Source organism: Bos mutus, unplaced genomic scaffold (genome assembly GCF_027580195.1).
Source record: "Bos mutus isolate GX-2022 unplaced genomic scaffold, NWIPB_WYAK_1.1 CTG262, whole genome shotgun sequence".
Taxonomy (NCBI): Eukaryota; Metazoa; Chordata; class Mammalia; order Artiodactyla; family Bovidae; genus Bos; species Bos mutus.
In genome coordinates, this window is record NW_027219764.1 from 21,622 (window position 1) to 93,710 (window position 72,089).

Below are 72,089 nucleotides of genomic sequence, written 5' to 3' on the forward strand. Positions count from 1 at the left end.
CTAGCCCAAATTAGTTCATTCTGATTACCCTCGGGGCATTCAGGCCAGATCCTTACTCTAAGCAATGCAGCCCGCGCCTCCCTGCCCAGCCCCCGCTTGCTAGTGTTGGGTGCAGACGTCTGTGCTGCTTCTCTGCTGGGGGAGTAACCGTTGGGCTCGTAATCTGTGGGTTTTAATTATTTACTTATTTTTTCTCCCTATTAAGTTGCCCTCTGTACTTCCAAGGCTCGCCACAGACTCGGCAGTGAGAGTGTTTCCTGGTGTTTGGAAACTTCTCTCTTTTTAAGACTACCTTCCTGAGATGGAGCCCCATCCCTACCTCTTTTGTGTCTCTCTCTCTCTTTTTTTTTTTTTTTAATATTTTTCCTACCTCTTTTTGAAGACAATGGGCTGCTTTTCTGCGTGCCTGATGTCCTCTGCTGACATTCAGAAGTTGTTTTGTGGAATTTACTCAGTGTTTAAGTGTTCTTTTGATGAATTGGTGAGGGAGGAAGTGGTCTCCCCGTCCTATTCCTCTGCCATCGTAGGACCACCTCCCTATTATTATTTTTTAAATAAATTTATTTATTTTAATTGGAGGCTAATTACTTTACAATATTGTATTGGTTTTCCATACATCAATATGAATCCGCCACAGGTATACACATGTTACCCATACTGAACCCCTCTCCCACCTCCTTCAATGTACCATCCCTCTGGGTCATCCCAGTGCACCAGCCCCAAGCATCCTGTATCATGCAATGAACCTGGACTTGAGATTCATTTCATATATGATATTATACATGTTTCAATGCCATTCTCCCAAATCATCCCACCCTCTCCCTCTCCCACAGAGTCCAAAAGACTGTTCTATATTTTAATGGGAGGCTAACTACAATATTATAGTGGTGTTTGGCATACATTGACATGAATCAGCCATTGGTGTACAGGTATCAGGGTCTTTTATGATGAGTTGGCTCTTCCAATCAGGTGAACAAAGTACTGGAGTTTGAGCTCCAGTATCAGTGCTTGCAATGAACATTCAGGGTTGACTTCCAAGTTTGCAGGAGATGCAGACAGGTACTGCCAGTCCAAAATGAGACAGGCCATTCTGGGTACTGACCTTCAGGAGGTGGTTAGTAGGACCTTGTCTTTGGGCAAATCACTTATCTCACAACTTTAGCTCAGCTGCCACCCTGATTTCTCAGGCCTAATTGCTTGCTTTCTCCCCAGATGCCTGAGGACCCCCTTGGCCCACCCAGCAGTAACTAACTGGCAGCTTACAGAGTCAGACTTGCCCCATCTATCTCAGAGCCCAAACATGTGTCACCTCAAAGGCCTGGATCTGAGTGGGGTCACCATGATGGACTTTGGTCCTGAGATCATCCACGTTATTCTGGAACAAGTTGCAGCCACCCTTCAGGAGCTGAACTTAGAGGAGTGTGGGATCACAGAGTCCCAGCATGAGTCCATCCTCTGCCCTGAGCCACTGTTCAAGCTTGGGACCTTCATTCTGTGTGGGAACGTCCTTTCTGGCCATCCTGGAGAAGCTTCTGAGTCACACCAATGGGCTGAGCAACTTAAGTGATGAGTCTGATCCTGCCCCTCAGGAGAGTGGCAGCCCTCATGGAGCCCTTCACCTGGGCCAACTCGTCCAGCTTCAAGATAAACTCATCGAGATTATGTGGGATTTAGAACATCCAAGGTTCATCTGACTTAATCCAGCCTGTGTCCTCACTGTGGCAACAAGACATTTGATCCCGAGGAGCCCTTTCTGAACCACGGTTATACTCCTTCTAGCTGGATGCATCTGTCAAAGTTTACTTCTGGTCACCTGTAAACTAAAATCTCGGCAGTAGATGCATCAGGAACAGAAAACCAATCCATGGTTTCAGACATCAGCTCAACATGAACGGAAAGGAAAGATGATCGATCTTGCAGTGATGCTGGATTGCAAGGGGAAATGTAGACTTTGGGAGGTGTTGGAACTTTTGGGGATATGTATTTATACAATCAAATATGCACCTCAATTTTTGGAGCTGCATGTGGGTTTGTGACCCACATGTTGGAATTTTCCCTGGGTAGATGCTTCTAAAGCAATTGTCAAAAATAAAGAAACTCTTGTTGAAAACCAACTGCTGCCTTCCCTGATTTAATACTCTCTTTTCAGCTTATACCTCAGCAATCTCCAGATATTGATTTTTTTTAAAAAAGCACTGCATTGTCTATGATCCGAAACCTTACCATTCCTGCACCTTCTTTTTCGGTTAAGAGCATCTTTTAACCCTTTGCTTATTTCTTTGGCTTTCTTGTTCCTCACTGTCTCCCAGAGTTTGCCCAATGTCTTGTCCATTCCACTGGTGGTATCATCCAGCCATCTCATCCTCTGATGCCCTCTTTTCCTTCTGCCCTCAATATTTCCCAGCATCAGGGACTTTTCCAATGAGTTAGCTGTTCTCATAAGATGACCAAAATACTGAAGTTTCAGCTTCAGCATCAGTCCTTCCAATGACTATTCAGGACTGATTTCCTTTAGGATTGATGGGTTTGATCTCCTTGCTGTCCAAGGGACTCTCCAGAGTCTTCCCCAGTACTACCATTTGAAAGAGTCATTTCTTCAGTGCTCAGCTTTTCTTAGGGTCCAACTCTCACATAGCCATGTATATGGCTACTGGAAAAACCATAGCTTGACTATACAAAGTGGTGTAGGCAAAGTGGTGTCCCTGCTTTTTATTATGCTGACCAGGTTTGCCATAGCTTTCTGTCCAAGAAGCAAGCATCTATTCTTCAAACCACAGAACTTTATTGTTTTTCTTGCTAACTCTCAGGAAAATGAAACAGATGTAATAACAGATATGGTAATTACGACAAAGATGGAAATTCATATCCGTAAGCATCATGATCAGCATGCCAAGATGTCCAGAGGGTTACCATTAAGATGAAAGCACAGGTGATTGCAAAGTTCTGGGAATTTTTATTGTATTTCCACTCAGCTTTCTGCATTTTATTGAATATTCTGTGTTATCAGATCCTTTTCCATAACCAGTGTTGGAAATAAAGGCATAATCCTTTTAGAAAATCTAGAGCAAACATCAGAGAAGGCAATGACAACCCACTCCAGTACTCTTGCCTGGAAAATCCAATGGATGGAGGAGCCTGGTATGCTGCAGTCCATGAGGTCGCTAAGAGTTAGGCATAACTGAGCGACTTCACTTTCACTTTTCACTTTCATGCATTGTAGAAGAAATGGCAACCCACTCCAGTGTTCTTGCTTGGAGAATCCCAGGGACGGGGGAGTCTGGTGGGCTGCCGTCTATGGGGTCACACAGAGTTGGACACAACTGAAGCAACTTAGCAGCAGCAGCAGCATTTTCCTAAAAGGACTTTAAATGTCTGGTCACAACTCAATTATATCTCCTCCTATATCATTCCTATAATCACACCTATATCACTTCTATGTATCACTCCTATAATTGATTATATCAATTATAACTCCTCCTCCCTGCCAGGCATGGAGCGGTGAGAACCAGTTTCAATCTTGTTGGCAGTGTGCAAAACATCTTACAGAACTGAGGACCTCACCTTTGACAGTGAAGGACACACAAAGACGAGAAACTGTGACTTATACACCCACTGGTAGAAGCATGAAGAATACCCATGCCCAAAGTCATGGTCTGAGTCAGCAGGGAGAGCCCTGCAGAGAGCTCTTCATTCCAACAGTTAATTAGATGCTGTGTTACCCTCTGTGTGTATTAACCCACTGAACAGCCAAAGAAATAAGCAAGGAGGTAAGAGTTGCCCCAGGAGGCTTACATGGTGGCTCAGATGGCAAAGAATCTACCTGTAGTCCAGGAGACTGGGGTTCAAGCCCTGGACTGGGAAGGTCCCCGGGAGAAGGGAACACCTACCCACTCCATATGGATACAAGTCTAGCTTTTTAGGTCCATTTAAATTCCCATTAAAGCATATTGATCTCTTCCCTCGAAAAGGCATGGTTTCAAAAGACCTATCAGTAATCACAATTGGCACAGGTTAGTTCAAAAAATGCTAGTATATGGGAAAACCACAGCATGAAAAGTGTTCCTAGGACAAATTTTGCATATTTGAATAAACCTTGTCAGACACAGAGTATGACACATTGCATAAGTGTCACTGTGAAGGAGAGGAGAGGAATAGACTAGTGCCTAGAGGGAAATTAGAGCACTATATGTATTTTTTAAAAACTGTACAAAATGAGTTTTATCACTTTAAAGAATATTTAGAAAACCAGAGAAAAGAAGAGAAAATTCAGATCCAATTTAGAGAGGAAATAACTTATGAAGTAAGAACCCTGAAGAATCCTCTTAATGATAGATCTTGAGACCCCTAGATAGCTTGATTCAAACACGGAAAGAAACTAGGAACTCACAGAAAACGGACAGGAAGATATCTGAGACCAAAAGTTTGTCAACAACTTTCTTGATGACATGAAGGAAATAATATTTGAGGTTTTCTTTTAAATATGAACATAAGCGTGCTTTGAATCCTCTATCCCCTCAGAAATATGTGGTCTTAAGGAAGGTGACAATTACAAGCTGAATATCAGAGGATGCTTCTGTTGCTCCAGGAGGAGGAGCAACTGCATCTGGAGGCTCTGGAGAGAGAAGCCAAGGACATTTGTGAACAACTCGAAGAGAGTGTTCAGAATGACTCAGTACAGAGAAAGTCTGAAAGAATTGTACAGAGAGCTGACCGAGATATGCCACAAGCTGGACATGGAGCTGCTCCAGATGAGAAAGGAGGGTCCGTCCTCAGAGAGAGAAACACTCTTCTAGACGAGCTGCTGTGACACTGAAATATTACCTATCCAGATATATGGTAACAAAATCAGCAAAATTCTGTGACCAGGGGAAAGTTAATTTTCTTGGCATAAATCTCACTATTAATTCAGTTCAGTTCAGTCGCTCAGTTGTGTCTGAATCTTTTGGACTTCATGAATTGCAGCACTCCAGGCCTTCCTGTCCATCACCAACTCCCGGAATTCACTCAAACTCATGTCCATCGAGTCGGTGATACCATCCAGCAATCTCATCATCTGTCGGCCCTTCTCCTCCTGCCCCCAATCTCTCCCAGCATCAGAGTCTTTTCCAATGAGTCAACTCTTCGCATGAGGTGCCCAAAGTACTGGAGTTTCAGCTTTAGCATCAATCCTTCCAATGAACACACAGGAGTGATCTTTAGGATGGACTGGTTGGATCTCTTTGCAGTCCAAGGGACTGTCAAGAGTCTTCTCCAACACCACAGTTCCAAAGCATCAATTCTTCAACCTGCAGCTTTCTTCACAGTCCAACTCTCACATCCATACATGACCACTGCAAAAACCATAGCCTTGACTAGATGGACCTTAGTTGGCAGAGTAATGTCTCTGCTTTTTAATATGCTATCTAGGTTGGTCATAACTTTCGTTCCAATCAGTAAGCGTCTTTTAATTTCATGGCTGCAATCTCCATCTGCAGTGTACATTCCCCTAAACCCTTGTCACTCTCTGCTATCCACACCCTGAGGATGCTGAGGTTCTTCCTGTCATCTAGGTAAGATATTTCGTGCTGGTATCAATTTTAAAGCACTCTATAGCGTTTTATTCAGTTGTCTCTTTTGCTTTAATTGTTACTACAAATGGTGAGATTTATCCTTGAACATAGCACTAGGTAGTGAAGACATTGGAAACTTAGATGTTGATGCATCTTGAGGCAAACCCTTCCTGCCCCCTTTCCTTCCTTAATGTGCCTGGAGGAAGCACATCATGTTTTACTTTAGGCTTGGTTATGAAGATAGCTTCTGAGTGTTCTCTATAAAAGAATTAGAAAGCCATATCTAATACACAAACAGGAGTAGTAAAGAACATGAAAAAGGATAGAACTATCATGATTAATGTGATCTTTTCTTTTTTGTTTTTCTTTGATAGGGCTTGGAAAAAATAAGGAAAGGCAAGTATACACTAATGATTTTTGATTTCTGAAAAATTTGTTGTCTTTTTCATGAAGTGGATTCACCATTGTTCCTTGGGACCATGGGGAATTGATTTCAGGTCCTCCCCCATTCCCAAATTCCAGGATAAAGAATCCTTTGTACATAATGCCATAGTATTTGCAGATAAATTCTAAGCATGTTCCTGTACATTTTGCCATCTCTAGTCAACTTATTACAACTAACATTTTACAGTGTAAATTAAATGCAATATAAGTCATTCCCCGGTATGTGGCATTTTCAAGTTTTACATTTTTGGAACTGTCTGTAAATGTTTTCTGATTTTTTCCCATTCAGAACAAGGGAAAAGGAGAAAGGAAGTTTAGAGTGGGAATCTGGGATTGACCTGTACACACCATGTATGAAATATAGTTAGGAAAGTAGCTCTACAAGCTCCTATTGTAAAATAAATGAATAAATAAACAAATAAATAGCTTAGAATGTACAGATTAAATCCATGTGTGAATCCATAGGTACAGAACACTAGCATATGTATTATCAATATTGTCTTTTTGGCCATTTTCTATTTCATTTCAAAAGAACTTTGAGGACTTCTGATCCTTGGTCTCAGAAGTTTCCTTTTCATTTGACTGAAAACAAATATACCTGAGAAAGTGAAAGTAGCTCACTTGTGTCTGACTCTTTGAGACCTCATGGACTATACAGTCCATGGAATTCTCCAGGCCAGAATACTGGAGTGGGTAGCCTTTCCTTTCTCCAGGGTACCTTCCCAACCCAGGGATTGAACCCAGGTCTCCTGCATTGCAGGTGGATTCTTTACCAGCTGAGCCGCAAAGGAAGCCCAAGAATACTGGAATGGGTAACCTATCCCTTGTCCAGTGGATCTTCCCGACCCCAGGATTTGAACCAGGTTCTCCTGCATTGCAGATGGTTTCTTTACCAACTGAGCTATGAGGGAAGCTGATATACCTGAGAACATGCTGACATTCTTGGCTTTGTTCCACCCACTCACCCCATCCTCTCCAACCTCACCAAAATAAAACTTAGTGAAGGGATTTTTCTAGGATATCACAGAGGAAGCACCTACCCTAGTAAGTTGGAAGGTGAGAAAATTACTGAAAGAAACATATTCCCCACACATGACAAGTGAGACTGTGATATTGATAATACTGAGTAGCAGTGACTCAGCCTGTTCCATCACAGCAAGCCCCCTGCAGGCAGGACCTCACAGGGAGGTGCTTCCTGATACCCACCAAAGAGCAATGACTTTCAGGACCAGGGCAGCCAGGTTGGACCTGCGTCACTTTGCTGGACTGACAAGAGTAAACATGTCTGGTCAGTGAGCACTTCTGTTTAGACACAGAATGCATCCTTGATGACTACTTTGTGAGTGAAGCCTCAAAGCCTTAGCTTGAATGTCTTGCTCTCTATAAAATGCCCAGGGTCTTTGAATTGATGGAATTGAGGAAGGGAATTAAGTTCAGTGAGTGAAAACTTGGAATAATGTCTGAGAAAAATGGGAAAATTGAAATTTGAGATAATTTCTATTTAGTAAAAAATATGGCAACATTTTTATATTCTCATGCAAGTAGAATATATTGTATATGCAAATCACCAAAAGTAGGAGAATCCTGAGAACATATCCTGTGGTGAAGTCTGCTGTTTTGCAATGCTCATGTGATTAACCTTTGGTCTTGAAATGGAACCAATGTCCTTTGTTACAGGGCTGACTTGGCACAGAAGCAGAAGCCTCAGCCCATGAACCCAGAGCTCCCTTCCTGGCCTCTTTATTCCTACACATGCTGAACCACTTCAGAGGTAAGAGTCAGCCTTTTGATGATCAGGACTTTAGACCTTCATAGCTTAGGAACAAGCCTTCGTTCATTTATGATACATATTCTTGGACATGAAGGAGGTGCATAATTTCCTGAAGTTGTTAACATCTTTTCTGCCACTGTAGTCAGATTACAAACACCAAGGCTGAGGTTTGCCACCTGTAGTTTCCTGAAAATGCCAATCCAGACACAGATATTTAGATATATTTGACACAGGCAACAGCAATGAGTCAAAGTTCCTGATTCTCCTCATTCTCTCAGTATTTGGTGATGTCCCTCTTTGGGATTTTGATGATTCTTATACTGATGTGCTGTGGTATCTCATTGATGTTTTAAAGCCCTTTGCTTTTCAGGCTTTTTAATTTTATTTTTTCCCCTCCCTTCATTTTCTCTTATTCTTTGTCCTTTGAGTGAGAAACCAGTCTTTTATTTTGTTCATTTGTGTGTTAAACATCCTTTTGTGAGATTGAGTGCAAGGCATATTGGGATGGGATCTGAGGATTTTTAACTGCAAAAGAAGCTTCATAATGCTCAATATGAATCTCAATTCAGACTGAGACAGTTTTCATTTACATTCTTAAGGGTAAAGGGAGTGATAGAAGGGACATATCTAAGCAGAGTGTGCTTCTCTCATGTATCCCAAAGGAGAGTGGCTTTCTGTTTCTTTCTCCACAGATACATAGAATCCCACAGACTGCTGGACTTCAGAAAGAACTCACCTGCTCAATCTTGAGAGTGCAGACTGTGGAAATACCGTTGAGGTGTCTGATCTGCTGGGACCATACATTTCACAAAAACCTAGAAAACGTGCTGCCTAAAAGCCAAGATGACTGGTCCAGAGAAAACATTGTTCAATTACTGGAATGTACAAAAAAAAAAAATCTATCCAGTGACAAGCACATGTTCAAAATAACTCAGTCAGTGATGGACTGAGAAAAATAGCTTGTAAAGAATTTTCTGGGGAAATGTACAAACTCAAATGGTTAGAGATTTCCCGTAATGTTAGAAAGCTTCATACTTTGACAGAATTAGTCCTGGAAGCTAAGGAAAATGTTCACAATCCTTCCAAAAGCAGAAAACACAAGAAACATCCTGATTTACCCAAGAACCCCTTGACAGCTTACCTCCACTTTTTTTAAAGAGATGAGACCTCAGTACCTCCAAAAACACCCCATGATGAGCAACCAGGAGCTGACCAAGGCTCCATCTGAGGAATACAGGAAGCTGCCAGAACAGCTCAAGCTGAAATATAGTCAAGATTTCCAGAAAGAAAAGCAGGAGTTTCAGGAGAAAATGGCTCTATTTAGAAAACAGCACCCTGATCTAGTCCAGAACTCCAAGAAAACTGATGTCCCCAAAGGAAGTCAAAGCAAAGTGCCAAAGAAGTTTCAGGAAAATGTGCACACAGTGAAGTCTCCCCCAGAAAACAATTTACTCATGAAGTGTAAATTCCAAGGAGAGCCCAAAAAGCCCCTAATGAATGGCTATCACAAGTTCCACCAGGATCTCTGGTTGAGCAGGGAGCTGAAAGTAGTGCCCCCAAGGGAGCGCATGGTGGAGATCAGTAGATGCTGGCAGCGGGTCCCCCAGGACCAGAAGGAGCTTTATAAGAAGCAGGCAGAGGGACTGCAGACACAGTACAAGATGGACCTTGATCTCTGGCTCAGGACTCTGTCTCCTGAAGAATATGCTGCTTACAGAGAGGTGACCTGTGTTAAGCGTAAGAACATGAGCGTGATGGGGGGCCCGAACCCTAAGATTAGAAGTATGGGTCTGAAGTCCCCATCATCAAGGAATCTGCAAGGAAGACTTAGAGAGGACCCGGGGCTTCAGGCTGCAGAGATAGCATCATCAGACACGACTGGAGAACATTCTCCTGCCTCAGGGAGATCAGAGGAAAATGAGCACGAGGAGGAAGACAGCCACTCCTCAGCCCCCAGCAGTGAGGATGAAGATGGAGATTTTGAGCCCAAGGAGCACAGCTCCAGCTCATTGTCCTCAAGGGACTCCTCTGACTCGGATCCCAGCTGGGTTTAGTTCACATCCTGAAGAGACAGAACTTTCAGCAAAAGTCCACGGGCTCTTCTCTCTATGCCTCTTCATTGCCTTCCTTCTTTCCCTCCCTCTTCATACAAAGTGGGACCTGTTGGAAAGAAGGCATCTTGAACTGTAATCTCTGGCCTCTCCATCTACCCCAGGTTCACCCCGAGAGAAAATCAATGCAATGTGAAGCCTTGTGGAATAAACCCTGAGCTGACTGGGCTGCGGGGCACCCTGGACTAGACTGAGATCCCTGAACTGGAAAGGTTTGCTCTCTTCACCCTCTGCCTGCTAGACGTGTGAGGGGCTCCAGGGGTCTGTAAGCCCCTTCTCTGTGACCTTGTTCCTCAGGACTCAGGCAGTGATCTGGGGAGGGAAGATCTGATTGACTGGATGTAGGTGAGCTGCCTTTAAAAACATTGCCTAGGCCCCTTCTCTCTGAAGTGAGGAGCTGGCCCTTCCTTACCTTGGAAGTGGGCTGGGTACGTGGGCAGCAGCATTTCTATATGTATATTCATCCTTTTAGCTCTCAGTGAGATTTTATTACTGATTTCAAAAATTAGAAATTTTAAACTGCTCCATTTGAGTTAGCTTTTCCTTAAAGACAGCATCCTTTGACTCAATTATACTAATTTCCCAGGCCACATCTAAATTCCTTCTGGTTTCCACCACAGGCCATCATGTGTTTACCGTGTGAAGTAAACTGCAAGTCACTCACTCATGCCCGACTCTTTGGACCCCATGGACTATACAGTCCATGGAATTCTCCAGGCTAGAATACTGGAGTGAGTATCTGTTCCCTTCTCCAGGGCATCTTCCCATCCCAGGGACTGAACTTGGAATTGCAGGCAGACTCTTTACCAGCTGAGCTGCAAGGGAAGCCCAAAAATACAGGAGTGGGTAGCCTATCCCTTCTCCAGTGGATCTTCCTGACCCATGAATCAAACTAGGGTCTCCTGTTTTGCAGTTGCATTCTTTACCAACTGAGCTATCAGGGAAGCCCTTGATTTATTTGTATTATGTTATTAGATTGTATTACTTAGGTGTTATGTAAAAGTATTTTAGTCCACAGGTTGCTAAACTGGGAATTTATGTAGTGGTATGACACTACTTTTATCATTTTGGTTTATTGTTATATTTGAAAACATGTTTAAAGCCAGCGCCATCTCATTAAACATTTCTAAACATTATTTGATGTTTTCACTTTTGGTTCTCATGGACAATTAGTATCACAATTAGTAAGTTGTGTTCTTACATGTGAAAAGGGTTGAGTTTTGAGAATTCATCATACTCCTTCATGTCTTAGTGAAATATTTTATTCTTTATAAATATACAGGCAGGGAACTACTGTACAGCACGTGGAACTCAGCTCAATGTTGTGACAGCCTGGATGCGAGGGGAGTTTGGGGGAGAATGTACACATGTATAAGTACAGAAGAGTCCCTTCATCCATACTTTCATGAACTGGGAATGAAACTCCAGTCACAGAAGATCCAATTTAAGATTAGAATTAGTGTTTCTAAAATGTCTCACAGTTCATTCACACACAAAAAATCATAAGTGGATTTCTTTCCTCCTGCCAAATCTAAATATATATTTTACTGAGATGTGAGCTGGAGCCTATGGTCTGCAACAAGAGAAGCCACCGCAATGGGAAGCCAGCACACTGCAGTGAAGAGCAGCCCCACTTGCACCAACTAGAGGAAGCCCACGCTCAGCAATGAAGACCAAATGCAGAGGTTCTTGAACTCTCAGTCCTGGAGCCCTTCCTAGTTATTCTGTCCCCTCTCTCCAGGAGTGGAGCCCACTGGTTTCCCTGGGGGTGCGGGCCCTGGAGGTGAGGGGCGCAGACTCTGAGTGTAAAGAGCAGCTCTGGGACCCCTGCAGCCCCCCTCCCCCAACCCCTCCTGCACATCCTCCAAGGGGGACTCTGGGCTGAGCAGAGCCTTACCCCCACTTTCCCAGATGGGCCAGGTACACAAGCATCTGGGGCCTCAGGGAAAAGCTCCCTCTCTGGACAAAACCATGCTGGGCTGTCAGAGTTTCAGTGCCTATGGAGGCAGGGACAAGAACACAGAACCCAGTGTTGCCCACTCAAAGGTCTTCAGAGTCCCTTCCTGCCCTGAAGGAAGGTCCCATTGGACAGCCACCCCCTGAGTCCAGGGCTGAGTTATTAGGGCCCAGAACCCACTGTGGGTCTTCACAGAGCACCAGTGGGAAGATTGTGGGCAGATTGGCCTTGGGCAGACAGGATATCACCTCCCTCCTGGGTCCAGTCCCTTCAGAAGCTGCCAGGATTCCTTGGTACCACAGGGTTTTCTCCACCCTGGGGAATTTTGTGAGCTCCTGGAGAACCACAGTTTTTAATCCCTAAACTTCCTCTTGGTCCCTGGGCCTTGGCTACTCCTGGGGATTTTCCAGAGCTAATGGAGCAGAAGGCTTTTCCTCAGACCCTCTTGAGATCCAGTCCTTGGGAAAAGGGAGGTCTCTCCTACCACCCACCCCTGGAAGCAGGTGTCTGAGACACTGCAGCTGAAAGATCTGGGTCCCCGGTCCCCTGGCTCATCCTACTTGCTAATCTGTTATGTCCAGGGAGCTTCAGAGAAGTGGAACTCTCCATGGTTTACTCCAGGAGATGTGACATACCTCATTACCACTGAGACTAGAGCAGGAATTGTCGGAGCCAGGGTCCCTCGGGTACCTGGTTGGGGACCAGGAATGGTGCCTACCTTCCTGTTGAACTTGGTCTTCACCTGCTTGGGACCTACATGACACTGAACCTTGAGTCACTCAATGTCTTTCCATAGATTGACTTAAACATGTTCCTACATATTTTCCCAGAGAAAATATCAGAAAGCTAAAAGAAATAAAGTAATTTTGTTTTTTAAAATGTAACAAACAAGTAAACAGAGTGATATCCAGTGATGTATATATTTATTCCTGTTATTCCTTTCTTTAAACAACAACTACCACATTGGATCCAGATATAAACTCTTGTAAACAACCAAATATCAATTTTATCACAGATTAATTCAAATCCACTTGGGGGGTTAAATGTTTATGCCAAGGAAAAACAATCTGAAATATTAATATTCTCACTATATATATCTAGAAAAGAGTAGTTAACTTTAGTCTATAAGACCTAAATAATAATGATAAAACAATACAGATTAACACCCTTTTGATTGATAATTTACATACTATATGTAATTGCTCCTGACAGCCAAGAACACTTCAGTCAGTCTCCCTCCTAACAGCTTTTCAGTAAACACAGATGTTGAGTCTGATCTCAGGTTTCGGCTGTGGGATCCTTAGAGAGCAGAAAAGTGCAGATGGCAATCCTGGAAAGTCCAGGCCCACAGAATAAGTCACAAAATTTTCTGTGACACTTTTGGCCTCAGAATTGAAGACCCTGCAGGTTCACCTACCACATGGTTCCATGCTTCAGCTGCAACCAGCAGAGGAATCTAGAATCATACCCATCGGTGAGCTCTGTGTGTGTGTGTGTTTGTTGGGACCAGGCACACTGGGAAGACTGATTGCAATCACTGCCGTCCCTGCCACACCCACCACACCCAAGGCTCTGGTTCCTTTGCTAAACCTGCTTGTAGTCTTCCCCCCACAGTCTGGTTCTATACGCTCTAATTTCTGGGTATGTTGTGCTGTGCAAGGCTGCTGAACCTCTGGTCCTGTAATTCCATTCTCCACGCCCACTCCCTGCACTCCTGATTCAAGGCATGGATTAGGACATGGGATCAGAGGGTTCTGAGGCCACTGCAGCCATAGCAGGACCAGCACATGCTATACCTGCACTGTACTGTGTTTCCTATCAAAATCCTGTTGCTGTTGTTTAGTTGCTCATTTTCATGTACGACTCTTTGCAACCCCATGGACTGCAGCACATCAGACTTTCCTGTCCTTCACTGTCTCCTAGAGTTTGCTCAAACTCATGTCCATTGAGTCAATGATGCCATCCAACCATCTCACCAACTGTCACCCTTTTCTTCTCCTGCCCTCAATCTTTTCCAGCATCAGAGTCTTTTCCAATGAGTCAGCTCTTCCCATCAGGTGGCCTAAGTATTAGAGCTTCAGCTTCACCATCAGTCCTTCCAATGAATATTCAGAGTTGATTTCCTTTAGGATTGATTTGTTTGATCTCCTTGCAGTCCAAGGGACTCTCAAGAGGCTTTCCCAGCACCACAGTTCAAAATCATCAATTCTTTAGCCCTCAACCTTCTTTACAGTCCAACTCTCACATCCATACATCACGACAGGAAAAACCATAGCTTTGACTCTATGAACCTTTGTCAGCAAAGTGAGGTCTCTGTATTTTAATATGCTGTCTAAGTTTGTCACGGAGAAGGCAATGGCACCCCACTCCAGTACTCTTGCCTGGAAAATCCCATGGATGGAGGAGCCTGGTGGGCTACAGTCCCATGGGGTCGCTAAGAGTCGGGCATGACTGAGCAACTTCACTTTCACTCTTCGCTTTCATGCATTGGAGAAGGAAATGGCAACCCACTCCAGTGTTCTTGCCTGGAGAATCCCAGGGACAGGGAAGCCTGGTTGGGCTGCTGTCTATGGGGTTGCACAGAGTTGCACAACTGAAGCGACTTAGCAACAGCAGCAGCAGCAAGTTTGTCAAAGTTTGGCTTCAAAGGAGCAAGCATCTTTTAATTTCATGTCTGCTGTCACTGTCTTCAGTGATTTTGGAGCCCCAAAAAATAGTCTGTCACTGATTTCATTTTCTCCCCATCTATTTTCCATGAAGAGATGGGACCAGATGCTGTGATCTTTGTTTTTGGAATGTAGAGTTTTAAGCCAGCTTTTTCATTCTCCTCTTTCACATTCATCAAGAGGCTCCTTAGTTCCTCTTCACTTTCTGCCATAAGGGTGCTGTCATTTGCATATCTGAGGTTATTGATATTTCTCCTGGCAATAAGTATAATTGTTTCACCTCCCTCTTGAACCTTCCTCCCATTTTTTCCTCATTTCACCCCTCTAGGTCTTCACAGAGCACCAGACTGAGCTCCCTGTGCTATAAAGCAACTGCTCACCAGCCATCTACTTTACATATGGTAATCAGAGCCACCAGGAAAGCCTGGCTCTAGGTTTATCCACCTCAGTTCAAATGATTCAGTTCTATTTTTTTATGGCTGAATAATAGTCCATTGTATACATGTATTTCTTCTTTATCCATTCATCCATTGATATCCATTGATACCTCAGTTGCTTTCAGTTTAGTTCAGTTCAGTTGCTCAGTCATGTCCGACTCTTTGGGACCCCATGAATAGCAGCAGGCCAGGCCTCCCTGTCCATCACCAACTCCCGGAGTTCACTCAGACTCACATCCATTGAGTCCGTGGTGCCATCCAGCCATCTCATCCTCTGTCGTCCCCTTCTCCTCCTGCCTTCAACCCCTCCCAGCATTAGAGTCCTTTTCAATGAGTCAACTCTTCGCATGAAGTGGCCAAAGTACTGGAGTTTCAGCTTTAGCATCATTCCTTCCAAAGAAATCCCAGGACTGATCTCCTTCAGAATGGACTGGTTGGATCTCCTTGCAGTCCAAGGGACTCTCAAGAGTCTTCTCCAAAACCACGGTTCAAAAGCATCAGTTCTTCAGTGTTCAGCCTTCTTCACAGTCCAACTCTCACATCCATACATACCACTGGAAAAACCATAGCCTTGACTAGACGGACCTTTGTTGGCAAAGTGATGTCTCTGCTTTTGAATATGTTGCCCAGGTTGGTCATAACTTTCCTTCCAATGAGTAAGCGTCTTGTAATTTCATGCCTGCAGTCACCATCTGCAGTGATTTTGGAGCCCAAAAAAATAAAGTCTGACACTGTTTCCACTGTTTCCTCATCTATTTCCCATGAAGTGATGGGACCGGATGCCATGATCTTCGTTTTCTGAATGTTGAGCTTTAAGCCAACTTTTTCACTCTCCACTTTCATCAAGAGGCTTTTTAGTTCCTCTTCACTTTCTGCCATAAGGGTGGTGTCATCTGCATATCTGACGTTATTGATATTTGTCCTGGCAATCTTGATTCCAGCTTGTGCTTCTTCCAGTCCAGCGTTTCTCACAATGTACTCTGCATTGCTTCCATTTCCTGGCTACTGTAAATAGCGCTGCAGTGTTCACTGAGGTTCATGCAGTAGTGGTATTGCTGAGTCATATGGTAGTTTTGTTCTGGGTCATTTATGCAAGCAAAGCACACTGCTTGCAATGTAGATGAACCCTCAAAGCATTAAGTGAAAGTAACCAAATATAAAAAGTCACAAATTGTGTGAACTCATTTAACTGAAACTATATAAAATAAAAATTTATGAACAATAAAACTGGATTACAGGGGTGACATGAGATAAGGAGGGGAAATGGGGCATATTAATGGGTACCAATTTCTTTCTGGAATGATGGATATATTCTGAAATTATTTTTTCACAAATTTTTGTATATTACTAAAACCCACTGAATTATATACCATAGTGTATGGTATTCAACTTTTATGTTAATAGAAGTATTACATTATTTTAGAGGGGAGGAGCCAAGTTGGTGGAGGAGTAGGACGGGGAGAACACTTTCTCCCCCACAAATTCATTAAAAGAGCATTTAAAAGCCGAGTAAATTCCACAAAACAACTTCTGAATGCCGGCAGAGGACATCAGGCACCCAGAAAAGCAACCCAACTCTTCGAAAGGAGGTGGGAAAAATATAAAAGACAAAAAAAGAGACAAAAGAGGGAGGGATGGAGTTCCATCCCGGGAAGGGAGTCTTAAAAAGAGAGAAGTTTCCAAACGTCAGGAAACCTTCTCACTGCTGAATCTGTGCCGAGCTTTGGAAGCACAGAGGGCAACATAACAGGGAGAAAAAATAAATAAACAATTAAAACTCGCAGATTGTGAGCCCTACGGTAACTCCGCCAGCGGAGAAGCAGCGCAGACGCCTGCACACGCCATTAGCAAGCGGGGGCTGGGCAGGGAGGTGCGGCGCGGGGTGCATCGCTTAGAGTAAGGACCTGGCCTAAATACTCTGAGCGCTATCTGAGCGAAATAATCTGGGCTAGCAAACCAGACTGTGGGACATCTACCACGCGAAAAGTCAGCCGTAACCTAAGACATCGCCAGGCCCATGCACGGAACAAAGGACTAAACAGAGATAGCCAGCTGCAGACCTTCCCCCTCCGGTGACAGGCAGCCAGAACCAGAAGGGGGCAAGCGCAGCCCCAGAGAGACATTATCTATAAAACTGTAAGCAGGCTTCTTTGCTAACTAAAACTTCTTGGGGGTCTGGATGGTCAACATCTCCCTGAGAAGGTGTGCCGGTTGTACACCTAGATAACCGAGCAGTGGGGAGGCGATAAATCGCACAAAACGCAGGCCCAAGGCAGTCTGCGCCTCCACGGACTACCCGAGTGCCTGAACCTGAGCGGCTTGGACCTTGGAGGTGCATGCAGCCCAGGGCTGGCCTCGGATGGTTCCCGGCAGAGCAACCTAGAGCCTGAGCAGTGTGGGCAGGGAGGCTACACGCGCCATGAGCGGGGGCAGACCCAGTGTGGCTGAGGCACTGCAAGCACACGCCTGTGTTACTTGTTTGCAACATCCCTCCCTCCCTTCCCACAGTGCGACTGAACAAGTGAGCCTAGAAAGAAAAAGAAAAAAAAAAAAAGTGTCCTCCACCGTCCCCTTTGTGTCAGGGCGGAAACCAGACCCTGAAGAGTCCAGCAAACAGAAGAAGCTATAACAGAGGGAATCGCCTTGGAAGCTACAGGCAATAGATTAAAACCCTGTGGTTACTACCGACTACATAGGAAGGGGCCTATAGATCTTGAGAAATAAACGTCGGACCAAGGAACTAGCCAAAAATGAGCTGAACCCACAATACTCACAACAAAACCAGAGAAAGTCCTCAATATATTTTTACTATTTTTATGATCATTCATTCTTTCTTTCTTTCTTTTTTAATTTTTTAAAAAAAATTTAAGTCCTCTATTATTCGTCTAATTTTCACTTTTATAACCTATTACTTTGCAAAAAAAGACCCTATTTTTTTTTCTTCAGCAAACTTCACATATATATTTTTAATAATTTTTTGACCTTTTTTTTTTTTTTTTTCTTTTTCTTTAACATTGTATTTTTGAAATTCCAAACTCTACTCTAGGCTTTTAATATTAGCTTTTTGGTATTTGTTATCAATTTTGTACCTATAGTTTTTTTTATAATTTCTGTGACTTTTTTTCTCTGTTTCTTTCTCTTCTTCTTTTATATAACATTGTATATCTGAAATTCCAAACTCTACTCTAGATTTTTAATTTTTTGCTTTTTGGTATTTGATATCAATTTTATACCTGTATTTTCTTTATATTTTTTGTGACATTGTTTGTTTCTGTTTTTTTTTTCTCTCTCTCTTTCTTTTCCTTCTTCTTTTCTTTAACATCGTATTTTTAAAATTCCAAACTCTACTCTAGGTTTTTAATTTTTGCTTTTATGTATTTGTTACCAATTTTGTACCTTTAAGAACCCAATCTTCAGGACCCATTTTTCACTAGGGAATGAGATTACTGGCTTAACTGCTCTCTCTCCCTTTGGACTCTCCTTTTTCTCCACCAGGTTGCCTGTGTCTCCTCCCTAACCCCTCTCTACTCTACCCAACTCTGTGAATTTCTGTGTGTTCCAGACGGTGGAGAACACTTAGGGAACTGATTACTGGCTGGATCTGTCTCCCTCATTTTCATTCCCCACTTTTATCCTTCTGGCCACCTCTGTCTCCTTCCTGCATCTTCTCTTCTCTGTATAACTCCATGAACATCTCTGAGCGGTCCAGTTGTGGAGTGCACATAAGGAAGTGATTATTGGCTAGCCCACTCTCTCCACTATTGATTCCACCTCATCTCATTCTGGTCACCTCTAACTCCCTCCTCCCTCTTCTCTTCTCCATGTAATGCTGTGAACCTCTCTGGGTGACCCTCACGGTAGAGAAACTTTTCATCTTTAATGTAGATGTTTTATCAATGGTGCTGTATAGAGGAGAAGTTTTGAAACTACTGTAAAAATAAGACCGATAACTGGAAGCAGGAGGCTTAAATCCAAACCCTGACTCCAGGGAACTCCTGACTCCAAGGAATATTAATTGACAGGAGCTCATCAAATGCCTCCATCCCGAAACTGAAACCAAGCACCACACAAGGGCCAACAAGTCCCAGGGCAAGACATACCAAGCAAATTCTCCAGCAACAAAGGAACACAGCCCTGAGCTTCAATATACAGGCTGCCGAAAGTCACCCCAAAACCATAGACATCTCATAACTCATTACTGGACACTTCATTGCACTCCAGAGAGAAGAAATCCAGCTCCACACACCAGAACACCAACACAAGCTTCCCTAACCAGGAAACCTTGACAAGCCACCTGTACAAACCCACACACAATGAGGAAACGCCACAATAAAGAGAACTCCACAAACTGCCAGAATACAGAAAGGACACCCCAAACTCAGCAATTTAAACAAGATGAAGAGACAGAGGAATACCCAACAGATAAAGGAACAGGATAAATACCCACCAAACCAAACAAAAGAGGAAGAGATAGGGAATCTACCTGATAAAGAATTCTGAATAATGATAGTGAAATTGATCCAAAATCTTGAAATCAAAATGGAATCACAGATAAATAGCCTGGAGACAAGGATTGAGAAGATGCAAGAAAGTTTCAACAAGGACCTAGAAGAAATAAAAAAGAGTCAATATATAATGAATAATGCAATAAATGAAATTAAAACACTCTGGAGGCAACAAATAGTAGAATAACAGAGGCAGAAGATAGGATTAGTCAATTAGAAGATAGAATGGCAGAACTAAATGAATCAGAGAGGATAAAAGAGAAACAAATTAAAAGAAATGAGGACAATCTCAGAGACCTCCAGGACAATATTAAACACTACAACATTCGAATCATAGGGGTCCCAGAAGAAGAAGACAAAAAGAAAGACCATGAGAAAATACTTGAGGAGATAATAGTTGAAAACTTCCCTAAAATGGGGAAGGAAATAGTCACCCAAGTCCAAGAAACCCAGAGAGTCCCAAACAGGATAAACCCAAGGTGAAACACCCCAAGACACATATTAATCAAATTAACAAAGATCAAACACAAAGAACTGCCGAGGTCCAGCCCCAGCTGATCCAGGGTATTTGAAGGGGAGACGGCGTCGGCGACCTATTCAAATTGTAATTAGAGATATAAAGAGTAATAGAATGAGGATAGCTCAGTAGGAAAATTCAGTGGAGAAAAGAGGCTGAGTAGCTTGGTTTACGCGGAAAATCAATATAACCCGTGACACCAGGTTAGCTCTGACCACGGAGGCCGCAGGTGCCCTCTCAAATAGCGGAAGGTGCCCCACCTTAGACACCTTCTCGAGTGGGTCTTAGAAGCCCAGGCAAATAAATGGTTGCAGAGGATATCCGCACTCCAGATGGAGACTTCAGCCAGAATGTGAAAAGAATGACATGGGGAGACCAAGCTCTGGTGAGCAAGGCCCGTAGCTTTATTTTCAACAGGGGCTTTTATACTCTAAGTTACACATAGCGGATAATAGGGTATGTAAAGTCAGCAGTTTTTGATCCTTATCAAAAACCAGGGTTTCTTTCCTGCAAATTTATTGTATACAAATGGTTTAGGTGATTTACATCATCTTCTGGCCAGAAGGCCTATTAACATTTTATGGCCCTTGACAAAGACTTATCAACCATAAGACTTATTTTCTCTAAGAGTAATTATTTTAAGGTTTGGCGCCATCTTCCAAAGATAAAATTGCATTCCTATGCATTCCTATAGGACGGATGTGTAATGGGTTTAAAAAGGAAAGAATTTATTACCTTAAGGGTCTAAAGTTACTAACACCACGGCCACTACTTATTTTTTCTACATACCAACTATATTAATTAATACACATTCAAGGATACAATTCAGAGGATGTGAAAACTTGGCAACAAGCATTGGTTCATTGATGAAATCTTTTACTAGTTTTACTCTGACAATTTCTAACTCTCTGAGAGGCTCTAAGCTATTTGAATATCTTAAGCCTCCCATGCCTTTCGAGGCTGGGAGACTGTAAACAATCGTATGTATAGCTGTAGGAGTCCGGGTAAACTTGTCAGGCGAGTTAGAGAGCCATCTGAGGGGTTTGGATTTAAACACTCCTAGTTGCCCAGGAACTTTATTAATTGGAGCTGTAAGTTAGCTCTTTGACAGAGAGAGTGAGATGGTGGTGGGGGACAGCCCCCAGTAAAGTCAGAGGTGAGAACACAAAGCAATAAAGTAGGCAGACTCTGGTTTTGGGGGGAAGATGCTCAAGAATATCTGGGGGGACTCCTGAGGCTCAATCCTGCCTTTGCGTATGCCAAGCCTCCTTCCTCATGACCTTTGTCACAAGCGGAATGTCTCTCACCGGCTCCCGGCAAAGAACAAATATTAAAAGCAGCAAGGGAAAAACAATAACACACAAGGGAAGTCCCATAAGGATAACAGCTGATCTTTCAATAGAAACTCTTCAAGCCAGGAGGGAATGGCAAGACATACTGAAAATGAGGAAAGAAAATAACCTACAGCCCAGATTATTGTACCCAGCAAGGATCTCATTCAAGTATGAAGGAGAAATCAAAAGCTTTACAGACAAGCAAAAGTTGAGAGAATTCTGCACCACCAAACCAGCTCTCCAACAAATACTAAAGGATATTCTCTAGACGGGAAACACAAAAATGGTGTACAAATTCAAACCCAAAACAATAAAGCAAATGGCAACAGGATCATACTTATCAGTAATTACCTTAAACGTAAATGGGTTGAATGCCCCAACCAAAAGACAAAGACTGGCTGAATGGATACAAAAACAAGACCCCTACATATGTTGTCCAAAAGAGACCCACCTCAAAACAGGGGACACATACAGACTGAAAATGAAGGGCCGGAAAAAGATTTTCCATGCAAATAGGGACCAAAAGAAAGCAGGAGTAGCAATACTCATATCAGATAAAATAGACTTTAAAACAAAGGCTGTGAAAAGAGACAAAGATGGTCACTACATAATGATCAAAGGATCAAACTAAGAAGAAGATATAACAATTATAAATATATATGTACCCAACATGGGAGCACCACAGTATGTAAGACAAATGCTAACAACTATGAAAGGAGAAATTAACAATAACACAATAATAGTGGGAGACTTTAATACCCCACTCACACCTATGGATAGATTAACTAAACAGAAAATTAACAAGGAAACACAAACTTTAAAGGATACAATAGACCAGTTAGACCTAATTGATATCTGTAGGACATTTCATCCCAAAACAATGAATTTCACCTTTTTCTCAAGCGCACATGGAACCTTCTCCAGGATAGATCACATCCTGGGCCATAAATCTAGCCTTGGTAAATTCAAAACAATAGAAATCATTCCAAGCATCTTTTCTGACCACTATGCAGTAACATTAGATCTCAATTACAGGAGAAAAACTATTAAAAATTCCAACATATGGAGGCTGAACAACACGCTGCTGAATAACCAACAAATCACAGAAGAAACTGTAATCAAAAATCTTCCAGCAAACAAAAGCCCAGATCCAGACAGTTTCACAGCTGAATTCCAGCAAAAATTTAGAGAAGAGCTAACACCTATCCTATTCAAACTCTTCCAGAAAATTGCAGAGGAAGGTAAACTTCCAAACTCATTCTATGAGGCCACCATCACCCTAATACCAAAACCTGACAAAGATCCCACACAAAAAAAGAAAACTACAGGCCAATATCACTGATGAACATAGATGCAAAAATCCTTAACAAAATTCTAGCAATCAGAATCCAACAACACATTTAAAAGATCATACACCATGACCAAGTAGGCTTTATCCCAGGGATGCAAGGATTCTTCAATATCCGCAAGTCAATCAATGTAATACACCACATTAACAAATTGAAAAATAAAAACCATATGATTATCTCAATAGATGCAGAGAAAGCCTTTGACAAAATTCAACATCCATTTATGATTAAAAAAACTCTCAAGAAAGCAGGAATAGAAGGAACAGATGTCAACATAATAAAAGCTATATATGACAAACCCACAGCAAACATTATCCTCAATGGTGAAAAATTGAAAGCATTTCCTCTAAAGTCAGGAACAAGATAAGGGTGCCCACTTTCACCATTACTATTCAACATAGTGTTGGAAGTTTTGGCCACAGCAATCAGAGCAGAAAAAGAAATAAAAGGAATCCAAATTAGAAAAGAAGAAGTAAAACTCTCACTATTTGCAGATGACATGATCCTCTACATAGAAAACCCTAAAGACTCCACCAGAAAATTACTAGAACTAATCAATGACTATAGTAAAGTTGCAGGATATAAAATCAACACACAGAAATCCCTTGCATTCCTATACACTAATAATGAGAAAACAGAAAGAGAAATTAAGGAAACAATTCCATTCACCATTGCATTGGAAAGAATAAAATACTTAGGAATATATCTACCTAGAGAAACTAAAGACCTATACATAGAAAACTATAAAACACTGGTGAAAGAAATCAAAGAGGACACTAATAGATGGAGAAATATACCATGTTCATGGATTGGAAGTATCAATATAGTGAAAATGAGTATACTACCCAAAGCAATTTATAGATTCAATGCAATCCCTATCAAGCTACCAAAGGTATTCTTCACAGAGCTAGAACAAATAATTTCACAATTTGTATGGAAATACAAAAAACCTCGAATAGCCAAAGCTATCTTGAGAAAGAAGAATGGAACTGGAGGAATCAACCTACCTGACTTCAGGCACTACTACAAAGCCACAGTCATCAAGACAGTATGGTACTGGCACAAAGACAGAAATATAGATCAATGGAACAAAATAGAAAGCCCAGAGATAAATCCACGCACATATGGACATCTTATTTTTGACAAAGGAGGCAAGAATATACAATGGATTAAAGACAATCTCTTTAACAAGTGGTGCTGGGAAATCTGGTCAACCACTTGTAAAAGAATGAAACTAGAACACTTTCTAACACCATACACAAAAAGAAACTCAAAATGGATTAAAGATCTAAACGTAAGACCAGAAACTATAAAACTCCTAGAGGAGAACATAGGCAAAACACTCTCCGACATAAATCACAGCAGGATCCTCTATGACCCACCTCCCAGAATATTGGAAATAAAAGCAAAAATAAACAAATGGGACCTAATTAACCTTAAAAGCTTCTGCACATCAAAGGAAACTATTAGCAAGGTGAAAAGACAGCCTTCAGAATGGGAGAAAATAATAGCAAATGAAGCAATTGACAAAGAACTAATCTCAAAAATATACAAGCAACTCCTACAGCTCAATTACAGAAAAATAAATGACCCAATCAAAAAATGGGCCAAAGAACTAAATAGACATTTCTCCAAAGAAGACATACAGATGGCTAACAAACACATGAAAAGATGCTCAACATCACTCATTATCAGAGAAATGCAAATCAAAACCACTATGAGGTACCATTTCACACCAGTCAGAATGGCTGCGATCCAAAAGTCTACAAGCAATAAATGCTGGAGAGGTGTGGAGAAAAGGGAACCCTCTTACACTGTTGGTGGGAATGCAAACTAGTACAGCCACTATGGAGAACAGTGTGGAGATTCCTTAAAAACTGGAAATAGAACTGCCTTATGATCCAGCAATCCCACTGCTGGGCATACACACTGAGGAAACCAGAAGGGAAAGAGACACGTGTACCCCAATGTTCATCGCAGCACTGTTTATAATAGCCAGGACATGGAAGCAACCTAGATGTCCATCAGCAGATGAATGGATAAGAAAGCAATGGTATGTATACACAATGGAGTATTACTCAGCCATTAAAAAGAATACATTTGAATCAGTTCTAATGAGGTGGATGAAACTGGAGCCTATTATACAGAGTGAAGTAAGCCAGAAAGAAAAACACCAATACAGTATACTAACACATATATATGGAATTTAGAAAGATGGTAACAATAACCCTGTGAACGAGACAGCATAAGAGACACTGACGTATAGAACAGTTTTATGGACTCTGTTGCAGAGGGAGAGGGTGGGAAGATTTGGGAGAATGGCACTGAAACATGTATAATATCATGTATGAAACGAGATGCCAGTCCAGGTTTGATGCACGATGCTGGATGCTTGGGGCTAGTGCGCTTGGACGACCCAGAGGGATGGTATGGGGAGGGAGGAGGGTTCAGGATGGGGAACACATGTATACCTGTGGCGTGTTCGTTTTCATATTTGACAAAACTAATACAACTTATAAAGTTTAAAAATAAAAATTAAATTTAAAAAACATATTACATTATTTTAAAAAGAAAAGCAATTGGTTGTATTCTATGAAATACTCCATAATAAATTTTTATTAAAAGAAAATTTAATTAACAAACTTATACATTCAACATGATCATGCCATTTTATAAACATATTGCCATTCAGTTCAGTTCAGTTCAGTCACTCAGTTGTGTCCAACTCTTTGTGACGCCATGAATCATAGCATGCCAGGCCTGCCTATCCATCACCATCTCCCGGAGTTCACTCAAACTCACGTCCATCAAGTTGGTGATATCATCCAGCCATCTCATCCTCTGTCGTCCCCTTCTCCGCCTGCCCCCAATCCTTCCCAGCATCAGAGTCTTTTCCAATGAGTCAACTCTTCGCATGAGGTGGCCAAAGTACTGGAGTTTCAGCTTTAGCATCATTCCTTCCAAAGAAATCCCAGGGCTGATCTCCTTCAGAATAGACAAGTTGGATGTCCTTGCAGTCCAAGGGACTCTCAAGAGTCTTCTCCAAAACCACAGTTCAAAAGCATCAATTCTTCAGTGCTCAGCTTTCTTCACAGTCCAACTCTCACATCCATACATGACCTTAGGAAAAAACATAGCACTGACTAGGTGGATCCTTGTTGGCAAAGTAATGTCTCTGCTTTTGAATATGCTATCCAGGTTGGTCATAACTTTTGTTCCAAGGAGTAAGCATCTTCTAATTCCATGCCTGCAGTCACCATCTGCAGTGACTTTGGAGCCCCCAAAAATAAAGTCTGACACTGTTTCCACTGTTTCCCCATCTATTTCCCATGAAGTGATGGGACCAGATGCCATGATCTTTGTTTTTTGAATGTTGAGCTTTAAGCCAACTTTTTCACTCTCCACTTTCACTTTCATCAAGAGGCTTTTTAGTTCCTCTTCACTTTCTGCCATAAGAGTCGTGTCATCTGCATATCTGAGGTTATTGATATTTCTCCTGGCAATCTTGATTCCAGCTTGTGCTTCTTCCAGTCCAGGGTTTCTCATGATGTACTTTGCATATAAGTTAAATAAGCAGGGTGACAATATACAGCCTTGACATACTCCTTTTCCTATTTGGAATCAGTCTGTTGTTCCATGTCCAGTTCTAACTGTTGCTTCCTGACCTGCATACAGGTTTCTCAAGAGGCAGGTCAGGTGGTCTGGTGTTCCCATCTGTTTCAGATTTTTCCACAGTTTATTGTGATCCACACAGTCAAAGCCTTTGGCATAGTCAATAAAACAGAAATAGATGTTTTTTTGGAACTCTCTTGCTTTTTCCACGATCCAGTGGATGTTGGCAATTTGATCTCTGGTTCCTCTGCCTTTTCTAAAACCAGCTTGAACATCTGGAAGTTCACATATTGCTGAAGCCTGGATTGGAGAATTTTGAGCATTACTTTACTAACGTGTGAGATGAGTGCAATTATGTGATAGTTTGAGCATTCTTTGGCATTGCCTTTTTTTGGGGATTGGAATGAAAACTGACTTTTCCAGTCCTGTGGCCACTGCTGAGTTTTCCAAATTTGCTGGCATGTTGAGTGCAGCACTTTCACAGCATCATCTTTTAGGATTTGAAATAGTTCAACTGGAATTCCATCATCTCCACTAGCTTTGTTCATAGTGATGCTAAGGCCCACTTGACTTCACATCCCAAGATGTCTGGCTCTAGGTGAGTGATCATACCATCGTGATTATCTTGGTCGTGAAGATCTTTTTTATACAGTTTTCCTGTGTATTCTTAGCACCTCTTCTTAATATCTTCTACTTCTGATTTCCTCAGAGGAGAAGGAAAAATAAATGGTCACAGAACCTGACATGCACAGAGATCCAAGGCAAAGGAAAGGCTTCAGAGGGGAGGAGAGGGAGGAAGGAAGGAAACTATATATGAAGGAACTCCTGAAAGCATCATAGCAGCTCACAGCTCCATTGTCATAATCCAGGAACACACCAATCCTACTCAGGGGCTTTTTCACAAACTGAACTAAGGGTAGGGAATTGGTGAAGAGAATATAATGGTCATTCATCTTCTTAGAAAATAGAACAAATGCTTCTTCAGAATAAATACTGAAGTTAGTATCGCTTACCAAAATGTCCTTACTGACCCCCAGAATCCAGCTGGAGGACTGAGTCACAAAGACCTCCCAGTAATGCCTCCCAGAGGAAAAGGCCTGAGCTTCCCAGGACACAACACCCTCCACAACCCGGGGCTGTCTGGACGCACCGTGGTCGTTATCTCTGAACATCACACTTGCATCATCGAGGATCGCATGGTGAATGGTCGTTGTCTGACTCAGAATGTTATCCACTGCAGAAAGAGCAGAAATCAGGTTAGCTAGTGGGATTTCCAGGTCTCTGAGAGGCAGAAGGTAGAGTTCCCTACCTAGTGAGTTGTGTTTTTTTTTTTTTTTTCCCCTTTTCCCTTCTCCAAGGAAACCCAAAGCAAAGATATCTCCAAAGGTCATGACATTTGATAGAAATCCATAAATGAACAGCTTGAAAGCTTCTGAAAGCGTGTCTGGCTAACTTTGTTCACATATTCCTTGCCTTTTGATTGTTTTGAGGTTTATCTAATAGCATTGCAGTTCTTCTACCTAGGCCACTTGTCGTTTTGTGCGTTTTGTGTCGTTTTGTGTCACTGCCTCCTGATTTTAGGGACAATAAATGTTCTTTGTACAATGGATAAAAAATGCACATGAAATGCAGAACACATGAAAATCCAGCAATGCCACATTTAACCTTCCAAAAGTGAAATAACCTGAATAAACACAATATTGATGACTACTCTGAAACCTAAATATTCTGTCTCTTTGGAACCACATGAGCAACTAGCTTGCTCCCTTTTGCTTTGTCTATGTCAAATGTAACTAAACATGTGTATATGACTTTGAATTTTCATTAAACTACAGGTTGGAAAGTCCACCTTTGATCTTTGCAATCCAACTATAGAGACAGAGAAGATGTAACAACTCTAGGAAGTTATGTACTACCATTATTTCAGAAAAATAACAATACAAATCACCTTCCTAGGAAGCTCTAAAGAAATGCAGTTCTGATCACCAAAGGGCTGACCCTTACCTCTGAAGTTGTTAAGCATGTCCAGAATTCCAGAGACAGGCCAACAAGTGAGCTCTGGGTTCATGGGCTGAGGCTTCTGCATCTCTGCCAAGTCAGTCCTGTAACAAATGACACCCGTTACATTTCAAGGCCAAAGTGTAATCATGTGACCATTAAAAGAAAGTAGTTTTTAACCCAGGACATTTTGTTAGAATTCTCCAATTTGAGGTGAATTGTATATATAAAATATTCTACACAGTTGGGAATATAAAAATTTTACCATATCTTTTCCTAAATATAAATTATATCAAATTTCAACTTCCCCATTGTTCTCAGACATTAGTCCAGTTTTCAACTCACTGAACCTCATTCCCTTCCTCTATTCCATCTCATGTAACACAAAGATCCTGGGCATTGTACAGAGAGAAAAAGTTCAGTCAGCAAGAGATTTCAGTCAGCAAGTTGTCATCAAGGATATATTCAGTGTCTACAGGGAAGAGGTCATTAAACCAGACCTGTTAGCTCTTGTCAGGTCAGCTAGGGTCTCTAATTGCAACCTGGTTCAGTCAGTCAGTCAGTTCAGTCACTCAGCCATGTCTGACTCTTTGCGACCCCATGATTTGCAGCACACCAGGCCTCCCTGTCCATCACCAACTCCCGGACTTCACCCAAACTCATGTCCATCAAGTTGGCGATGCCATCCAGCCATCTCATCCTCTGTCATCCCCTTCTCCTCCTGCCCCCAATCCCTCCCAGCATCAGAGTCTTTTCCAATGAGTGAACTCTTCGCATGAGGTGGCCAAAGTATTGGAGTTTCAGCCTTAGCATCAGTCCTTCCAATCTGGTTACCTTAGTCCAAAAGGTCTTAACTTCTCAGTGGGCAGAGCAAAGCCACTCTGAGGTCCTGCCTACAAGGGAGCTTGCAATGATGAAAGACTGAGTCACTACTACTCCTCAGAATGAAAGCACAGTTCCTCTTATTATTCTTAGGGAATTTGCCTCTTTCGGGCCGTTTTTACCTTCCAACTCACTGGGGTAGTATTTCCTCTATGAGATATTAGAAAATTCCTTCTAAAGTTTTATTGTGGTGAGGCTGGAGAGGATGGAGTGAGTGGGTAAAACATAGCCCAGAATGCCAGAATGTTTTCAGATATACTGATTTCAGCCAAATGAAAAAGAAAACTTTAGAGGCCAAGGATTCAAATTCTTCTGAAATAAAATAGAAAATAACCAAAAAGACAATATTGGTCATCTATATATGAAGGTTCTACTCCTATAGAATTATACAAGGATTAAATTTGTAAATTCTGGGTTGTTTATTTATGCATTTATTTATGTATTTTATAAGAAGTACTTCTGGGACAAAGCTATTTAAAGTATATATTAAATGTAGTAGTGTGTACTACATATGGAGAAGGCAATGGCACCTCACTCCACTCCAATAATCTTGCCTAGAAAATCCCATGGAAGGAAGAGCCTCATAGGCTGCAGTCCATGAGGTTGCTAAGCGTCATACACGACTGAGCGACTTCACTTTCACTTTTGACTTTCATGCATTGAAGGAAATGACAACCCACTCCAGTGTTCTTGCCTGGAGAATCCCAGGAATGGGAGAGCCTGGTGGGAGGCCATCTATGAGGTCACACAGAGTCGGACATGACTGAAGCAACTTAGCAATGTGTACATGTCAATATGAAATTCCCAATCTATCCATTTTCACAACCTTATCCCTGGTTCTGGATGGAAAACACTGAGAAAAAATTCCAGAAAGTAGTATTGAATATTCCACAGGCCAAGGACCTATTTACATTGCATTTAACTTACATTGTATATGTTAGTTGTTATAAATTGTCTATAGATGACAAAATGTACTGGAGCATGCTTGTAAGTTAACTGCAAATACTATGGCATTTTGTATAAGGAATCCTGCATCCTGGAATTTAGATATTGGGGAGGACCTGAAAACAATCTCCCATGCTACTGTTAGGGGAAGCATGCTGACTGAAACTGCCCGCCCTGGCCAGGCACCATAGTAACCATTTGCATGAGTTGTTTTATGACAGGAGGCCCTGGTAAGGAACATAGAACTAATAAGCCACCACCAACCAGAAGAGTTTGGGAAAGTTCAAAAGGAGACACCACAAGTCCGACCACCCCCCAGAATCCTTCTCTCTGGCATCCATCTTGGCTGAACAGCGTGTGCACCACCAGGAAGGACTCTGAGTCAGAATGACTGGCCAAAGACAACCCGGAAACGAGTTCATCACCATAAACCCTGAGGCTGAAAGCCAGGTGACAGAGCAGTCCTCCTGGGTTCCCTTTCCCTCCTGCTCTCTGCCTTGGCGCCCTTCCTAAAAAAATCTCTTGCTTTGTCAGCACATGTGTCTCCTTGGATAATTCATTTCCAAGTGTTAGACAAAGGCCTGCTTTAAGGCCCTGGAAGGGGTCCCCTTTCCTGCAACAATACTAAGGAATGACTGTGCATTCAGTTTATTAAAAAAGAGAACAACCGTTCTAGAATTCAAAAAGCATTAGTATATACTCACGTTTGCAATATGTTTCCCAAGGCCTGCAACGAGGGGAAAAAAAAAAAAAAAACGGTCATGAGATTTCCATCCCTTCACTCAATAATATTGTTTTGCTACTTCTCTATTTCTTCTCTATTCTTTGTTCTATAAGATTGTTTTGCTAATTCTCTTCTAAGGCGTACTCAGAAGACATCTTAATAACTCACCCTAAGCTAAAACATGAGGGGCTCCCTTGGGGCACATTAAGGAAGGAAGGAGGTCAGAAGAGTGTGTAATGATGCAGCAACACCTAGGATTCCATTATTACTAATTGCCAGGGCTATTCCAAAGGACGGAGCTCACCATTTAACAAAACAATTGAGTCAAAACAGGGAACCATATAAAACAAATTAGAGTGAAATTGATGACTGTTCTAAAAATCTTGCCTAGAGAACAGGCAAAACTTCAATGTCTCCAGAAAATTTGGGATAATGGAGAGTGACAAAGATTTAGGGGAACACATATTGAGATTTACTCCAAGAATATTAACTTTCACCTGGTCACAGAATTTTTCTGATTTTGGATCATTGGTCTGGATAGTACTCCTGATCACACTGAAAAATATAGTCATATTTTAGCTAGGAAATGGGCAAAAATCTTTCAAAGATTACCAGGATACAGTGAAATAAGTGATTAGACAAATATAATGATAGGAGTCTACTGGCATCATACCCTAGCTGAGAGTAACAGTATATGCAGGTAATATTTCAGTGTCACAGCAGCTCATCTAGAAGAGTGTTTCTCTCTCTGAGACTGGACATTCCTTTCTCACCTGGAGCAGCTCCGTGTCCAGCTTGTGGCACATCCCAGTCAGCTCTCCATACATTTCTCTCAGACTTTCTCTGTACTGAGCCATTCTGAACACACTGTCCTTGAGTTGTAGACAAATATCCTTGGCTTCTTTCTTCAGGGCCTCCAGATGCAGTTTCTCCTCCCCCTGAAGCAACGGATGCATCCTCTAATATTAAAATTTAATCATCATCTTCCTTAAGGCCACATATTTCTGAGGGGATAGAGGATTCAAAGCATTGCTTATGTTTACATTTAAAAAATCAAATATCATTTCCTAGATGTCATCAAGAAATTTCTTGACAAACTGTTTGCCTCACATATCTTTCTATCCATGATTTCTCTGAATTCTAGTTTTTCCCTGTTTGAATCAAGCCATCTGAAGGGTCTGAAATTCTGCCCTCAGGAGGATTCTTCAGGGTTCTTACTCCATCAATTATTTCCTCTCTAATGTGGATCTTGTTTTCTGCTTGTTCCTTGCCATGATTTTTCTAAATATTCTTTAATGAGGTAAGTCTAATTTTGTACAGTTTTTAAAATATGCTCTCTTTTCCCCTTAGGTACTACTCTATTCCTCTTCTCTACTTGAGAGTAACATTGAGTGCAGTGTTGTATTATACTTCATTTCTGAGAAGTTTTAACCAAATCCTCAACATTTGGCCTAGGAACACTTTTCATGCCAAGGTTTTCCCATGTACTAGCATTCCTTGAACTAGCATATATTGGCCTGTTTCATTGTGATAACTGATAGGTCATTTGAAACCACACCTTTTCAAGGGAAGAGATTAATATCCTTTAATGAGAATGTAAACAGGTCTAAAAGCTAGAAGTATATCAATATCTATACAAATAAATAGTAACTTTTTCTTCTTACCTTAAATGACCGAGTTTTTTAAGCTTCCTGATTCAGAATGGTGTCCATTTCTTTTCTTATTTTCCTGAAGAAGCCCATTCTCTTCAGGAATTTCTCCTGCAAAATATCCATGGGATTTAGTGACATAGAAGATGAAAATGAAAATTTCATCCACCTATTCATGATCAAAGACAGCTGTTGGTTACACAGAAACCTTGAGTTAGAATGCTGTGGTCAGATTTTCCCACACTAATCTGCATCTAACGCTTGAATATTAGAGTGACAGAAGCGTATGCTAGAGAATTGGGGAAACATTACAGATACTCAAATACATGTCCTAAGAAACTGAGACTCATATTTATATAGCTTTATTAGGAAAGCATCAAGCTCCCATCAGAAACCTGTGTCCCTGGCGCCACCCGCCCCGGGATGCTGCGTTTCAACGTGCGGACAATTGGGCAACAACACTGAAAGGACACATTATATGTGAGGATCCACACTGAAAAATCCCACCTCCACTATCTCCATCCCATCACCATCATAGCATCCTCGTCTTCTTCTCTGACTTAGGAGCCTCTAGATCCCAAACTGCTCTAGAGGCATCACCTACCTGGGATTCCTCAGCAGCCCTTTGTATCCAACTGTGGCTGTGAGCTCCATGCTCGGGGCATTCAGAGCAGGGCCCACAAAGCAGGGTCTGGTCAGCCTCACAGAAGAGGCCTTTGGCTTCCTGGTGTGTCACACAGATCTGTTCCTCAGAACTGTGGTCGTGGTCAGCTCTGGCCTTTCTGGCAAGGGAAGCCAGGCTCTTGAGGACAATATTCGTTGTGAAATGGGGCTTTGCTGATATTTTCCTGCACTCAGGGCAGCTCTTTGGAATCCAGTCTTCTTCCCAGCAAAGGCTCAGACAGGGACAGCAGAAGCTGTGCCCACAGTCTATGGTGACGGGGTCCAGGAAGTAGTTCATGCAGATGGAGTAGGTGAGTTCATTCTGGAAAGTTTCCAGTGTGTCTGAATCCATGTTTCTAAATGCTAAATACAGAAATAGGAAAAACTGTAAACAGGTCAGTGTTTGCTTATAACTTAAATAACAAAACTACTCCTTACAAGAGAAAAAAAAAATGTGTCATTGCTCGTTCAGGAAAACAATTTTTCCTGGAGTCAATTTAAACCACCAGAGCCTGTCATAGTTTGAACTGGTGAATATTCCCAGCTAACAATAATCAGTAAAAAAATAATCAATTATTTAATAAACCAAAGAAATATGTTTTATTATATACAAGGATTTCCTCTCTACAATAGAAATTCCAGACATTTGGTTAATAGAAAAACATCAGATTCTTTATTTTCTTATATTTCCCTTTTTGCCCATTCCACTTCTTTGGAATCTTTACCAGTTGATTGGATCTATTTTGAACACTTTTCACTTATGGACTGAAAAGTGAGGACTTTAAAATGATAGCAAATGTGACCATCTCAAGAAGATTTTCTGATTAATTTAATCCATTAATTCATATTAATCTATGAATTGTAGACATTATGTTGAACATTTTAGGAGTATTATATGTTTTATTTCCCTGGGTTGGGAAGATCCTCTGGAGAAGGGAATGACAACCCATTCCTGTATTCTAGCCTGGAAAATCCCATAGACAGAGGAGCCTGGCAGACTACAGTCCATGGGTTCACAAAGAGTCAGACAGTTGAGGGGCTAAGCACACACACGTGTGTTTTATAAATATTCATGTCTCTAGAAAACTCTTTTAAGACATAAAAACATATAATAACATATGGTCATGAAATAATGATGAAATAGCTTAATATTATAAATAGAAATATATTAAAACTAACTTATTAACAGTTATTTTAAAATTTTAAGTCATTTAAAAAACTTAAAAAAAAAAACAACTTGTTTTCTTGGATGAGACCCATACAAGTAAAGAGGTAATGAAAAGCATTTGGATGAGAGAAAGTGGGCATGAATATATACTTTCAGTTATCATACTCTGTGACCAAATATTTACTTTAACTATGATTCCTGTTTTCTTCCCTGTCTATAAGAAATTGAATAGGAGAGGTGACTTCTTTCCAAGGGTGAGAATATAGGCCTGGTCAAAAAAAGAGACAGAGTCCATGGGGTCACAAAGAGTCAGACATGACTGAGTGACTTTCACTTTCTTTCACTTCTTAACATAGTATTGGTAAAATAAGTTACTAGTTTAAAAATCCCACATGGAATAAATGCTTGATGCAGCGTTCACTTATAGATATTTCTGATAAAAAAAATTACCTTTCTGTTCACAGTCACTGAAAGTTTCATTTTGAAGTGAACATAGCAGAATTTCATTGTACCTTGATAGAACTCACCTTTGGATACAGTTGATGAAATGTTCTACTCCTGTTCCTTAAGTAACTTTGTTAAATTCAGTTCAGCTTAGGTGCTCACCTCCTCCTGGCAGAAAGTTTCCAAAGTCTCCACAGTGCAACCTACTTCAGTCCAGACATCTATTAGACTCTGGAGAAGAAGGAGTTTGCATCTTCAAGAGATGCTTTATAAATTCTCTGAAGACCACGCCCATTTCCTCCAAGTGATAGTGTTATGGGCCCTGTAAATAGATATAGGTGCACATGATTAGATTTTGCAGTGTTGAAAACACTGTAAGATGCCAATGATTGAAGTCAAACTTTTGAAACCTACTTAATCCAATTATCACAATCCAATCTTCACTAAAAAGTCATATGCTGAATTTATAGTTGTTTGGACAATAAATGAACAACACTGTATGAATTTAATATCTCCATTTAATGAACTATATTTCTAATTCTAGATGACAATTATATCTATTACTTAGGGTAAAAATCCCTTAGAAGAAATGGAATAGTTCTCATAGTCAACAAGAGTCTGAAATGCAGTACTTGGGTGGAATCTCAAAAATGATAAAATGATGTCAGTTTGTTTCCAAGGTGAATGATTCAGTACCACAAATATCCAAATCTGTGCTCCAACCACTGATATGGAAGAAATGAAGTTTATTTGTTCTATGAAGACCTACAGCACCTTCTAGAACTAACACCAAAAAAAGATGTCCTTTACATTATACAACATGAAATGCAAAAGTAGAAAGTCAAGAAAAACCCAGAATAGCATTCAAGTTTGGCCTCATATTGCAAATGAAGCAGGGCAAAGGCTAATAGACATTCTTCAAAAGAACACACTTGTCAAAGCAAACACCCTTTCCAACAACCCAAGAGATGACTCTACACATGGACATCACCAGATGGTCAATACCAAAATCACATTGATTATGTTTTTTACAGCCCAAAGTGAAGAAGCTCTATACAGTCAGTAAAAACAAGACCTGGAGTTGATTGTGGCTCAGATTGTGAGTTCTTATTACAAAATTCAGACTTAAATTGAAGAAAGTAGGGGAAACCACTAGGCTCTTCAAGTATGACCTAAATCAAAACCTTTATTCAGTGGAGGTCATGCATAAATTCAATGCATTATATTTGGTAGCGAGAATGCCTGAAGAACTATGGATGGAGGTTCATAACACTGTACAGCTGGCAGTGACCAAAACCATCCCAATAAAAAGGAAACGCAAGAAGGCAAAGTGGATGTCTGAGAAGGTTTTAGAAATAGCTGAGGAAAGAAGAATAATTAAAGGCAAAGGAGAAAAGGAAAGATATACCCAACCGAATGCAGAGTTCCAGAAAATAGCAAGGAGAGATAAGAAGGCCTTTGTAAATGAACAATGTAAAAAATAAAGGTAAACCATAGAATGGGAAAAACTAGAGATCTCTTCTAGAAAATTGGAGATATGAAGGGAATATTTCTTACAATGATGGGAATAATAAAGGACAGAAATGGTAAGGACTGAACAGAAACACAAGGGATTAAGAAGACGTGGCAAGAATACACAGAATAACTGTACAAGAAGGTTCTTAATGACCTGAATAACCACGATAGTGTGGTCATTAACCTAGAGCCAGACATCCTGGAATATGAAGTCAAGTGGGTCTTAGGAAGCATTACTGCAAATAAAGCTAGTGGAGGTGATAGAATTCCAGTTGAACAAGTTAATTCCTAAAAGATGATACCATTTAACTGTTGCACTCAATATGTCAGCAAATTTGGAAAGCTCAGTAGAGGCCACAGAACTGGAAAATGTCACTTTTCAATCCAATCTCAAAAAAGGACATGCTAAAGAATGTCCAAACTACCCTACAATTGTCCTCATTTCACATGCTAGCAAGGTTATGCTCAAAATCCTTCATGCTAGGCTTCAGCAGTACATGCACTGAAAACTTTCAGATGTACAAGATGGATTTCAAAAAGGCAGAGGAACAAGAAATCCAATTGCCAACATTTGTTGGATCAAATTCTGCAAAGGAATTTCAGAAAACCATCTATTTCTGCTTCACTGACTACACTAAAACTTGGACTGTGTGGATTACAACAAATTATAGGAAATTCTTAAGACATAGGAGTATTGGACCACCTTACCTGTCTCCTGAGAAACCTGTATGTGCATCAAAAGGAACAGTTAGAACCAGACAGGGAAAAAGGAACCACTTCCAAATTGGGAAAGGAATATGATAAGGCTGTATTTTGTCACCTTGCTCATTTAACTTATATGGAGTGTGTGTGTGTGTGTGTGTGTGTGTGTGCACACGCACACACTCAGTTACTACAGTTGTGTCTGACTCTTTGCGACACTGTGGACTGAAGCCTACCAGGCTCCTCTGTCCATGGGATTCTCCAGGCAAGAATACTGGAGCTTATTTCCATGTCCTCCTCCAGGGGATCTTTCCTACCCAGAGATGGAACCTATATCTCCTACATCTTCTGCATTGAGGGCAGGTTCTTTATCGCTGAGGCACTGGGGAAGCCCTTATATGTAGAGAGCATCAGGCAAAATGCCAGGGTGGATGAATCACAAGCTGGAATCAAGATTGCTGGGAGAAATATCAACAACCTCAGATATGAAGATGATATCATTCTAATGGCAGAAAGTGAAAAGGAACTAAAGAGTCTTGATGAGAGTAAAAAAGGAGAATGAATAAGTTGACTTGAAACTTAACATTAAAAATCCTAAAATCATAGCGTCCAATCCCATCACTTAATGGCTAATATCCAAGGAAAGAAAGTGGAAGTACTGACAGATTTTTTTTTCTTGAACTCAAAAATCACTGTGGACAATGACTGCCACTGTGAAATTAAAAGATGCTTGCTTCTTGGAAGAAAAGGTATGACAAACCTAGACAGTATATTAAAAAGCAGAGACATCATCTTGCTGACAAAGGTTCAAATAGTAAAAGCTATGGTTTTTCCAGTAGTCTTGTACAGATGTGGGAGTTGGTCCATAATGCTCACATTGGCTGAGCACTGAAAAAATTGATGCTTTCAAATTGTGATGTTGGTGAAGACTCTTGAGAGTTCCTGGAACTTCAAGGAGATCAAGACACTCAATCCTAAAGTAAATCAACCCTGAATATTCATTGGAAGGACTGTTGCTGAAGCTTTAATATCTTGGCCACCTGATGCAAAGAGCCAATTCATGGGAAAAATCTTGATTCTAGGCAAGATTGAAGAGAAACAGAGAAGTAGGTGGTAGAAGATGGGACAGTGAGATAGCATCACAAACTCAGTGGACATCAGTTTCAGTAAACTCTGGGACACAGTGGCAGAGAGAGGAGCCTGGTGCACTACATTTCATGGCATAGCAAAAATTCTGCCATAACTTAGTGACTGAACAACAACATCAACCCTCAGAAACCAAAGCATAATCTACCTTTTTAAAAAGAATAGACAAGATTTAGTGACTTTGTTTTATTTCATAGAACAGAATAATAAAAGATAATTTTCACTTTACAGGTGAGAGATCTTCCAAATACTATCTTAACCAAGCAATCATGTTTAACATCAACAGTTATGTCAGGTTGATACCAGATACTTCTGATTGGATGCAGTAAGAAGAATGATGCATCTTTGTGCTGTTCCTCTCTAAAACAATTGCTGTTGTTCAGTGGCTAAGTTGTGTCCAACTTTTTGCAACTCTGGAGACTTCAGCAAAGTTTGCTCAGACTCATGTCCATTGAGTTGGTGATGCAATCCAACCATCTTGTTGTCTGTTGCTCCCTTCTCCTCCTGCCCTTAGTCTTTCCCAGCACCAGAGTCTTTTCCAACGAGTCCATGCCTCGCATCAAGTGGCCTAAGTATTGGAGCCTCAGCTTCAGCCTCAGTCCTTCCAATGAATATTCAAGGTTGATTTCCTTTAGGATTGATTGTCCAAGGGACTTTCAAGAGTATTTTCCAGCACCACAATTTGAAAGCACCAATCCTTCAACTCTCAGCCTTCTTTACTGTCCAACTCTCACATCTTTACATGACTATGGAAAACACATCTCTCAAAGTGTTAATTGCTCAGTTGTGTCTGACTCTTTATGACCCATGAACTGTAGCTCCCAGGCTCCTCTGTCCATGGGATTTTGCTGGCAAGAATATTGAATTAGGTTGCGATTTCCTTCTCTGGGGGATCTTCCCAACCCAGGGATAGAACCTGGGTCTCCTGCATTGTAGGCAGATTCTTTACCACCTGAGCCACCAGGAAAAACCATAGCTTTGACTATATGGACCTCAAAAACACAAACCCAGTCTAATTATAAGAAAACCCACCATAGAGGGTCATTTTACAAAAGACCTGGACAGTATGTTTGAAGATGGTAAAGGTTATGAAAATCAAGAAAAAAGCTGTCGCAAACCAGAACAGACATGAGAATGGGCACAATAGACATTCCTGGATGGGTTCCTGGAAAAGGAAAAAGAAAATATTGTAAAAAACAATTGCAACATAAATAAATTTTGGAATTAAAAAATTTAGAGATAATAGTTGCTTTGACAAATACAACTTAAGAGACTGATAATTTCAGGGGAATAATAATCTGGGTGAAGGGGTATTTGATAAATCTCTTTTGTGTCATTTTTGTTCAATTTTTCTACAGTTCTACAATTATTTCACAATAAGATGCAAAAATTTCCTAAACTTTTAAAGATCAGCATTTCAAGAATGGAATTTCTGTATGACCTGTTAAACTCACACAATGTAATACTATATAGAAGATGAAAAGTATAAAAATCTGCATGTACTAATATGAAAGATCTTCATGGCTTATTTCTCTAATGAAGGAAAATTCTGGAAGAATTTACATAACTGAGTTTCTGTAAAATATCGGTTAAAAAAAAACTGTACAATATGATTGCTTTTCTGTAAAATAGCATTGCTTTTCATGTCACAAGTTCAGTGTGTGTATTGGGAGGAAGCCTGATGTGATGGTGGAAGTGTAATGGGGGAACATCCATCTGAATCTCCACAGCAGGTTCTGCTTTTCCTCTCAGTTCTGCTTGATGCTCCCTCTTCTCTTTTGTGGTATCTATGGAGGTTGAGCTTTAAGCCAACTTTTTCACTCTCCACTTTTAGTTTCATCAAGAGGCTTTTTAGTTCCTCTTCACTTTCTGCCATAAGGGTGGTGTCATCTGCATATCTGAGGTTCTTGATATTTCTCCCGGCAATCTTGCTTCCAGCTTGTGTTTCTTCCAGTCCAGCGTTTCTCATGATGTACTCTGCATAGAAGTCAAACAAGCAGAGTGACAATATACAGCCTTGACATACTCCTTTTCCTATTTGGAACCAGTCTGTTGTTCCATGTCCAGTCCTAACTGTTGCTTCCTGACCTGCATACAGATTTCTCAAGGAGCAGGTCAGGTGGTTTGGTATTCCCATCTCTTTCAGAATTTCTCACAGTTTATTGTGATCCACACAGTCAAAGGCGTTGGCATAGTCAATAAAGCAGAGATAGACGTTTTTCTGGAACTCTCTTGCTTTTTCCATGATCCAGCGGATGTTGGCAATTTGATCTCTGGTTCCTCTGCCTTTTCTAAAACCAGCTTGAACATCAGGAAGTTCACGGTTCACATATTGCTGAAGCCTGGCTTGGAGAATTTTGAGCAGTACTTTACTAGCATGTGAGATGAGTGCAATTGTGCGGTAGTTTGAGCATTCTTTGGCATTGCCTTTCTTTGGGATTGGAATGAAAACTGACCTTTTCCGTTCCTGTGGCCACTGTAGAGTTTTCCAAATTTGCTGGCATATTGAGTGCAGCACTTTCACAGCATCATCTTTCAGAATTTGAGATAGATCCACTGGAATTCCATTACCTCCACTAGCTTTGTTCATAGTGATGCTTTCTAAGGCCCACTTGACTTCATATTCCAGAATGTCTGGCTCTAGGTCAGTGATCACACCATCGTGATTATCTGGGTCTTGAAGATCTTTTTTGTACAGTTCTTCTGTGTATTCTTGCCACCTCTTCTTAATATCTTCTGCTTCTGTTAGGTCAATACCATTTCTGTCCTTTATCGAGCCCATCTTTGCATGAAATGTTCCCTTGTTATCTCTGATTTTCTTGAAGAGATCTCTAGTCTTTCCCATTCTGTTGTTTTCCTTTATTTCTTTGCATTGCTCACTGAAGAAGGCTTTCTTATCTCTTCTTGCTATTCTTTGGAACTCTGCATTCAGATGCTTATATCTTTCCTTTTCTCCTTTGCTTTTTACTTCTCTTCTTTCACAGCTATTTGTAAGGCCTCCCAGACAGCCATTTTGCTTTTTTGCATTTCTTTTTTATGGGGATGGTCTTGATCCCTGTCTCCTGTACAATGTCACGAATCTCATTCCATGGTTCATCAGGCACTCTATCTATCAGATCTAGTCCCTCAAATCTATTTCTCACTTCCACTGTATAATTATAAGGAATTTGATTTAGGTCATACCTGAATGGTCTAGTGGTTTTCCTTACTTTCTTCAATTTCAGTCTGAATTTGGCAATAAGGAGTTCATGATCAGAGCCACAGTCAGCTCCCGGTCTTGTTTTTGTTGACTGTATAGATCTTCTCCATCTTTGGCTGCAAAGAATATAATCAATCTGATTTCGGTGTTGACCATCTGGTGATGTCCATGTGTAGAGTCTTCTCTTGTGTTGTTGGAAGAGGGTGTTTGTTATGACCCGTGCATTTTCTTGGTAAAACTCTATTAGTGTTTGCCCTGCTTCATTCCGTATTCCAAGGCCAAATGAGCCTGTTACTCCAGGTGTTTCTTGACTTCCTACGTTTGCATTCCAGTCCCCTATAATGAAAAGGACGTCTTGTTTGGGTGTTAGTTCTAAAAGGTCTTGTGGGTCTTTATAGAACCGTTCAACTTCAGCTTCTTCAGTGTTACTGGTTGGGGCATAGACTTGGATTACTGTGATATTGAATGGTTTACCTTGGAAACGAACAGAGATCATTCTGTCGTTTTGAGATTGCATCCAAGTACTGCATTTCAGACTCTTTTGTTGACCATGATGGCTACTCCATTTCTTCTGAGGGATTCCTGCCTGCAGTAGTAGATATAATGGTCATCTGAGTTAAATTCACCCATTTCAGTCTATTTGAGTTTGCTGATTCCTAGAATGTCGACATTCACTCTTGCCATCTCTTGTTTGACCACTTCCAATTTGCCTTGATTCATGGACCTGACATTCCAGGTTCCTATGCAATATTGCTCTTTACAGCATCGGACCTTGCTTCTATCACCAGTCACATCCACAGCTGGGTATTGTGTTTGCTTTGGCTCCACCCCTTCATTCTTTCTGGAGTTATTTCTCCACTAATCTCCAGTAGCATATCGGGCACCTACTAACCTGGGGAGTTCCTCTTTCAGTATCTTATCATTTTGCCTTTTCATACTGTTCATGGGGTTCTCAAGGCAAGAATACTGAAGTGGTTTGCCATTCCCTTCTCCAGTGGACCACATTCTATCAGATCTCTCCACCATGACCCGCCCGTCTTGGTTTGCCCCAAGGGCATGTCTTAGTTTCACTGAGTTAGAAAAGGCTGTGGTCCTAGTGTGATTAGATTGACTAGTTTTCTCTAAGTATGGTTTCAGTGTGTCTGTCCTCTGATGCCCTCTTGCAACACCTACCTTCTTACTTGGGTTTCTCTTACATTGGGCGTGGGTTATCTCTTCATGGCTGCTCCAGCAAAGCGCAGCCACTGCTCCTTACCTTGGACGAGGGGTATCTCCTCACCACCACTCTTCCTGACCTTTGTTGGGGTTTTTCTCCCCGGGACTTGGAAGCGACGAACCTGAAAGGAGGACACTTGGACAGTCTCTTGCAAGGACTGACAAGTTTATTTCCACAGTCAAGCTTTTTTATAGAAGCAGGAACAAAGAGCTTAAAGTATGCAGCCAGCAGAGCCCATACGGAGTTAACACATAATCAGTAGAAACATTTCAAGGACAGTGTGCTCTAAATGACTCATGGGCTTCTCCCACCACCCGCTCTCACAAGTAACATCCTTATTTATTATTAACTCTTGGCCCTGAGCATAACCAAAGGGAGGAGGTGTCTTTCTGTCCATAGTGCAAAGACGCGTACTTCTGGCCCTTCACCATTTTCCCAAGGACTTTCTCCTTTTATGGCTATTTTGCACTACATTTCCCAACATATCCTCCTTTTGTTTTTAAATTAAGCACAGCGGCGGCTAGTTGGACTCCATTGTGGGAAGCATGGAGTCTTGAGTAGAGACTTCTGTATCCTATAATCAAGGACAAAAAGAGCAGGGTGATGAATACATATATGAAAATATTGCTTCCTGAAAGCCAAGCTCTAGGGTCTAGAGACAATAGGGTTTTGGTTAAAGTATCATAGAATTGAGTACTATACAATTCCCTAGGTACCCTAATTTGAAAATTAGCAACTTGTTGTTTCAACAAATAAATGTCTAAACTTGAGTTACTTGTGAGATCCTGCAAATGCGCCTTAACCTTATTCCAAGGATATTCAGTGCTATTATAGGGCATGTTAGTCAGACAAAAAGAAGTAAAATTTCAGTGACAGCCCATAGGTGTTCGGAAAGTCAGTTGCTGCATTTGATCTCCTAAGTAGATAACCACAGTTTGTAACTCATTAATTCGTGTTTGTAATTGCTGATCTATTTGAGCTTGTCAAGTCCACAGATCATGAGAGTCTTTGTGCCAAGCACTGATAAAATCATGATTTTGTATAGAATTATGTAAAGCCATACCAGACAAAGTTCCTACAGTCACAATGGAGATAAGGCTTAAGATGCCTGCAATAATCCACCCAAGGATGCGCTTAGATCGCCTAAACCCAGTTTTTAACAGTACAGAAAGAAATATAGAATCAGTCCAAGGCTCAGTTAAGTTTATGGGAAGCCATAACTCAGATCTTTGTTTAACTAGTACAATGCTAGCATTGTGATATGAAATGGTGTGATTAAGGCAGGTATACAATGCACATGCAGTACAATTGACAATCTTGGCTGATAAGTCAATATCAAAATGCCCTACAATAAACAAGTATGGAAGGTGAACACATGATTGAATATAGCCAGTACTATTATATAGGAAGGTGTAATTAGAAGGATGAAACACACCCACAGTCCCCAAAACACTAGCAAAGTGCTCTAAAGCTGCTGGAATTTTCCAAATGTGCCATTGCTCCGGCCCCACAATGGGGACGACAATCCTGGGTCGTGGGGGTGATAAGCCCCCGTTATACCAATTCAGCAGTATGTCCTTATCAGTCCAGAAACTTGTCTTGGATTTATGAAAGCCTCCAATGTTTGATCTATTAAACCAGGAGCAATTATGATGTTCCTCCTGCTCTTCAGAACAGTTTACAAACAAACCGTGAAGTCCCCAGTCAACAAATATAAATGTATGATTAGTATGATTTTGCTGAATTATAGAAACTTTCCCAAATTAGCTTCGACAATCAGACCAATGTAACAGTTGTATCTCCTGTTTTCTTCTCCAAGATACAGTATGACATGTAGGTTCCTCTGGTTGAAAAAACGAGTTCAAATAGTTGGCTATCTGGCCTGGATAATGTTGCTCGGAACCATCAAGTAAGAAAGATGCCACGGCAAACATTCCCAGATGTGAAGCAGTCCCATTGTTAGCAGAGTGTGCCCACCACTGTGGGAAGATAGTCATGCAAAGGGGATGAGATCCAAAACAGGTTTTGAATCCCATGGAAATATTGATTGGCTTTCCCTCATCTTCTTCATGGATTGGTCGCTTTGTCGACCAGGGACTTGGGAAATGCATGCTATCATTAGTAAAGATCATAGGGGCTTTATCTACCCAATCCATTATGGACAGAAGTGGTGGGTTGGGTACGTATGCCCAATAAACATACTCTGCACTTACCCCAGAGGAACAGGAAAGAACAGATAACATTGTCAGAAACAGCTTATCTGGAGTCATAGGAGTTCCAGTGCTCTTCAGTGTCTGCTCAGCCTGACGAGTCATGTTTTTCACTTGAGCCCATGTCGGGTAAGGATTCAGACGATGGCGTTTCCTCATTGGCTCCTCCAGGGTCATTGATGAGACCCTTCGTGTCAACTTCATCACTTCCCAAGGGAGTCCGGTCTTGGGGTCCCTCTCGGCAACGGACATGGCGAAGGGGAACCCAGATTTCCTCTCCATCTGCAATGACAAGACCATAACCCTTGTCTAGGAGTCGTAAGATTCCTGGCAGCCACTGATTAAACTGCTTATACCATATTGGTGTATTGATTTCTAATTTGCTGTTTTGGTCTTCTGCAAAATGTCTATATGCGTGAGTGTCAGAATTATTTTTTGTTAAGTTTAAAAAATTTAGGGAATAAAGAGTTAAAGATAATAGTAATTGAGGGTTCATAGGATAAGAAGTGTACCTCCTCTTCCATATTCCCCCTTTCTGTTTTAGTAAATGAGTTTTTAGGGTATGGTGGGCTCTTTCGATAATGGCTTGCCCCTGAGGATTATAGGGTATTCCTCTAATGTGTGTGACGTTCCATTCTGATAAAAATGAATGAAACGAATGGGAGGTGAATGCAGGTCCATTTTCGGTTTTCAAGACAAAAGGAATCCCCATAACAGGAAAGGTGAGTAAGAATGCAGAAATATTGTGTTTTCTGAATTCTGAAGAGACAGTTTCTGCCCAGATAAAGCCTGAAAATGTATCAACTGAGACAAGAAGCAAAGAAAACTTTCCTAAGGAGCAGTGAGTGAAATCAGATTGCCAAAGGGAATTAGGCTGTTGCCCTCAGGCATTAACTCCTGAAATCGTAGTATGCACGTGCAGAGGGGCACAGACATCACAGGTTTTAATAACATGCCACGCTTCCGTGAGAGGAATATGGTATTTAGAGTGCAATCTGTTAGCATTGGTATGAAGATTAGCATGTTCATCATTGGCAGATGTAAAAATGGGAGCTATGAGCCTATCAACAGCATCATTTCCTGCGACCAGAGGGCCAGGTAAACCTGAATGAGCGTGTATACGTGCAATAAAGAAAGGTTCTGTACGTGAACGAATTAAAGCTTGAGTCTGTGAAAAGAGAGTACATAATTCTTCATCTAGGTTGTATAAAAAGGCGGTAACAAAATCAGGAAAAAGGGAAGCAAGGTATTTGGAATCAGTATATATGTTGAAGGATAATGGTTGAAGCGACAAAAGAGCATATAAAGCATACAATTCAACTCTTTGTACTGAAGAATAGGTAGTGGGTAATTTCTCTTTGATATCAGGGCCGACAATCCCAGCTATGCCTTTCTTGTTGCCATCAATGAAATAGGTGGGTGCATTGATAATAGGCTGGGATGAATGATATTCGTTACAATGAATTTAGTACATTGTAGAAAGTCCCAAAATTTTCCTTTTGGCAGATGAAATGAGATAACATTCTGAAAATCACTTAATGCCATTTGCATGATCAGGTTATACTATAAGGCAATTTGCAATTCCTTTCTTGTCAAGGGAACGTGTATTGCATATGGATCAAATCCAGTCAAAGTTTGTACACGGCTTCTTCCTGACACAATTAAGTGCCCTATTTTCTCAATAAATGATACAATTTTTTAGACTGTTTAGTGTGTAAATATACCCATTGTATTGGGCTATGTTGAGCTATAATTGCTGTGGGCAAATGTTCTGTGGGGAATATATATAAAGAAACTGGTTGATCATAATCTAGCCGAGTTGAAAGATTGTTGAATGCGTTTCTCCATTAAGGCCAGTTCTTCTTTGGCCTCTTTTGTTAGCTGCCTAGGGCTATTAGGGTCAGGGGATCCCTCTAAAATTTTAAATAGACTTTGTAAGGCATAGGTGGGGATGCCGACAGATGGCCGCAGCCAATTGATATCTCCTAGCAATTTTTGAAAATCATTCAGTGTGCGTAGAGATTGCACAGAAATTTGAGTTTTTTGAGGTTTGATTTTAGATTCTTCCATAACACGTCCTAAATAATTAAAGGGTGCTTTCCACTGAATTTTATCTGGTGCAACAAGCAGGCCATGATTTTGAAGAGTAATAGTAACTTCATTATATAACTGATGTAAACAGAGTTCAGATTCCATAGAGAGAAGTATATCATCCATATAATGAATTATAAATGCAGTAGGATACTTGTCTCTAATGGGTTGTAATAAAACAGATATGAGATATTGGCAAATGGTAGGGGAGTTCATCATCCCCTGAGGTAACACCTTCCACTGGAATCTTTTAACAGGAGCCATGTGATTTATAGAAGGAACTGAAAAGGCAAAACGTTTTCTTTTTTTTTTTTTAATATATTTTATTTTATTTTTAAACTTTACAATATTGTATTGGTTTTGCCATATATCAAAATGATATATGGTATACATGTGTTCCCTATCCTGAACCCTCCTCCCTCCTCCCTCCCCATACCATCCCTCTGGGTCGTCCCAGTGCACCAGCCCCAAGCATCCAGTATCGTGCATCGAACCTGCACTGGCGACTCGATTTTTTAAAAAAGAAGAAGAAAATTCTGTAATTTGTAACAACATGGATGCATCTGAAGAGCATTATGCTAAGCAAAATAAGCCAGACAGATGAAGATAAATACTGCATGGCATCATATGTGGAATCAAAAAAATAAAATAAACTCCTAGAAACTGAGAGTAGAAAAGTGGTTGCCAGGGGTGGGGGAAAAGAAATGGTTGGTAAAAAGGTACAAATTTTTAGTTACATGATGCATAATATCCAAATATATTCCTTGACTTACATAGTTAGGTCCCCAAAAACCCATCATGAGTTGAAAATATTGTCAAAATACATTTAATACATTTAACCTAGTTTCAGTCATTTTCCTCTTTGGCTTTATTGAAGTATAATTGTGCATTATTTGATGTATATTATGGTATATATTATGAAAGAATTCCCCCCATACATCACCTCACATATGTATCATTTTTTTGTGTGAGAGAACATTTAAGTTCTACACTCAGCAAAATCCAACTATACAATACAGTGTTATCAACTGAAAATCACCATTAAATACAGATGGTCCTTGTGATTTTTCAGCTTTACAGTGGTATAAAAGTTATATGCATTCAGTAGAAACCATGTTTTGAATTTTGATTTTTTCCCTAGCTACTGATATTCAGTACAATTCTCTCTCTGTTTTTCTCTCTCATGATGCTGGGCCACAGTAGCTAGCCACAGCTTTCAGTAAACCATGCAGTCTTGAGGGTAAAGAACTACTCTGCACCCAAACAACCATTCTGTTTTTCACTTTCAGTATAGCATTCAGTAAATTACATCAACTTTATATTAATAAAGTATTTAATACTTTATTATAAAATAGGATTTGTGTTAGATAATTTTGCCCAACTATAAGCTACCACAAGTGTTCTGAGCACATTTAGGTTAGACTAGGCTTCCTTGAAGGTCAGACAGTAAAGAATTTGCCTTCAATGAGATAGACCCAGGTTCAGTCCCAGGGTCTGGAAGATCCCCTGGAGAAGGGAATGTCTACTCACTCCAGTAACCTTACCTGGCAAATTCCATGGACAAAGAAGCCTGGTGGGGTTGCAAAGAGTTAGACACTACTCAGCAACTAACCCTTTCACTCTTTCTCAGGCCAAACGTTTTCTATCTTTAGGGTGCAAAGGTATAGTAAAAAAGCAGTCTTGTAAGTCAATAATAACTACAGACCATCCTTTTGGTACCATAGAAGGGGAAGGCAATCCGGGCTGTAAGGGCCCCATAGGTGACATGGTATTATTAACATTTCTTAAATCTTTCAACATTCGCCATTTTCCTGACTTCTTTTTTTATTACAAAAACAGGGGAATTCCACAGGGAAAATGAAGGTTCTATATGAGCTTTTTGTAATTGTTCATTAATTGCATAAGAGCTGCCAATTTTTCTTTAGTTAGGGGCCATTGAGGTGTCCATACTGGGGTATCAGATTCCCATTCGAGGGGCAGCGTTGTTAACTCAATGGCCCCCATTAAAAAGGTTCATTTAAAGAAATTGTGGCTTTCGTTTGTTCAAGAAAATCCCATCCCCATAAATTGATAGGGATATTAGTAATATGTGGTTTAAGATAAGCTACAATTTGATCAGGGCCATACACTTGTAAATAGGATGCACTGACAAAAGTTTGTGTGGCATCAGCTTCACCGACTCCTAATAGTCTAGAAGGAGCCACAACCTTACCCCAATTGAGGGACCACTCTGCAGCTCTAATGATTGAAATGTCAACTCCAGTATCTAACTTGCCTGTGAAATTCTTTCCCCGTATGCGTAAAGTAAGCATGGGTTTCTGATGTTCCTTTAATAAGGTGGATAGTGCAGCAGTAAGGTTGGTACTGCCAAAGCCTCCCTGCCGAACTTTATCAGATGCCTTCATTGGTTTAACATATGGCAAAAGTAATAACTGTGCAAAACGTTCCCTTTTTTATAAGTATGCATTTCCCGTTTTCACAACATTTACCATAACATGTATTTCCCCTTCATAATCTTCATCCACAACACTGGTCAAAACCATTAAACCTCTCATTGTGCAGCTACTGTGTCCCAAAATCAGTCCCACTGTCCCGGGTGGAATCGGGCCATAATGTCCAGTGGGAATTTTGTGGGGGTTGTATAATTCTATTAGTTCCATATCATAAGGACTAGGTATATCAATGCAAGCACTCTTAGATGTAGCTGCTTGTAGCGTCATAATGCTAGGTCCTCCTTTTGTAGCGGGGCTAGAGGATGGTCCCTTTATCAGTTTCCCTGTTGTTTTTGCTGTGCACTGGGGTTCAAAGTGTTTCTATCCTTATCAAATTTAGAATGACATTCATTCAGCCAATGAAACCCCCTTTTACATCTTGGACATACTCCTGGGGGTCTCTTCCTATTAGAAGTAGTATTATTTTTTCTGGCCTGTGTTGGCAGGCGACATTGTTTTTTCATATGGCCTGGCTTCCCACAGTTAAAACATTTGGTATTAGCAGCCTTTTGTACATTAAAGGTTTCCAATGCTGCCAATTTCGCTCTATGGGACATAGATCCGATGTCCCTACATGCTTTCAAATATTCCATAAGATAGCCAGTCTCTTGAATAGGTCTGAGCACAGATCGACATTCCTCATTAGCATTTTCAAAAGCAAGTTGTTTTAAAATAATATTTTGTAAAGTCACATCCTTAATAGATATTTCAACTGCATCCTTTAATTTTCCTATAAATTGAGAATATTCCTCCTCATGTCCTTGAATAATCTTAACAAATGAACCATCAGAGTTAGCGCTATCAACCTTTGCCCATGCCCTGCAGGCAGTTTCTTTAATGAAATGTAACATCTCAAGGGTAACATTAGCTAATTGTGCCATTACATAGGCCATAGTCCCTGTTCCAGTCAGTATATCATAGGTTAAATTGGCAGGGTTACCACGAGATTGCTGGTCAATCATCAGCTGTCAGGCCTCATCACCACCCCACATTTGCCACTGCAGTAATTGTTGAGGATTTAAAACCATCTTTGCTACTTGAAAAAAATCATATGGCATCCAATGGTCAGCCCATCCGCTGAGAAATTCTATACAGTAAGGAGAAGTAGGTCCACACAGAGTACATGCTTTCTTAAAATTAAACAACATGCTAAAATCTATAACATCCCAAGAATTTTGACCCTGGACGGGTTGATCAAATTGTATTGGGAAAGCGAAAGCACAAGCAGGCATCTCCCGAGGAGGACTGAAGCGGTTACTACGAGCAAGGTTAGCGACTGCAGTTACAGATGGAGCAGAAGGAAAAGCCTCAGATTTGGGCTGTCTACTGAACAAAATGACTTCCGCCTTAAGCAGTTTCGGTTTTGGCACATCCTTAATAGATACATCCTCAAGTTGTTTTTCCAGGGTTTGTGTTTGATTGAGCATGACATTCTTGCTGTTCAAAGCACCTTGCATGTCTTGTTCATCAAGCTCGTATTCATGCAAAGACTGAACAGTCTCTACCTCCAAATCAACATTATGTCCTTCAGTTTGTTCTATGACAGCTCTTATGAGTGACCAGGTAACCCACCATTGAGAAGGAATGTGAACTCCTTGCCCATATGCTCACAAAACATTATTCTTAACCCTTTTCCATACATCAAGATCAAGAGTCCCCTCCTCCAGGAACCATGGATTATGTTCCACTAGTGTATGATAGCAGTCATTCAACTGATCTCTTGAAACATTAATACCATTTTGTTTCAAAAAATGATGCATTATAGAAATGAAAGGAATTTTACTGCTATGTTGTCCCATCCTGCTTACCTCTTTCTGCAGGGGCTCGTCGCTTTGTTCAGCCTTTCTCTCAAGTCCCTGTTTGGGTGCCACTTGTTGGGGTTTTTCTCCCTGGGACTTGGAAGCGTCAAACCTGAAAGAAGGACACTTGGACAGTCTCTTGCAAGGACTGACAAGTTTATTTCCGCAGTCAAGCTTTTTTATAGAAGCAGGAACAGAGCTTAAAGTATGCAGCCAGCAGAGCGCATACGGAGTTAACACATAATCAGTAGAAACATTTCAAGGACAGTGTGCCCTAAACGACTCATGGGCTTCTCCCACCACCCGCTCTCACAAGTAACATCCCTATTTATTATTAACTCTTGGCGCCGAGCATAACCAAAGGCAGGAGATGTCTTTCTGTCCGTAGTGCAAAGCTGCGTACTTCTGGCCCTTCACCATTTTCCCAAGGACTTTCTCCTTTTACGGCTATTTTGTACTACGTTTCCCAACAACCTTCAACGTGGGATAGCACCAGTCTCCCACTATTATTGTGTTATTGATAATTTCCTCTTTCATACTTGTTAGCATTTGCCTTACATATTACAGTGCTCCTATGTTGGGTGCATATATATTTATAATTGTTATGTCTTCTTCTTGGGTTGATCCTTTGATCATTATGTACTGTCTTTCCTTGTCTCTTTTCATGGCGTTTACTTTAAAGTCTATTTTATCTGATATGAGTATTGCTGCTGCTGCTGCTAAGTCGTTTCAGTCGTGTCCGACTCTGTGCAACCCCATAGATGGCAGCCCACCAGGCTCCGCCATCCCCGGGATTCTCCAGGCAAGAACACTGGAGTGGGTTGCCATTTCCTTCTCCAATGTGTGAAAGTGAAAAGTGAAAGTGAAGTCACTCAATTGTTTCCCACTCTTAGCGACCCCATGGTCTGCAGCCTACCAGGTTCCTCCATCCATGGCATTTTCCAGGTAAGAGTACTAGATTGGGGTGCCATTGCCTTCTCCATGAGTATTGCTACTCCTGCTGTATTTTGGTTTCCATTTGTGTGAAATATCTTTTTCCAGCCTTTCACTTTCAGTCTGTATGTGTCCTTTATTTTGAGGTGGGTCTCTTGTACAGAGCATATATAGGGGTCTTAATTTTGTATGTATTCAGCCAGTCTTTGTCTTTTGCTTGGGGCATTCAACCTATTTACATCTAAGGTAATTATAGATAAGTATGATCCCATTGCCATTTACTTTGTGGTTTTGGGTTCAAGTTTATAAACTTTTCCTGTGCTTCCTATCTAGAGAAGATCCTTTACCATTTGTTGAAGAGCTTGTTTGGTGGTGCTGAATTCTCTCAGCTTTTGCTTGTTCATAAAGCTTTTCATTTTTCCTTCATATTTGAATGAGATCCTTACTGGGTATAGTAATCTGGGTTGTAGGGTTTTCTCTTTCATCACTTTAAGTACATCCTGCCATTCCCTTCTGGCCTGAAGAACTTCTATTGAAAGGTCACCTGTTATCCTTATGGGAATCCCCTTGTGTGTTATTTGTTGCTTTTCTCTTACTGCTTTTAATATTTGCTCTTTGTGTTCGATCATCATTAATTAAGCAGAGGGGGAAAAGGAGATTAAAAGAAATGAGGAAAACCTCAGAGACCTCTGGGACGATGTTTAATGCCCCAACATTTGAATCATTGAAGTCCCAGAAGAAGAAGACAAAAAGAAAGGCCATGAGAAAATACTTGAGGAAATAATAGTTGAAAACTTACCTAAAATGGGGAAGGAAATAGCCACCCAAGTCCATGAATCCCAGAGAGTCCCAAACAGGATAAACCTAGGGATAAACACCCCAAGACACATATTAACCATTCATTTATTGATTGGGTTGTTTCATCATTTGATATTGAGCAGCATGTGTTGCTTATGTATTTTAGACATTAACCTTTTGTCAGTTGCTTCATTTGCAAATGTTTTCTCCTGTTCTTAAGGTTGTGTTTTTGTCTTATTTATGGTTTCTTTGTTGTACAAAAACATTTAAAACTATTTACTTATCTATTTGGCTCCCCCAGATCTTAGTTGCTGTACGGGATCTCTTTTACATCATTCAGGATCTTTTATTGCGATGCACAGAGTCTCTGGTTGTGGCCCGCAGGCTTGATGGTCGTGATGCATGGGCTTCAGAGCACGTGGGCTCAGGAGTTTTGTCTCCTGCTTTGTTGTTCTGAGGCATGTGGAATCTTACTTCCTTGAACAGGAATCAAACCCTCATCCCCTGATTGCAATAGGGATTCCAAATGCTGGACCACAAGAAGTTCCTGTGCACAAAGTTTTAAGTTTAATCAGCTCCCGTTTGTAAAATATTTGCATTTTCATTACTCCAGGAGGTGGGTCGAAAAGGACCTTGCTGCAGTTTACATCAAAGTCTGTCCTGCCTATGTTTTCCTTCTGAATTTTACAGAGTGTGACCTTACATTTAGGTCTTTAATCCATTTTGAGTTTATTTTTACATAGGTGGCACTAGTGGCAAAGCACACACCTGTCAATGGAGGAGACATTAGAGACGTGGGTTTGGTCCCTGGGTTGGGAAGATTCCCTGGAGGACATGGCAACCCATTCCAGTATTCTTGCCTAGAGAATCCTCATGGACAGAGGAGCCTGAAGGGCTATAGTCCATAGAGTTGGATATGACTGAAGCCACTTAGCACATGTGTCCATGGTAAAGGAAGTATTCTCATTTCATTCTTTTACATACAATTGTCCAGTTTTCCCAGCACCACATGCTGAAGAGGTGGTCTTTTCTCCATTCTATACTGTTGCCTTTCTGTCAAAGATAAAGTGATAATACGTGTGTGGGTTTCTCTGGGAGTTCTATCCTGTTCCACCGGTCTATATTTCTGTTTTTGTGCCAGTACTGTACTAGCTTGATTGCTGTAGAGCCAGGGAGACAGATTTCTCCGGCTCAATAAGCTTTTCGAAATGCGTAGATTATGATTTTATATATGATGTAGTATCTCTATTAACTCAGTAGATATATTTAAGACACTTATGTTTGTGCTATGTGTGTGGAATTTATCTGTACATAAACAGATAAACCTTCTTATAATTGGTAAACTGGATGGGATGGCCAATATTAGGCTGTTAGCTTTGCAAAGAAAAATATAAGATGTTCCAAGTCTATCCAGCAAGATGATTTTAATTAGTCTGGTAACTTTAACAATATATCTATGACTAATGGTTTTGAAATGGAGACATGATGAAGGAAAACGATGTTAGAGATGCATAGCAGGGAGACAAGAATTCCAAGTCTGCCAGTCAAAAGAACCCTGTGTTCTTGCTTTACCACACAAAGTTAGGAAAGCATGACAGGTGTTCTTTGGTCTCCAGGGAGACTAGAAACCAGTGAACACACAGGACATAGAATAATGACTGCACAGTATTCCAGGAGAGATTTTATTTCATGAAAACAGAAATAAATTTATACACTTAATATATCAAACTCAAAAAAAATCAAGCAATACATTTCATGAAGAAAGGTGAAGTTTCAGAAAGTCAAGTGGGCGCTTACTTAACAACCTCAATTATTCACATTCCTGACACCTGGGGTCAGGTTTTGACCTCTGATCATGGGTATCTAGAGCAAAGAAATGGTTTGAGTGGCGATGAGAAGGAGCAGTAGAGGAAACTACAAATGAGGGAACTATTGGCCACATCATAAAAGCTCAGGATTCCACCATCATAATCCAGGAACATCCCCACCTGGCCCAGAGGCTTTTTGACATATTGAGGTAATGGTGGAAAGGAGGTAAAGAGACTGTGCTGACTGTTCTCTTTGATACAAAGAAGTAGAAAAATTCCCTTGGAATCAAGGGCCATGTTGCTTTCCCTTGCCCAGGAGTCATTACAAAGTCCAATCGCCCAGTTGCAACAGCCCGCCACATCCACCTCCCAGTAGTGCTGACCAGAAGTGAATGACTCAGCTCCCCAGGAAAGAAAATATTTAGATCTTGGTGGAGTGTAGTCGACATCAGGACCATCAGGACCAGCCAGAAGACATCTCAGATCTTCAAACACAGGGAGGTGATGAGTGACTCTTTCATTATGCAACTCAATGTACACTGTAGGAAAAAGGAAACAAAATTATATTAATGAATGGTGTTTTAAATTCCTGCTGGCCATGAGCTTTATACAGTGTCTGAGTTTCTTAGCTTATAAGTAGAACTTGGAGGCAGGACAGCAAGAGAGCATGAGGAATGCAAGAGTGCCGTCTAAGATCTTCTGTCTGTCTTCGTAAGGAGAAAATTTAAGCCAGACCAAATGGGAGAAAACATGATTTTTATCTAGGAGACCTACTGCTTAGTTTTGGCCATTGTTTTCCCTTGAACATTTGAAATAGGCAATGAAATAAAATTCACTATCAGAAAAAAAATAGTTTGCCCATATCATTAGAAAATGTTCAATAATAAATATAATATCAATGATAACTTCAAGAGTGATCACTTTTCCTGACAAGGATTTTCATTAAAAAATTCAAGATTAAGCTAAAATTTTTAAAAAATCATATTTTTGAAGTGGTTTCTTTGTGAGAATTTTCTGCTCTTATACCTTGAAAAACAAAAGAAGCATAAATCTGTTAAAATAAGTTGCCAGCTTACTTTGCCAATCTTGCTAATAAACTTTATAAAATTTCATAGTATGCTTGTTTGTAATAAAATTGATCATAGAGAGGATTTTGTTCAATGTCCAGAAAACATGATTTGAATTTATTACAAATCATTTTATAGACCAACTTAATACTCTCCAAATATCTCACAACCAGTGATAACCTCCCTTCCCTAAAACTTGAAATGTACCGAATGTACAGACAGACTTACATATTTCAAGGAAATAGTCAACAGCATGCCAGCCTGCCATTGGACATCAATTATCTTTTCCCATTATTTACTTGCTTTTTTCCCTAGATACCAGATATATATGTGAGAAACACTGGTATCTAGGGAAAAAGCAAGTGTATATACACAGAGAGTTTGCCAAGATTTCTTCTTTTTAAGATCTTATGGAAAAAAGCCAAAAGAACTATTTGGCCAGCCCAACATTGTGTATTATTCTACTATAAAGCTGTATTGTTAGTCACTTAGTCACGTAGGACTCTTTGTGACCCCATGGAGTTAGCCTGCCAGACTTCTCTGTCCATGGAATTTTCCAGGCAAGAATACTGGAGTGGGTTGCCATTCCCTTCCCCAGAGGAACTTCTGAACCCAGGGATCTAACCCTGGTCTCCTGCCTCGCAGGCAGATTCTTTACTGTTTGAGCTACAGGAAGTCTACTCTAAGGGTAAATTTGGTTATAAAAGTTCCCAAAATAAGTCCACAGGTTGGGCAATGAGGAAAGTCTCAGAAAGAACATGAACAGAGACATGCATTCAGCTCCCCAACCAGGGAGCTGCCTGTTACCTTGGAATTGTCTGAGCCAGTCTATGAGTCCAGGGATGGGCCACACATTGAACTCAGGAACTACAGGCTGGGGCAGGTGCAGCTGCACTGACTTACTCCTGCAAGAAGGGACACTTCCCAAGGACTGCAAGGAAAAAAAGACCAGATTATTCATGAGATTTCTGTCCCTTTGTATCTTCTTTCCTACTTCTGTTTGTTGAAAAGGTATTACTTTCTCATTCTCTTCTAAGGAACAGTCAGAAGCTATCTTAATAACAGAGCTTAAACTAGAACATAATGGGCTTCCTCAGGGCACATTAAGGAAGGAAGGAGGCCAGGAAGAGTGTGTGCAATGATGCAGCCACATCTAGGATCCCATGCTACTCCCAAAGAGATCTCACCATCTATGATAACAATTAAAGCAAAACAGGGACCCATAAGAAGGATTTATAGAATGAAGTGGAACAGATGATGATTTCTAACAATCTTGCACAGAAAACTGGCAAAACCTCAGTGTCCCCAGGAAGTGTGAGATAACGGAGAGTGATAAGGGTTTAGCAGAACATATATTGAGATTTACTCCAAGAAAGTTAACTGTCCCCTGGTCACAGAATTTTGCTGATTTTGGATCATCTGTCTGCATAGTACTCCTGACCACATTGGAAAATCTGGTCCTATGTGAACTAGGAAAAGGGCAAAAATATTTCAAAGATTACCAGGATATGATGAGAGAGGGATTTGAGAAATATAATGGGAGTCAAGGAGTACCATCCCTCAGCTGAAAGTAACCATATGTGAGGTAACATTTCAATGTTACAGCAACTTGTCTAGAAGACTGTTTCTCTCTCTGAGGATGGATCCTCCTTTCTCACCTGGAGCAGCTCCATGTCCGGCTTGTGACACATCTCAGTCAGGTCTCTGTACCTTTCCCTCATACTTTCTGCCTGTTCAGTCATTGTGAACACACTCCCCTTGAGTTGTTGACAAATCTCCTTGGCTTCTTGCTCCAGGGCCTCCAGATGCATTTTCTCGTCCTCATGAAGCAATAGAGGTATCCTCTGATATTGAACTGTAATCATGGCCTTCCTTAAGGCCACATAATTCTGCAGAGACAGTGGATTCAGAGGATTACTTATGCTCACATTCAAAAGAAAGCTTCGAATATTATTTCCCTAATACCATTGAGAACCTTTTTTTTTTTACAAACTTTCTGCCTCACACATCTAATGGTCTTGAATATTTGCTGGTCCTTCCTATCTGTCCTTTCTCTGAATTCCTATTCTCTTTCCTTGTTTAAATCAAACCATCTAAAGAGTCCCAGGTTCCCTTCCTAGGAGGATTTTTCAGGGTTCTTACTCCATCAATTATTTCCCCTCTTCCCTGAAGCTTGTTTTCCTCTTGCTCCTCACCCTGATTTTTATAAATATTCTTTTATGAGATAAACCCCATCTACCACAGTTCATAAAATATGCTCTATTTTTCCTCTAGGTAACACTATATTTTTATCTTCTCCTTCAGTGTCACTCTTAGGGCAATGTCATCTTATTTTCCATGTTTGAGAAGGTTTATTCAAATCTTCAAAATTTGGCCTAAGAATACTTTTCATGCCTTGCTTTTCCTATTTACTAGCTTTCTTTGAGCTAACTTGCATTTTTGTTGTTGTTCAGTTGCCCAGTTGTGTCTGACTCTTTGTGACCCCATGGACCGCAGCATGCCAGGCTCCACTTTCCCTCACCATCTCCCAGAGTTTGCCCAAGTTCATGATCCTTCATCAGTGATACTGTCCAGCCACCTTATCCTCTGACACCCCTCTTCTTCTGCCCTCAATCTTTCCCAGCATGAGGGACTCTTCCAATGAACTGTCTGTTTGCATCATATGACCAAAGTAGTGGAGTTTCAGCTTTAGCATCAGTCCTTCCAACAAGTCTTCAGGGTTGATTTCCCTTAAAATTGACTTGTTTGATCTCCTCATTGTCCATGGGACTCTCAGGAGTCACCTCCATCACCAGAGATCAAAGGCATCAATTATTCAGCGCTCAGCCTTCTTTATGGTTCAGCTCTCACAACCATACGTAAACACTGGGAAGACTATAGCCTGAGACTATACAGATATTTGTATGCAGAGAAAAGTCTCTGTGTTTCAACACACTGTTGAAAAGCAACTTGCATTAGCTTGTTCTAATTGTGATTACCAGTAAGTCATTTTAAACTATTACTTTTCCAGGGAAGAGACAAATATCCTTTAATGGAAACTTAAACGGACCTAAAATCTAGAATCATATCAATGTCTATACAAATAAATTGGAACATTTTTATTCTTACCTCAAATGACTGAGTTTTATTAGCTTCCTGATTCAGACTGATTTTCATTTCTTCTCTCAGTTTCCATAAAGTTCTCATTCTCTTCACAAGTTTCTCCTGCAAAATACCCACGAGAGTTAGTGACCCAGAAGATGACACCATAAATTTCATCCTGTTCATGATGAAGAAAGGCAGTTTTTGGTTACATGGAAATCTTGCATAGAATGCTATGGTCAGAGTTTTCCACATTATTCTAATTTGATTCTAATACTGATATCATAGTATATCAGTATCGGTATTTACTTCTGTGACTTTACAGAAGTAAATACTAGAGAACTGGGGGAACTTTACAATAATGGAATCTATTTCCTAAAAAATTAAGTCTCACACTTTAATATAGCCTGACTAGGAAAGCCTCAAGCTCCCATCAGAAGCCTGTGTCCCTGGTGCCACCCGCCCAGGGATGCTGCATTTCCACATGTGTAGACAATTGGGCAACAACACTGAGAGGACACATTGTATGTGAGGATCCATGTTCAGAAATCCCACCTCCACTATCTCCATCCCCATAGCATCTTCATCTTCCTCTCTGACTTAGGAGCCTCTAGATCCCAAACTGCTTGAGAGGCATCACCTACCCGGGACTCCTCAGCAGCCCTGTGTATTGGACTGTGGCTGTGAGCTGCGTGCTCAGGGAGTTCAGAGCAGGGCCCACAGAGCAGGGTCTGGTCAACCTCACAGAAGAGGCCTTTGGCTTCCTGGTGTGTCACACAGATCTGCTCCTCAGAGCTGTGGTCGTGGTCAGCTCTGGCCTGTCTGGCAAGGGAAGCCAGCCTCTTGAGGGCAAAGTTGGTTTTGAAATCAGACCACTCTGGTATTTCCCTGCACTCAGGGCAGCTCCTTGGGGTCTGGCTTTCTTCCCAGCAAAGGCTCAGGCAGGGACGGCAGAAGCTGTGCCCACAGTCTATGGTGACGGGGTCCAGGAAGCACTTGGTGCAGATGGAGCAGGTGAGTTCACTCTGGAAGACCTGCAGTGTGTCTGAATCCATGTTTCTGAAAACTAAAGAAAGAAATAAGACAGGGTAAGAGAAAAAGTCTTTCTTCTGCCCTCATCAGGAAAGATAAATCCTTTCAACAAAATCCTGTCTTGAACTCTAATTTCCCTATTTACTTACCTCCCCAGAATAAACCTAGAAATGATGACTACATACACCATGGATTTGAACTATTATACAAAAGATGAAATACAGTAAGAGTCCTTAGCAACCTTTTTTTGTTTAAAATAAACCAGGATTTCAATCATACTAAAATTATTAATACATGGAGAAGCTTAAAGATTAGTGTGAGTGTGCTCAGTACTGTCTGAGTTGTTGCTATGCCATGGACTGTAGCCCACCAGACTCTCCTGCCCTTGAGATTTCCCAGGCAAGAACCCTCTAAAGGGTTGCCATTTCCCTCTCCAAGAGATGTTCCCAACTCAGTGGCTGAATCTGTGTTTCCTGCATCTCCTCATTGGCAGGTGGATACTTTACCATGGAACCACCTGGGAAGCCCCTTAAAGATTAGAATGGAGAGTAAGTGTTGGGATGACTTCAGAGTTACGTTTATTAGCTGATTCTGACAGAAGCACACACAGAACCTGTCTGTCTCTCTCTCATTCTCCAGGATTCCCTGACTGGAAGCCACACTAGCACACCCTTCGTTTCTCTCCTCATGGCCTCAGTTCCTTCCGTCATCAAAGTGAGAGAAGTGCTTTACTAAAGACAAATAAATTTGTTTACAAAGAACTTAAACTTCATACAATCAATGTTGGCTTTAATCTGCTGTCTTAACACTAAAGAGTTCAGAGCTTGCTTCCAACTTAAATAACAAAACTGCTCCTTTCAACACAAAAAGGAAAAAAAAAGTCATTTCTAGTTCAGGAAAGCAAGTTTTCCTGGAGTCGGTTCATATCATCAGAGTATGTCATATTTTGAACTGGTGAATGTTCAAGTATCACAATAATCAGGAAACAATAGTCAGCATAAATATAATCATTTGTAGACTGATAGCATCAATGACCATGATAATATTAAAACAATAGGAGAACTTAATATGTGTTGCCTAGTATTTCTCAACATTGAGTTAAATCCTTTCCTATGGATTAACTGTTTTTATCATCTCAACAATATTTACTAATTTTCTATTTTTACTCACATTTTATAAGGACGTTACATGATATAGTGTGGATAAAAATAAGTTACTTGTCAGCAAATCCCACATGGAATAAATGCTTGAAGAAGTGCTCAAACATAGATAGTACTGACAGAATAAATACAACTAGCTTTTGTGTGCAGGACTGCCATTAAAGTTTTATTTTTAACTTAACATATCAGAATTTCATTCTACTTTGATCAGAACTCACCTTCGGTTGTAGTTAATAAAATTTCCACTCTTTTTCAGTAGGTAACTCTCAAATTCAGTTCAGGATTTAGGTGCTCCACTGCTGGTGGCAGAAACTTTCAAAAGTCTTCACAGCTCAGCCAACTCCACACACCACAACTCTGGGCTCCAGAGAAGATTGAGCTTGGTTCTTGCTGGATGCTTTATATTCTCCAATGACCACGCCCATTTCTCCCAAGTGATAGGGTTATCAACTCCTTGAAAAGGTATAGGTGCACATGATTAGATTTTGCAAACTTGGAAACACATCAGAGTGCCAATGATTGAATTGAAATGTCTGAAACCTACTTAATCCAATTGCCACAATCCAACATCTGACAAAAGTCTCACCATGCATTTACCTTTGTAATGCATGAAGATTTTGTTTTGGAATAAACTATCCAAGTATGAATTTCACATCTCTATTTAATGAACTATATTATAGTTTTAATAGCACCTACCCATCTAGATGACACCACCCTTATGGCAGAAAGTGAAGAGGAACTAAAAAGCCTCTTGATGAAAGTGAGAGAGGAGAGTGAAAAAGTTGGCTTAAAGCTTAACATTCAGAAAACTAAGATCATGGCATCTAGTCCGGTCAATTCATGGGAAAATAGATGGGGAAATAGTGGAAACAGTGTCAGACTTTATATTTTGGGGCTCCAAAATCACTGCAGATGGTGATTGGTGATGAAATTATAAGACGCTTACTCCTTGGAAGAAAAGTTATGACCAAGCTAGATATAATATTAAAAAGCAGAGACATGACTTTGTCAACAAAGGTCCATATAGTCAAGGCTATGGTTTTTCCAGTGGTCATGTATGGATGTGAGAGTTGGACTGTGAAGAAATCTGAGCACTGAAGAATTGATGCTTTTGAACTGTGGTGTTGGAGAAAACTCTTGGGAGTCCCTTGGACTGCAAGGAAATCCAACCAGTCCATTCTGAAGGAGATCAGCCCTGGGTGTTCATTGAAGTACTGACGCTGAAGCTGAAACTCCAATACTTTGGCTACCTCATGAGAAGAGTTGACTCATTGGAAAAGACCCTGATGCTGGGAGGGATTGGGGACAGAAGGAGAAGGGGACGACAGAGGAAGAGATGGCTGGATGGCATCACTGACTCGATAGACATGAGTTTGAGTAAACACTGGGAGTTAGTGATGGACAGGGAGCCTGGCGTGCTGCGATTCATGGGCCTGCAAAGTGTCAGAAACGACTGGGAGACTGAACTGACTAACTGTCTTACCCATCTAGACCTATCACCCACTAGATTTACTTGCTTTTCTGAATTTGCCTACATTCATTCGGTGATATTTCTTCAGAATCAGCCGTCCTTCATATTCTATTTTTCAACCAGGGTACACAAGCTCCCCAAAATACCACATACTGCTCTGACTAAGATAGCCAGAAGTTGTTGTTTGGAAAGAACTGAACTCCCCAGGATAGAATTTCATATCTTCTTTCACAAACTATATGATAGCCCTAATTACAGCAACCAGTAATCTCAACAGTAACACGTGAGAATGTGTGCGTGCTAAGTCTCTTTAGTTGAGTCAGACTCTTTGGGACCCCATGGACCATAGCCCACCAGACTCTTCTGTCTGTGGGATTCTCTAGGCAAGAATCCTGGATTGGATTACCATGCCCTCGTCCAGGGGATCTTCCCAACCAAGGGCTCAAACCCTCAGCTCTATGTGTCCTGCATCGGCAGGTTCTTTACCACTAGTGCCACCTGGGAAGCCCACAGGTGAGAAAAGGGACGTGATTTTCCTTCTAGGAGTCACGGTGACTCAGCTTCTTCCATCACAGCAAGCCCGCTTGTTCTCTAAAATGCAGCAAACTTTGCCTCACCTGACTGGATAGGGGAAGGGAATGAAGTTCAATGAGTTGAAAATTGAAATAATGTCTGAGAAAAAGAGGAAAGTTTAAATTGGATATAATTTATAGTTTGAAAACATAACATGGTAAGATTTTATATTCCCAAATGTGCCATTGCTGGTTTTTCATTTTCTCTGTATTATAACTGAGTCTATTATTCATTGCACAAAGAATATTTATTATTTGTAAAATCGGGAAGAATTGACAAAAAAGATTAAAATTGTTTTAGGCCAAATAATTGTAAGGAGCATATGCAGAATCTAAATATTAGATCAATATCAAGTAACTGAAAGGCAAGAGATATGTGAACATGGTTATCTAGAACATTCTTTTTGAAATTTCCTGTATTCACTGATGAATTGCTATAAAATTTTTGGACCTTTGAAAATGTAATAGGTAGAGAAAATCCCCCAATAAATATCCACATGATAGCAAAGTGCCATCTGCATGCTCCATGCGTTTAAGAGAAGGGACACAAGAAAAACTTTCTACTAAAAGATAAAAATAATGTTTTGGGTGAGTCCTGAAAAAAAGTATCAAGATAACAGAGCTTGTGCGTGCTCAGTTGTGTCTGACTCTGTGACTCCATGGACTATATAGCCTGCCAGGCTCCTCTGTCCATGGGATTTCCCAGGAAGAATACTGGAGGAGGTTGCCATTTCCTTTTCCAGGGGATCTTCCTGACCCAGAGATCAAACCCTATCTCCTGGGTCAGCTGTATTAGCAGGCAGATTTTTTTTTTTTTTTTTTTGCCACAGACCCTCCTGGGAAGCCCCAAAGTATCAAGAGGCTGACATTAAATCAGACTTCACAGTTTATAATATACCTCTCTTGCTTTTGTTTTACTGTCTCTATGTGATTGGAGGTGTTTCTATATGCGGTAGTGATACTAATAACTTTTGTTCTTCCTAGAAAAGTCAGTCTGAACTCTCTGGGGTTTGTGCTCTGTCTTTCCTTGGAGAAGGGAAACTGAACTAACTCACTGAATAGAGAGACTTTCTCTCTGGGGATATGGAAATGCCATTAACTGACCTGGTTTTTCTCTTTCTCCCTTGGATAACATTCTCAGTCAGAAAATTACCATTCACAATGTGAGCCTTTCAGAGGACGATACAAGTGTGATGTTTTGAAATCACCATTACTGATTTTTTATTTTGAAAAATAAACATATAGCAAAAAATGTAAGTGTTACTACAGAAAAATATTGAATCAAAAACAGTATATAAAGGCTTCAGCTCCATAGTTTGAACCCCTACAGCCCAGAATTCCAAGGTCACTGCAGTGGGAGGGAGACCAGAAAGAGGGCTCTGACCTGCAGGGCTGGAGACAAGCAGCCCCAACCCCGACTCAGGGTCAAGGTTTCCACCTGGAGATGGGCATTTGGAGTCCTAAGGAGACCTTAGACAGGGTCCTTTTTCTGTCATCATTGCTGATGGAGCTATCTCTTTCCACTGAGACCTGCTTTCCCCAAGAGCAGCGTGTCTTTCAGGAGAACCCGGTCACCAGGGTCTGAGCCGGGGCCGCCCTGGTGGTCAGTGGGCTCCGGCCCACTGCTGTGGGACCCTCCCAAGGGGGCGTGGGGCTGGAGGCGCTCGGACACCCGCTCTGGGGCTCCGGGAGGGATGCCAAGTCCGCATGGTCACAGAGCTCAGAGCCCACATTTCTGGGAAGGATCTTGGCTTCTGTCTACCCAGGAATCCACAGGCCCAGTAGGGAGTCAGGAGGACGTGTGTGGCGATGGGAGAATGGCTGTATTCCCGGATGTTAAACCGACTGCTCCAGGGAACTCCCATATCTTTTTGTCTGCAAGTGCCTGATGGAGCCCCGGAGTCCAGGCAATCCTGAGGGTACTGTCTCCCGATGAACGTGGCCCAAGGTCAGAAAGGAACTCAGATCCGCGGGCACCATGTGTGGGTCTTGGTGAGAGTCAGTGTTGGAAACGGGTGCTGGACCATTGAGCCAGAGGGGGTCAGTGTGGATTCTGGGCCTGCGACCTCATCGAGGCTCTCAGGAGCTCCGCTGGCGCCTGAACCCTGCAGGTTCCCCGACATTGCAACTGCCCACCCACTGCCTCTTCCTGTGCAAGGCCCCTATGGTGGTTCTCTGTCCAGGGTGAACTCAGGAGAGAAATGACTGAGTCAGAAAAAGAAAGATAAATATCATGTGATATTGACCATATGTGGCTCTAAAATAATGGTACAACTGAGGTTATTTACAAAAGAAAGACACAGATGTAGAAAGCAAGCTTAAAGTTACCAGGCGCTAAGAAATGGGGTGGAGGATGGGAGGGATAAAGTGGAGATCTGGATGATCATACACCCATTCTTATGCATAAAACTTTAATAAATAAGGATCTATTGTGTAGCACGGGAAATTCTATTCTATACTCTGCAATAACCTGTATGGGAAAAAAAATTTTTTTTAAGTGTGGATATATGTATTTATGTAATTGATTAACCAGGCTATACAAGAGAAACTAATACAACCTTGAAAATCAAGGATATTCCAATGAAAATTTAAAAATAAATAAATTTTCTCATCTAGTAACCTTCCGTGAGTGAAGTGTCATGGCCCATCATAATAAATAGAAAAGCGTTTTCAGGACTAGAATGCAAACACAGTTCAATAAAGAAAACCTGAAGAGATAGTTGCCCAAACTTAACAGACAATGTCATATTTCTTTCCCAAATTGTCTATTATTTTCTAGTCAATCTTGTATTGTACAAAACAATGACATAATCATTAACTCCACAACCTAGCATCAATATTTCCACTGTGCATATATATTGAATAATAGAGTGCGAGGACATGAGGTCATATGCAGGAATGAGGAATAGGTATAGAGTCTTAGAAAAAAACCACCAACAGCTATTGTGTGTGGAGTTACAGACATAAAGAGAAAAAAACAATAGTGTGTAACCAAAACAAAAGAACAAAACAAAAAATAAGCAAATAAAAAAATTCTGAAGGAAAAAATTTCATGCAGAACTGAATGAAAAGAATAAAACATGAAAGGATTTTAGTTCAGATGAGGTTGAGAATACCTGTCAGAGACTAGCGGGCTATGTCAGTGCAGTCAGTGGTATTTGGGGGAGACTGAGTGTCCCGTGTTGAAAAATAGAATCTGAAGGACTCTGCTTTCTGAAGAAGTGTCAGAGTGATTGCAAGCAAATTCAGACAGACAAGTAAATCTAGTGGGTGATGAGCCTGGATGGATCAATGAAATTAAGACTATTATATTGTTCATGAAATGAAGGTATGAAATTCATATTTGAGGATTTTAATTATTTCCAAACAACAACTTCATGGATAACAAGTGTAAACCATGGTGTGACTTCACCAGAATGAAATATGTAAAGACATATATACGAAACACACATATACATACATATGTACATATTTTTGTGTATGTATATATATATCCATACTTTTGTGTATGTCTATATATGTGTGTGTGTGTGTGTATACACATGAGAAGAACTTGTATCAGAGGAGACTAGTGAGATTTGAAACCATGCTGCTCCCTTTCCTTTCTTCCTCCAACAATTCCACTCTCTCATGCAGTTTCCTGTCTGTATCATTCCTACCACCAACATGAACAGGTTGTCTAGGAAGTTACAGCTCTTTAATGGGAAGATTTAAGAGATTTTTGTCTTAATTTCCAAGTTTCATTTCACTTAATAGCTTCCCATGTTGACCACATATTCTTTAGAGTAAGACAAGTTTGAATTCATTGTATATATTGGAGTTAAAAACTTATTGCCGTGGAAGGGTTGAGGAAATTGAGAAAGTTTCCAAAATACTTGTTTGGTGTGCACAGTGCATGTGCCCTTAGCCACGTCTGACTCTTTGGGACCCTTTGGACTGTAGCCCACCAAGGTTCTCTGTCCGTTGAGTTTTTCAGTCAAGAATACTGGAGTAGGTTGTCATTTCCTCCTCCAGGGGTTCTTCCCAACCCAGGGATCAAACCCGTGTCTCATGTGTCCCCTGCATTACATTTTATGTGAACTCTTTACCCACTGAGCCATCAGGAGGAAAAAACAAACAAACCAACCAACAAACAAACCAAAAACCTAGATGACATAGGGGCTTCCCTGATAGCTCAGTTGGTAAAGAATCTGGCTGCAATGCAGGAGATCCCGGTTTTATTCCTAACTCAGGAAGATCCAGTGAAGAAAGGATAGGCTATCCACTCCAGTGTTCTTGGGCTTCCCTTGTGGCTCAGCTGGTAAAGAATTTTCCTGCAACGTGGGAGACTTGGGTTTGATCCCTTGGTTGGAAAGATCCCCTGGAAAAGGGAATGGCTACCCACTCCAGTATTCTTGCCTGGAGAACTCCATGCACTGTATAGTCCATGGGTGGCAAAGAGTTGCACAGGACTGAGTGCCTTTCACTTTCAGATGACATAGAGGCAGGAGACCAGAAGAGGGCAAAGTCCTGTACTGTTAGGAACTTTACACCTTGGAAACCAAAGGGGAGTCCAGTAAAATCCTTTTTAACAATAAAATTGTCTCTCATAGAAGAGCCTCCACCTAGAATCTTTCTGGAAAAAAGTAACAGGCTATGACATTCTGGGAATTCTAAATGGAAAAATATCAGTGCCAAGCACAGTCTACAGAAGAAACTGGGAAATGTAAACATTCTAAGATTATAAAGGGTAGGGAAATCATAGCTATGTTTCTCTGATTTCTTTTCACGGCACAGGAAAGTTGTGACCTGTGTATTGCTGCAAGTTCATAGCAAGTGGCTGAGCCTGACCATCGCCAAGTGATGGCTCCTGAAATGAGCTCTAGGGTCACAGGCCCACACAAGGACAGCAAGACTGACTCCTTCCTGCAGTGAGGATTCCCGCAAGAGTTCCTCTTTTGGTGCCACAGGCTTCATCAGTGTTTACTAATACACATTAACCTGAAAGAGTTCATCAGAACTTTTTCTCATATTATACTAATCAGGCAGAAACATCAGGTGAATTTGTATCATTCTTAGAAAATCTTTTTTTTTTTTTTTTTTGCCTATCTGCTTCCACTGTCCTGACTCTCAGAGGCACTTGCCTCTGTTACCTGCAACCTGGGGAAAATTAGCCTACAAGCTTGAAGAAGTTTATGAATTTGAATCTTAAAAGCATAGGTAGCAAATGTTTAGCGGTTTATACCTTGAAGCCTTCAAAACATACCACTGCAACAAAAGAGGTCAGTGGGAAAAAAGAGCCCAGAATAACTTCATATTCAGAGACATAAGAGATCATATTCACTATGATGAATATTGGAGTGCATATATGTTTTCCATGTAGTCTGTTTGATTTTTTTCTAATAAAGACCCAGAAGTGAAATTAAGGGAATATATACTAATTTAGGACCATGTGATAGGAAGGTACTATTCATTAAAACTTTCAAGATTTTTGTTTGAATTTTCATTACCCTAGTAGGTGGGTCAAAGAGTATCTTGCTGTGATTTACATCAGAGCATGTTCAGCTTATGTTTTCCTATAGAATTTTATAGAGCATGATCTTCCATTTAGGTCTTTAATCCATTTTGAGTTTTGATGTATAGTGTTAGGGTTTGCTCTGATTTAATTCTTTTACAGCTGCTGCTGCTGCTAAGTCACTTCAGTCGTGTCCGACTCTGCGACTCCATAGACGGCAGCCCACCAGGCTTCCCCGTCCCTGGGATTCTCCAGGCAAGAACACTGGAATGGGTTGCCATTTCCTTCTCCAATGCCTGAAGGTGAAGTCGCTCAGTCCTGTCCGACTCTAGCGACCCCATGGACTGCAGCCCACCAGGCTCCTCCGTCCATGGGATTTTCCAGGCAAGAGTACTGGAGTGGGGCTTGCTGTCCAGTTTTCCCAGCACCACTTACTGAAGAGGTTGTCTGTTCCACTGTATATTGTTGCCTTTTTTGTCAACAGTAAGGTTACCATAGGTGTGTGGGTTTTCTCTGCGATTCCTGTCCTGTCTCCTTGATCTGCATTTCTGTTTCAGGGTCAGTACCCTGCTCTCCTGATCACTAGTATAGTCTGAGGTCAGGGAGCCGGATGCCTCCAGCTGACTCAGTTTTGAAAGTCGGTGGATGATGTGTGGTGTCCAGAGGAGCCGTGCAGTCCCTGCAGCCTCAGGGAGTCCTGGGGAGAGGCTGAGGTGATCCTGGGCTCCATGGCGCCTCCTGCCGGAGAGGCTGTGGGTGAGGACGGTCTGGCCCAGGAGGCAAGGCCCGCAGAGGAGGCGGACAGAGCCGCTGCAGCTCGTGCAGTGAGCGGGCCGGGGCCCAACCTTGTATCGGGTGCAGCGCCACTGGTCTTCAGGCCGGTAAGTGGACTAGAGCTCACACTCAGCACCTTTCCCGACCCCGGAGGTGGACGTAGGCACAGATCTCTGATCCCAGCCTGACACGGCAACCAAGGAGTGATCGGGAGGAAATGACAGGGAATGGCAGTGATCTGAGGGTTGGTGGATGCTGAAGGCCTTGCTTTCTTCTGAATTTCCATCAACCAACCCTCCATCAGCTTACCCTGGTGATCTGGAACTTTTGGCACCTGGGGCTCCCCGCTCCCAGAAGCCTAGCTGAGGAAAGGGGCTGAGGCCTGATCCTGTCTGCTGCTCGGGGGACACAGGGAGCTCACACTGAAGCCGAATCGCCCCTCATTGTTTGAGTCTCATTTGTTGTCTGCACTGGCCTTCGGTATCTCTTGGTTCACTGGCTTTGTTTCCGTGCTGCTTGAAGAGTGGGATGCTTCAGTGCTGGTTACAGCAGAAAATAAAACTAAGTTACCTAAAAAATATATTGGTAGATTAAGTTTTTATATATGACCTGCTACCTATATTAACTTACTCAAACACACATATTTTAGACAGATAGATTTGTGCTACTTGTGTAGAATTTATCTGTACAGATGGTAGATACACATGTTCTTCTAATAGGTAAACTAAATGGGAGGGGGAGCAATATTAGGCTGTGAGCTTTAAACAGAAAAAAATATGAGATGTGCCAAGTCTATCCAAAAAAATGATCTCATTCGGTCAGTAACTTTAAAAATAAATCTATGAAATAATGACTTTCAAACTTAGACATGATGAAGGAAGATGATGCCGGATATGCATAGCAGGGAGAAGTTTCTAAATTTGCCAGTGAGAAAAATATGCTAGGAGCCCTGTCCATGGAATTTTCCAGGCAAGACTCCTGGAGCTGAATTTTCCAGGCAAGAATACTAGAGCTGTCTGCTGTTTCCCTCTCTGGGAAATATTCCTGATCAAGGATCGAACTCACATCTTTTGTGTTTCTTACATTGGCAGGCAGATTTTTTACCTCCGTGCCACCTGGGAAGCCCCATATAATAATATCACATGATAGATATTTCAAATCTCAAGCTAATGGAATTTTTATTGGTTATGACTCTGAAAATCAATTTCCTATCTCTTGTTGACATTATTGATTATTATTTTATCTGTAATATGTTGGGTAGATTTTGAAAAACTTTAATAACCATAGAGTAATATTTCAGACTTTTAACTCTTTCACTCATGTATTTGCTTATTCATCCACCTTATATTTATGTGTGCCACGTTCTAAGTGCTGAACTGGATAGTGGAAACAGAGAAGTAAATAAGGCAAAGATTGTGCTTACTCTCTCAGAATTTGCAGTCCCCTAGTAAGATGCACCTAGTTATTTAAAGAAATTTTGTTGAATATTATGATGAAATGGTATCTGACCAGAGAGTATGTTTTAATCGAAAGCAAACTGGTCTGGACAGTCAGGAAAAACTTCCTGGAAAAGCTGTTGATGAGCTATGATATGGTGAATGACTAGGGTTTAGAGAAAGTCCAAATGTTTGACAAAGAGAAAGGGTTTCACAGTGTCTGTCAAATAAATGAATCCACACAAGTAGGTCACACTTGAAGAAAAACTGAGTCATTTCTTTAGTTTACTAGGCTGAGGTATATACCACTTCGTTCTTCTCAAATATGATTCAACAATGCAAGGAAGACACATTTCTTTAACTGTACATGAAACTTATGGCATGCAACTTTTATTCTAATAAAACTATTATATGTAAACAGAATATCCACTGATTATATTCAAGAAATGTTCCACAAGAGTTTTAATAGATAATTTAATTAACAAAGTTATACTTTAAACCTTGTTATGCTACTTTATAAACACACAATCATAATGTTCCATTAAATCACAGTGAGATCAGAAACAGTCAGGTATCATCCTGTAGCCTCATGTGATGTTTCAGGGCTGTATGTTCCTCAGACAAGAAGGTTATCAAATAAACCATCACAGAACTTGACAATTCATGGAGACCTAAGGCAACCGAAAGCTCCAGATGGGAGGAGAAGGAGGAAGGAAGGAGACTATATATGAGGGATCCTTTGGAAACACCAGAAGCTCACAGCTCCATTGTCATAATCCAGAAACACTCCAGTCTGTCCCAGAGGCCTTTTTACACACTGAACTTCGGGTAGGAAGCTGGGGGGCAGAAATTAATGATTGTTCCCCTTCATAGAAAATAGAAGAAATGCTTCTTCAGAATCAATACCTATATGGAATGACTTGTCGAGCTATTTGTACAGACTCCCACAATCCAGTCGGAGGAGTGGGTCACATCTGCCTTTCAGTACTGCCTCCCAGAAGTGGAAGGCCTGAGCTCCCCACACCACAAGAGTCTCTCCACCCTGGGCTGTCTGGACAGGTCATGGCAGTCATCTCAGAAAGGCTTATATTGTGAGTGGTCATTGTCTGAGTCAGAACGTTATCCACTGCAGAAAGAGCAAAAATCAGATTAGCATGTGGGATTTCCATGTCCGGGGAGGTAGAGGCTCTCTACACAATGAGTCTTTTCATTTTCTTTCCTCCAAAAATACAGGAAATGAATACAAAAGGGAGTTCAAACAGATGATTCTATGAAGAACAACAGCTATTGCATATGGAAACTCCTCAAATCATGTAGAAAAAGTAAAGAAAAAATACAGATATATCATGAACTCTGTGAAATCTGGCA

The 72,089-nt window shown here is 41.0% G+C and overlaps 2 protein-coding genes and 1 pseudogene across 2 annotated transcripts; 1 reads left to right on the forward strand and 2 right to left on the reverse strand.

Annotated features, from left to right (window-relative positions):
• Positions 1-1,300: 1,300 nt before the first annotated feature.
• LOC102273206 (upstream-binding factor 1-like protein 1) lies at positions 1,301-9,818 on the forward strand. The gene is given in 4 exon segments (XM_070366913.1): positions 1,301-1,504; positions 8,457-8,709; positions 8,712-8,911; positions 8,913-9,818. Coding segments are annotated over 4 exon segments (1,563 nt in total).
• Positions 9,819-25,304: 15,486 nt separating this feature from the next.
• LOC102281786 (tripartite motif-containing protein 64-like) lies at positions 25,305-36,424 on the reverse strand (annotated as a pseudogene).
• Positions 36,425-54,679: 18,255 nt separating this feature from the next.
• On the reverse strand, positions 54,680-59,837 carry LOC102282339 (tripartite motif-containing protein 64). Its single transcript, XM_005910271.2, has 5 exons — positions 59,427-59,837; positions 58,810-58,905; positions 57,324-57,590; positions 56,509-56,632; positions 54,680-55,173 (listed from the first exon to the last, which is right to left on the reverse strand). Exons 1-5 carry the CDS (start codon positions 59,835-59,837, stop codon positions 54,680-54,682), a joined length of 1,392 nt encoding a protein of 463 aa, XP_005910333.2.
• Between the last annotated feature and the right edge of the window lie 12,252 nt (positions 59,838-72,089).

What these genes read in the sequence shown, in the direction of transcription:
- LOC102282339 (XM_005910271.2), bottom strand. Translation starts at nt 59,837, where the DNA reads ATGGATTCAGACACACTGCAGGTCTTCCAGAGTGAACTCACCTGCTCC. An exon ending in GGGCTGCTGAGGAGTCCCGG is followed by an intron (nt 58,906 to 59,426) that starts GTAGGTGATGCC and finishes GGTATTTTGCAG; the next exon opens with GAGAAACTTGTGAAGAGAAT. An exon ending in CTGGCTCAGACAATTCCAAG is followed by an intron (nt 55,174 to 56,508) that starts GTAACAGGCAGC and finishes TTTTTCCTACAG; the next exon opens with TGTACATTGAGTTGCATAAT.